At 39.1% G+C, this 72,089-nt stretch overlaps 3 protein-coding genes across 3 annotated transcripts; 1 reads left to right on the top strand and 2 right to left on the bottom strand.

Moving 5' to 3' along the window:
* The first annotated feature begins 13,415 nt into the window (after window positions 1–13,415).
* olfcr1 (olfactory receptor C family, r1) lies at window positions 13,416–19,943 on the top strand. The gene is made up of 6 exons (XM_067389366.1): window positions 13,416–13,663; window positions 15,038–15,314; window positions 15,454–16,287; window positions 17,142–17,351; window positions 18,802–18,925; window positions 19,042–19,943. The coding sequence occupies exons 1-6, from the start codon at window positions 13,416–13,418 to the stop codon at window positions 19,941–19,943; spliced, it is 2,595 nt and encodes an 864-aa protein (XP_067245467.1).
* Window positions 19,944–30,897: 10,954 nt separating this feature from the next.
* On the bottom strand, window positions 30,898–34,553 carry LOC137022704 (extracellular calcium-sensing receptor-like). The gene is made up of 6 exons (XM_067389143.1): window positions 34,333–34,553; window positions 33,692–33,983; window positions 32,563–33,390; window positions 32,195–32,422; window positions 31,922–32,045; window positions 30,898–31,811 (listed from the first exon to the last, which is right to left on the bottom strand). Exons 1-6 carry the CDS (start codon window positions 34,551–34,553, stop codon window positions 30,898–30,900), a joined length of 2,607 nt encoding a protein of 868 aa, XP_067245244.1.
* A 2,796-nt stretch (window positions 34,554–37,349) lies between these two features.
* Window positions 37,350–41,440, bottom strand: LOC137022703 (extracellular calcium-sensing receptor-like). Its single transcript, XM_067389142.1, has 6 exons — window positions 41,220–41,440; window positions 40,691–40,982; window positions 39,765–40,592; window positions 38,651–38,878; window positions 38,361–38,484; window positions 37,350–38,263 (listed from the first exon to the last, which is right to left on the bottom strand). Exons 1-6 carry the CDS (start codon window positions 41,438–41,440, stop codon window positions 37,350–37,352), a joined length of 2,607 nt encoding a protein of 868 aa, XP_067245243.1.
* Window positions 41,441–72,089: the final 30,649 nt, after the last annotated feature.

Genomic DNA, 72,089 nt, shown 5'->3' with positions numbered 1-72,089 from the left:
CAACTAGGAACAATTTTAGACCAGAACTGGGAAGGCTTGAAAATATGAACATAGTGCCATACATACCATTTTGCCACCTGTAAGAACTGAAAAAAAACAAAGAGTCAGTGAAAAGATCAGAACAAGGAATCAAGAGCATCATATGAACTTAAGATAGCATGAACTTGTGAACTCTTCACATGAACAAAAGCTTGACAATTTTAAATAAACTCTTTGATTTGTTAAAGGGGTGTGCCATCTTTCATCACCAAACTGATCAAATATTCCCTGGATCTCAACAAGAACTCTATCACTCCAATTCAAAGAACCAAGGGGACTTTTGAACCCTTTGGCACGTGGATTGCGGCTGTTCGTGTCAAAGAGCCTGTCAATCATCAAAAAGCAAATGTTTGCATCAAGAGAAAGCATTTGATTCATCCCCATTTTGGCATAATATTACCTCAATGAATTCAGCCATTGCTTCACAGTGTTTAAACTGTGAATAGCCAAGGTCTCTCAATGGGTCTCATTCATGAAACATTCGTAAATATACGAGTAAATATGTGAGTGATTTGCGCGTAAACAGACTTTCCCGAAAACTCTCCTCCTGATTCACAAATACTTCGTAAACGTCAGAAGTGATAGTGAAATGTGTGTGTGTTAATGAATTCCAATCAGTCCTAAATGGGACGCGCGTGCGCGTTCATTCTCAATTACCATAAATCCCGCCCATTAAATCCGACAGACAACTATATATGGGCATCATTTTACGACACCAAATGAAGGATTTTGGCCATTTTATAGGAAACAAGTTCTATAGTTTGCCCATACCTATTGAAATCAATTCATTATTTGATTAAAGTGCTCCGTTTGCAGATGCTATAGGTGCGTTCACGCGGCCTCGTAATTCCTGTAGTTACAAGATTCTAGCTTGTAAAAAGCGTTCACGTCCTCGTAGAGTTCGTAATTACAGTTTGTAAGCTGGGAGTTTTCTGAAAGCTCCCACATGTAACATGTGGCCACTATACCACCTGACCGCTGTAGATTGATTTATTAGGCGTTGATAGTGGTGCCATGGAAACGCATAATTTCCAGTCCAAGGACCAAAAGGACTTGAACAGCTCCGAATATAACGTCATTTCAAGATAGCGGTAAATACAAGGTGACGTGAACGCAGCTTAATACTGGCTCTCACAACAAAAGTAAAAAGAAAAACCGTATGTAATTACTATATATAATATTTTTTTCAAAATGCTGTAAATCTGTACCTTATTAAGGTGAATTAAAATGCAGCCTTATTAATGAGCAAAACGTTCGGATGTTAAACGCACTATTTACGCGTGGCTGGGAGCAGGTGTAGATTTCTTTCGTACGAGCTAACATTTGGAAAAATTTACACCAGAACCACTTTACACACGATTTACACAAAAATTCGTTCTGCTCTTGTTTCATGAATGAGACCCATTGTGCGTAGCGTAGAGCTACAGCGACTGAGCGTCTGTGCAGCCAAAGAGACCTTCATCTTCTGGGAATCAAAATGCACGTGGTTGTCTGTACATGCATGCAGTCCGTCTTTGACTATCATCTAAATGAACAATGAAAGTCCAGTTGATCTGGCCAGTGCTGCTGGTTATTGGACTGTAAGCCTGCAACATATTCCAAGCCAGCTTCAACATGTGGCAAGCATCCATAATCACAAACACCTTCTCACCAGTCACTGGATGTGCGACAAAGGTTTTTAACAGCTCAAGAGGGTTTACCTTTAAATGAGTTGGGTGCCCATGCTAATATTGTAGGCATGTCCATCAATTGTGACACACACCACTCTAATTCCACGCTCATGCAGTTCCTCCAAGGCATGCACAATTACAGTAAGACCTTCTGTGTATCTGGTGACTGAGAGTTGGTCAGGTAGGCCAACCACCATAAAAAAAGAGCCTCGGTGGCAACATCAGTTACATTCATACTATCCACCATATCCACAAATCCAGACATTTTCTGTGTATGAGGATTGTAATGAACATGTTTTTTGATAGCCATGGCATCCAACATATTTAGCTGGTTCTTCCTCTTGTCGTCTTTTCAACATGTCCAACATCATGTTGAGGCCAGGTTTGGAATCTACAGAACTCATCCATCTTTGTAAAATGAAAAGTAGTTAATTAATGAAATTAAAACATTTTGTGCAATCAAATTCAATGAAGTAATATATGTGGATGTGGGAGGTTGAGATGGAGAGACTTTTTCAAATAGTTATAGGCTTCTGGGCCATGTAAGTGGAGAGTGAGGGCAAACTCCCTCTGTTCTTTTGTGTACTCATGGCCTTGTTTTGACAAGAGGTTTATCGGAAGATCTGAAATTCAGTTATAACAGACTAACTAGTAAGTGTTTTTGCAATAATAATGGAAATAATAATAGTAATAATAATAATGGGAAAGTGTACACATAAGAAATGCATAAAGTTAAAAAGTTTTTTTTTTTTCGTTTGTTTTTTACCAGAAATTGAGATCTCAAGAAGATCATGCACAGTTCTCTTTCCCCTCTGTTCTCGGTCCTTCAAATTCCTCATCTCTCGCTCCAGACTCTCCACCCTATAGCCAAAGCTTCACAGAGTCTGGTCTTTAAACCAGTGGGAGATGCAGGTAATGCATAGCTGTGGTCTTAGTAAGAAGGATGAAAATGTTTTGAGTAATGTTTATATCGCATGACACACAGTGTCAGCTGGTTGATGAATAGCTAGTACAATTTTTTTCTTGCTGGCTTGCATTCTTAAACATGCTGGTGTTGAATATGCTTCCCTGACTTACACACACACACAAACACAAACACACACACACACACACACACACACACACACACACACACAATCAGATAAACAATGAATGTCATATTTCATTTGTGATGGAATTAGAGGGAGTAAATTATGACAAATTTTCATCAAGTTTTCGTCAAAAAAAGAGACAGAAGCTTGAAAATGACCTGGGCCATAATGCTCACAGCAGTTCTGGGATTAACCAGAACAAATACTCACAGCAAATAAAAAAGCAATTTTTTTTGCTTCATCTGACCATAGAACATTTGAAAAGTAACTGACACTGGAACTTCAAACGGGATGGGTTCTATGGTCAGATGAAACAAAAAAAAATGGCTTTTTAAGCAGCAAACACTTGAGATGGGTTTGGTGCACACAGGGGTAAAAAGTACCCCATGTACAATGAAATATACTGCTGTATCTTTAATGTTGTGGGCTAATTTTTCTGCTGGAGGTCCTGAACATCTTGTTCAGATACATGGCATCATGGATTCTATCAATTACCAACAGATAAAAAAATCAAACCTGACTGTCCCTGTTAGAAGTCATATAATAGGCTATGGTTGGATCTTTCATCAGGACAATGATCCAAAACAAACATCAAAACAAACACACAAATGGATCACTGAACACAAAACCAAGCTTCTGCCATGGCCATCCCAGTCCCCTGACCTGAACAATTAAAAAAATGAGTGGAGTGAACTGAAGAGAAGAAGCACCAACATGGAGCTGGGAATCTGAAGGATCTGGAGAGATTCTGCATGAAGGAATGGTCTCTGACCTCTTGTCAGGTGTTCTCCAAACTCATCAGGCATTATACTGTAGGTGAAGACTCAGAGCTGTTATCAGGAGGAAAAGGAGGTTGCAAAAAGTATTGAATAAAAGGGTATGATTAATTGTGAGCAGTGTGTATTAGAGAAAAACATTTCTCTAATAATGAGATTTCCCCCCCCCCATTTAAAATTATTATTCTCCAGTGAAATCAAAAGTACTAACGATGCAGATTTATTTTCACAGCATTCTTTGGTCATATTTACCAAGGGTATGAATAATTGAGCACGACTGTTTGTGTGTGTGTGTATATATATATATATATTTATATATAATCATTCCTTAATTCCACTCTTATTTTTCCTTCTTAATTAAAAATAAATATTATTATAGTCTTATCCATTTCTGATAATTCCAGGTTGCTATGGTTGCGCAGGTTGTTTACACATTTAACTAGTGGCCATGAGAAATACACTGTGTGCAGAATTATTAGGCAAGTTGATTTTCTGATCATATTTTTTTTCCAAGCACATTTTACCAATTCTAATCCACATCAATCTTAATAACTACTATTAAAATGGTTTTTAATCATTTATAAGTGATATAATTGTTCATGAAGGCTGGAAATTAAAAATGCCTTATATTCAGGTGTGCAGAATTAATACGCAGGCTTTCTTTTACAGGCAAAATGAGCCAAAAAAGAGATTTAACTCAAACCGAAAAGTCAAAATGACCAAGGGACAGCAAAATGCTCATTGGGTCAGCAGGTCATACAAAAACAGCTGGAAAAGAAAACATGTTAACTGCAAAATAATTAAGAATTAAGGTGAAGAATTAAGTGTGAAACCATCAGGAACCCTTTAGTCTTCAGCACCACCATTTTCCAGAACTGCAACCTACCTGGAGTCTCTAGAAGTGCAAGGTGTCAGGATCTCAGAGACTTATGCCTCGTTTCCACTGAGCGGTACGGTTCGGTTCGGTACAGTTCGGTACGGTTCGGAGCGGTACACCTTGATCAGGCTTGCGTTTCCACTGCAAACAGTATCCTTACTTGATAGGCGTGGTGTAGCCAGAAAATAGTGATCGACGTCATTCTCGCGCGAAGAAGAAAACGATATAGTAAACAACAATGGAGGACATACTACAGCTGATCTTGTTCTTGCTTCTCGGCTTGAGGCTGTCTGTCACAAAAAGAAGACGAGTTTTGCATTCGGCGTTTCAGAATACCAAGATTGCAAAGTTCAGACGTCCATGCCGCAGCACCTACCAGCAAGCGGAGGAGAAAACCCGCGTAATTTTAAAACTATTTTACTGTGTCATGAAATGTAGTTTTAAAAGTTTTTCAGGCGAGAATGTAGTTGTTTAAATCTCAAATATGTGGTTAATTTATAAAGATAGCGATCAGGCGATCACCGGGCGCTCGGTGCTCATGTACCCAGCCAAGAGCAGCTGTACCTCGGCTAGTCCTTCTGACATTCGCCGCTGGCTCTGATGTCTCTGTAATGGTTAAAAACAAGATATCATTCATCTTGTGTATAACGGGCAATCTTTGGTCTCATGAATTTATAATTTGTTCCCGGGCAAATCGTTTTGGCCGAGGGGAAAATGAAGTTTTATAACTATATATTTATTTAACTTTACCGTTGTAGTGTGCTGTACGTTTGACTGAATTGTTTGCTTGTCTTTATTTCTTATTGTAGCCTATAGCTTCTCATATTTTATTTATAATGGTTATTATTGATAATTAAAACTGAGGTTTAGCAAAAAGAGAAGGCTGTTTTGTCTTATTTCATGTCATTTCATTATAGGCTACATACAGTGAAGATAATCAGAGTACATGTGCACATATTGCCTGAACCACACATTAATAGGTTTCATAGTTTTTAAATAAAAACGAAAAGAGGCAGGGTTGTGTTTTATATTTTGTTTTGTTATATAGCCTACATGAAGTGAAGATAATTAATGCATGCATTGTCTGAACCACATTTGTGTGTGGCGCCTCTTGTGTTGTCAGCACGCGCAAGTGACGATTCTCTGTCAACCAATCAACGTTCTGCAGAGTGTAGCTCCACCCTTTTGGTACAGTACTGTTGTGCTTGGTACCCCAACGAAAGGGTCCCAAAAAAGTGGTACGGTACAGTTCGGAATTAGGGTACCATTCACAACTTTTGACAATGGAAACGGAAAAAAATGTGTACCGTACCGTACCGCTCAGTGGAAACGAGGCATTAGGTTAGATAAAGAATCCTAAAAAATGACCAGCACTTAATAAGAATCACAAGCTGAAGTGTTATAAAATACATGAAGCCTGGTTTTTTATAGGCCTTATAGACAGACAGCTTGAGAGTGACTCCTGAAGGACCAGCACCACATTCTTTTGTAACACTGTTTGAAGAATTTATCTTCCAAAATCTGGCAGTAAGGTGTGGGAGTTCACTTTTAGTCCATCTCTTATCCTGGAATGTCTGTCTTGCAGAGATGGACTTAAAATGATCTTCCAAAACTTAGGCCTACTGCCAGATTTTGGAAGATGTCTTACGGGTTTGGGACAACATGAGGGTGAGTAATTACTGACAGAAATTTCATTTTTTTTTCACTAACCCTTTAACCATATTTACATATTATTGTAAGAGCTACTCAAAATATAACTACAAGTGGATCTATCTACACCACACAACAAACTTCAGTGGTTGGCTTACCAGTATCCATATAATTAGTCAATGGTGACCATAAGCTGTGTTATTTAGAGGAATAACCATTTCTTTACTGTTGGGGATTCAGAGACGTCAAAAAAGACAAAACATTTTGAAGGACATCCACTCTGAGTTGTCCCCTTGAACCACCAAGTGGATTAATTTGTGCACTTTTTGATTAGGCCTATCCATTCCCAAGATACTTTCTAACACTAACGTTACTGTAGTATGAAGCAGAGCAGGACAGAGTGTTGTGGGAGCTGAATGAGGCCGCTGGAGCCATTGCACAACACACATGATCTACTAGTTGTCTCTCTAGATGGTGCAGGTTGATAGGTCCTTAACTCAATTTGGTAGAGATCACATCGTTATCTACATAGCGCAGCTGATTGGTTGCTGTTACATTAACGCAAATACTGGTAGTGTTTGCTGTTAGCAGTCTGCAGCACACCTCCAGAAACCCTCCACCTGCCCCAGCTTCACCTGTATAGATCTGCTATGGGCAGTTATTTCATGTATGTTATATGTGCAGCAGCAGCATGTCTTACAATGCTCACAGTAATGTCTGTGAATATATTAGCAGTAGCAAGTCTCTGTACTTGCTCTGCAGCAGCAGCAGCAGCATAGCACATTCTCCCTGCGTTCCAATGTCCATACTATCCATCCTAAATAGTATGTGAGATTAAAATAAGTGTGTCCCAAAGCATAGTATGTTGAAAAGAGTATGCCAAAAGTCCCCGGATGGTCTACTATTTCCGGTAGATTTTCGAAGTGTGGATCCGTGCACACTATAAAGGATAATATTGCCCACAACCCATTGCACATTGGACGAGGATTCAGTTCAGAACTACAAACACGAGTAAAAAGTGTTAAAAAACTACAAAACATGGCGGATATACACGATCGACGCTGAGAGATTTGAGTGACTAATAATCAGTTTAACCTGATAGAAAATATATATTTAATGTTACCCGTGTTATTTTTCATCTGCAAATACCAATGTGGACTTTTATAAAGATCCGAATGGCCATTAACTTTTAAATGCATCATTATGCATTAATATGAGGAGAGTTCTCCACATGAAAGACTCGCGACTGCATATCAACCTGCTGTATTTCTCTCCGATACGGTAGGAAATTAACTAAATGAAATGTGGAGGATGTAAGATGATTGACAGGCCAGTTTACAGTGACAGGATGCGACAGAGAGAAAAGACGCGATTGTATGACGTGTTAGTATGTCCCAAAGCTTGTCTACTCTTTTGCTACACACTCAAAAGTAAGTACTTTTTGTTCACAGAGTACATACTTTTAGGGCGTAGTATAAGTAGGCGAATTGGAACGCAGCAATGATGAACAAAGTTCGGGAGGAGCATCTTCAAATGATCTATCCAATCAACACGTCATCTCAACCAGATGTCAACAGTCAGTAATCAACATTATCTACCCAATCAGCATGAGTGCAGGCCTATAAACACAGTCAACTCACCCATGATTCCTTGACAGTTTTCAGCATCCCTCCACCACCCCATCTCCTCACACTCACCTGGGCCAAATACCTAGCTCGGAGCCCTCTCCCCGGACAGCACGGCAAATACGCATACCATTCTGTCTGACTTATTTATAAGTGTGAACTTGTGAACTATTCGGCCAAAATACATTAGCATCGCCATATCCATTACCATGCCGAGGGTTGTCTTGACAGAGTTACAGTTATGTCTGTCTTTAGCATGTGAATCAACATTTTCAGCATGACTATGCACAGACCTGTAGATGCCATGCTCTGATTTTGCACAGAGTTATTTCTTATGTATTGAATTCAATACAGCATATTTACCTGCTTGCTCTGACTTGATTGCTTACTATTAGTCATCATTAGTCGTTAAAAAGTTTGAAACTCTTAATATTCTAAAGTGTAAAGTTTTGTTTTTATAATTGCTTTGAGAGCAAAAATAACATTTGTTAGACTTGTGTTTAGTTTAGTTTATCAAATTTTCTTTTCTTTTTTCCTTCAAATTTATCTCTCCTTATCACTTTGGTTGCTACATTTTGGCATTGCCCCAAAAAAGTGAGTTTGACTGGCCATGACACATTTATTTCCTAGAGGTATATTTATATATTTACCTCCCATTCTTTAAGTCTGCAAAACGTTGACATTGCAGCTATAAATTGGCTTGCAGTATTGCTGCTTACTGTATGATAGTGTTACATCTAGATTACATCTCTGAGTAACAGCAAACACAACCCTGCCGAAAAATGTTAACATTGCTAGTCACCAGCTTACGTTATGTTTTGCATGCTGGGACCAGCATGGGATGCTGGTTGCTGGTCCCCAGCTTTGGAAGTGGTTGTGCTGGTGGACCAGCGTAAGGTATGATTTGCATGCTAGGACCAGCTTAGAATGCTGGAGTGCTGGTGGAAAAGCATATGTTGTCTTTGGGGTGCATGGTGTGATCCCAGCTACACTAAAAAAAAAAAAAAAAGATTTTTTGATGCTGTTCAGTTTATTTAAACAATTTATTTTGATTCAACACCATTGTGTCAGGTTTCTGGTTTAAAAGTGATTCATTCATGTTAAATTGACTTGAAACGATTACTCTTTGACTTAACTTGATGTTTTCAAGTTAATGGAATAACATGTTTCAATCAGGTAAACCCAACCAGGACTCAATCAAACAGGATTTTCACTTCCCATCATGCTTTGCAAAGTGGCTGAACTAGGAGTGTAAATGTTGAAATAAAGTGTTATTTTAAGCAGTTTTTAGGAAGATGAGAAAATGGAAAGACTTTTTAATGTTTACTGTTCTATTATGTTGGTATTTAAAAGTTTCTGTTAATCAATAGTTTTAGGGTTACCATTTTGGTGAATTGTTGCACTTGTGCTTGGGTTGAGGACCTGCTAACAAACTTTCAAATTACTTTAATAAGAAAGTAATTACTGTGGTAGTGTTCTGGGTTGCATTTCCCAAAAGCATTATAAGCCTATGTTGATTGTAAAACCATTGCCACCAATAGACTTATGATCAATTTGGGCATTACAATGTTTTTGGTTAAGGCAATTTAGGATGAATCCAGTATCACATCTAGATTTCTATCACAGAACATCACAAAAGTTATATAAGTCACAAAATTAAACAAGAAGAATTAATTGTAAAAATCAATGTATATGAAAGCTATTTATTTATTGCTTTTTATTTATTTTCCAAAACATTGCAAATTAGTTGGGCTGACATTATAAAAATTAAGCTGTGCCCAACCATAGTAAATAAGTTGAATCAACCTTAATAAATTAAGTTGACCCAACGTAAGTACATTAAATTGGAATAACAGAATTGCATAATGCTGAAATAAAGCAACTTAATCATGTGGAAATCCTTTCCATGATTTTTTTATGTTCGTTCAAAGAGTTATTTTTTTGAGTGTAGACCACAATAAAAAATTGTGTATGTTACATATCATGTTTCTTAATGTGTGTTCTTAGATAAAGACAAAAATAAATTTCCAAAAATTCCAAAGAAAAACGCATATTGCATGTTTATTGGTACACAGCAAAACCCTTTATAGTGTTAAATGAACACTGCTCAGTTTTTATTTTGTCCTAATCTATAGAGAGTAAAACTGCAGTGTGGCAGTTAGTGAAATAAAATATAATCACCTACAAGTGATGATTGATAATTAGTGATGACACCTGTGGTTAACAAGCAGAATCACTGAAGAGAAACAACAAGAACTGAAAAAAGAGAAGAGATGAACAGACAGCACAACGACTACAACTGACTCACAGCCACATAGCCTTAAGCCGAGTTCAGACTGCACGATTTTCAAAGTAGTCGGGTCACTGTTCTTTTCACACTGCATGACTATCTTGGCCAGCATTCAGTCGCTGCTGTGTTCAAACTGCACGATGGATCGGCGACAGAAGGTTTCACACTGCGTGACTTTACAATAGGAAGAATCGCCGACAACTCTGTCTGGCACGCAAACTACGTTTCACAACCAAACACACGCGAGACGTGACAAGGAAAAAACGCGATATCACGCGTTCAAGACCGGAGTTCTCATGTGAGACTGGTCCTGCGTTTCAATCAGCTCCCTAGTTAGTGAATCAGTATAATGAAAGTGAATGTGGCTGATACCCTCATCAGTGCCCTGACTACTGAACTAGGGAGCTGATTGAGACACACGGTGGGATTATTATTAAAAATAGTAGTCCGCAAGAAGCTTGAAATATGAATTGCCTGTGCGCTGATTTGCAGTGAAAACAACATAAATAAAAGAAGAATATGGAGAAGGAAATGTTTGGGGAGACTGTGGATTGTGTGTTCTGGAAAGACAGTTGGAACTAAATAAATAACTTTTCAATGTGCTGCTGTTGCGGATGGTCAAGCAAATGTTTGTGCTTTGTTTCTGTTTGATATAATTGTAATGTTTATGTGAATGAAGCCATGCTTGCTGATGTTGTGGTCTATAACTCCTCCCCGAACTCCCCGCTGCTCTGTATTTGCTCTCTCATTGGCTGTCGGTCATCGCCGATGTAGTTTTCAGTCAAAACACTTTTCACACTGCAGGATTTTGAATCGCCGACAGGTCCAGATATTTAGCATGCCAAATATCTCACGGGCGTCGGCGACTCGTCGGCGATTCTCTCATATCGCGTCTTTGCTCATTCACACTGCGTTGTCACTCGCGTGAACGAGCTCCGATTTGCCTGTGATTTCGGGTATTTGTCGGCGATTTCTCAAAACCTGTCGGCGAGCCAAAATCGGGGCTAAAATCGTGCAGTCTGAACTCGGCTTTAGATTAAATCAACTGCAAATAAGATTATCTCACCAACTCCAAAAACAGCATCAGTATTTCCATTATGAACCCATTTGGCTTTATTTCTTTCGTATGGTACAGATATTAAAGTTGAAGTCTGTTTGAAGTCACCATTCACCATGGTGATTAGTGATCCCTTCATATGGGATCTGGGCCACTGACTTTGGTTAAATTAATTTTCTTTCAGCAATTGTTGAAAATGCATGCTACCATGAATGTCTACAGTATTTCATGCTCCCGACTGCAATGACATATGTGCACTTTTTGGAGTCAGTGACTGACAGATGGATTTTGACACATGTGAGTTCCCAAATAAGCATGAAATTCTTTAAAAACAGCAACTTTCAATTCTGAACTTTCATTATCAAGTTGTTATATTTGAAAGAGCTCTTCTCATAACCCCTGTTATTGAACAAACTGCTTGTGATTGTGCTTTTATCTGGCATTTTTCTGTTTTCATATCTCTAAATGATTTTGTTTTGTAATATACACAAGATCTTTTTAAGTGATTTGTATTCAGATTCTTTGAAACAAGATACAAATCCTTTGGTCCTATAAGTTTTACCAGTTTTAATTTTTTTTCTTTTTTATTTAAAACTTTGGATAACATTGATTAAAGGTGCCCTAGAATTAAAAATTGAATTTATATTGGCATAGTTAAATAACAAAAGTTCAGTACATGGAAATGACATTCAGTGAGTCTCAAACTCCATTGTTTCCTCCTTCTTATATAAATCGCATTTGTTTAAAAGACCTCTGAAGAACAGGCACATCTCAACATAACACCGACTGTTATGTAACAGTCGGGGTGTACGCCCCCAATATTTGCATATGCCAGCCCATGTTCAAAGCATTACACAAGGGCAGCCAGTATTAACGTCTGGATCTGTGCACAGCTGAATCATCAGACTAGGTAAGCAAACAAGAACAATAGCGAAAAATGGCACATGGAGCGATAATAACTGACATGATCCAAGATGACATATTTTTAGTGATATTTAACAGTACATTAGCAATATGCTAATGAAACATTTAGTCTTTCTAAATGTTTCGTTAGCATGTTGCTAATGTACTGTTAAATGTGGTTAAAGTTACCATTGTTTCTTATTGTATTCACGGAGACAAGAGCCGTTGTTATTTTCGTTATTAAACACTTGCAGTCTGTATAATTCAAAAACACAACTTCATTCTTTATAAATCTCTCCAACAGTGTAGCATTAGCCGTTAGCCATGGAGCATAGCCTCAAATTCATTCAGAATCAAAAGTAAACATCCAAATAAATACAATACTCACATAATACGATGCATACATGCAGTATGCATGACGAACACTTTGTAAAGATACATTTTGAAGGTTATATTAGCAGTGTAAACTTTGTTTATGCACTGTTTAATGCAAGCACGAGCTCCGTGGGTGGGGAGCGTGATCATTTAAAGGGGCCGCAACCTGAATCAGCGCATTTCTAATTATGCCCCAAAATAGGCAGTTAAAAAAAAAATCTATGGGGTATTTTGAGCTGAAACTTCACAGACACATTCAGGGGACACCTTAGACTTATATTACATCTTGTAAAAAAAAAATGTTCGATGGCACCTTTAATAATATAATCATAACTAAAACTACTCAAATTTCAGTTCTGCTTTCACCAGAGGGAGCAAAAGAAATTACAAAGTTATAATCATATATTACAATAAATCATGTTTTAATCTTATATTGTTTTATCTTTAAATCATTAATGTGTTAAATATAGAAATATACAAGCAAAAACAATGCTTGCATACACTCAACCCCACAATATCTATAGTCTCTAACCATGCAGGTGAACCAGCTTCACTAGCTCTGTTTTGCTTGAGAACAGCACAACTATTCTGGTCCACCAGCACTGCCAGCACTAACCAGCACTAAATCGGCACTAACCAGCATGAACCAGCCTGGGCCAGCATGGAATTCATGCTAGTTTATGCTGGATTTTGCAGCAGGGAAAAAACTGTCTCATGCTGATGTTACATAGGACTGTTTTTGTCAAGAAAACTCTGGTGAGAGTTTGTAATTAAAAGTCAGTTTGTCAGAGGCTTTCTTGCAGATGGGGCTTTGTTGTTTCAAGTTTGAAGATAACAATGTCTCAGAGCAACTGTGAACTCATCAAAAATTATTGTATAATTGTCTTTAATTCTGTGACTCAGAGGAGGTGCAATTTGGCCTCATGTTGTTTTTTTCTGGCCCTTGTTTTCCTAATGCTCTTTTGGGACTGTGGTCAAAACAAATACATCTTCTTGCCCTGCACTGATGCACAAGGGTTCAGGAAGACTGCTAGACAAGCTGGTAACACCAAACTGTGCCCAATGTCTGTACATGTCCTATTGTGGCTTCTATTTTCTGTGTTGGTGCTTCTACCATGGGCAGTGTATGGGGCTCTAGATGAGACTCTGCAGGAAAAGTGTGTGAACTTGGATGCTCCTCAGAATTTAGAAGGTGATGGTGTCTATCAGGATGGTGATGTGATTATCGGTGCTCTCATTAATGTCCACAACCTGGCTGCAACCCCTGACCTGAGTTTCACCAGAAAAGCTGAATTAGCGCCATGCTTAGAGTAAGTGATATGCCCTTTCTAATTCTCTTTCCTATTACACCTCACACCTGTCAAGTACATGGAGTTTAAGTATTGATGTGTTCTGTAGAATTATATTTTGTATACTAAATTCGCTGGATGTGGATTTTATTTTAATTTGCACAATGTCGAATAGGTTTAAAGTTTTCAGGATTATTAATGAATATTCTGTAACTCAGAAAATTGCCTGTATGTGTACTTCATATATGTTTGTACATGTACAAAAAATACATAAATTATTGAAACATGATGTAGCTACTCATGTAGTTTATTGATATGTTTGCAGAATCATGTTTTATATGTTTTATATTAGTTTTTTTTTTATTTTTTTTTATTTTTTATTATTTCTAAACAGCAGCATAACAATGTCTCAGAGCAACCGCTCGTCCAAAAATACTAAATGTCCCTGTGCCACTCTATTTTACCGTGAACTCAACAAAAATTATTGTGTAATTGTCTTGAATTCTATGACTCAGTGGAGGAGCCTGTATGTGTACTTTTTTTGCAGGATTTGTAGGAATGTATTTTTGAATGTGATACATAGAAAATGTAATCCATATTCTGTATAAACAGAATGCTTGCACAGAATGTTTATTCAGTAATTTACACATATGAATTTATTTTAAGTGAATATCATTTTACAGTATCTTGATCTCCAGGTAATTTAGCTATAGTCAAACCAAAAATTATTCAGACAGTTTTGATATTTTTGATATATTTTTACTAGTGGGTGCAGGACACTATAGTTCATTTATGTAAGTGAGGATAACAAAATAAACTGAGACATATTATACCGAAAAATTCTTCATACAGTGGACTAATAAAATGTATAAAAATTTGGAACCAAAAATTATTCAGAAACTTTGACCTGACCATGTTTTGCTTAAGTGTTATCTGACATAATTAAGATTTTTTTTTTCTGACACACTTTGAGATTTTGTCATATTACAATTTTTTTTAACTATAGTGAATAAACTAATGAATGAAATGTTCAAGGTGTCTGAATACATTTTGGTTTAACTGTATCTGCAGTCACTTTTTTATAACATGTTTTTTTTTTTATCATAAAACATGCTAATGAGGTGAAATATAGGTGAATATAGATTTAGTTTACAGGATTATTGTTCATTATACTAACCCATTATTGTTTTGCCTGCATAATGTTCCTAAATTTCAGTGCTGACGTATTTAAGTAGCTCAAGTGATCACTGTTTAGTTCTTGCTCACCACTGGAAAAAATATTATTTTAATTTTATGAAAAAAAAAAAAAAAAAACTTATTCAATATTGTATATGCTTTGTGGCACCCAAGACAAAAAGATAATAATTTTACTGGAAATTGTTTGTCTCCTGTTAGTTTTCAGGAACGTTCTGTTCGCTGGCTTCAGGCAGTTGTGTTTGCAGTTGAAGAAATTAACCGGAGCCCCACTCTGTTGCCAGGGGTCAGACTGGGTTATCACATAATGGATAGCTGTTCCCGATACCCCCACAGCCTGACGGCAGCTATCTCAATGATCAGTGGAGGAAATGAAACTTGTGGTACCACTAGACCTGCTAAGCTCCTCATTGGAGATTCTTCTTCTACTCAGAGCATTCTTCTATCCAGGACCCTGAAACCCCTGCAGATTGCATTGGTGAGGTTATATTGTGTACCAAAAAAGAAAAAGAAAGTCAAATTGTGATTTAATTGATGTTTGGCCATTTGTAAATATGCAATATGACATTTAAATGAAAGCTTTTGCAAATACTGTATTGTTTTATATGTACTTCCAGATCAGCTACCTGGCTAGCTGCCAATGTCTCAGTAACAGACAAAAGTATCCTAATTTCTTCCGCACTGTCCCCAGTGATGCCTTTCAGGCACGCACCATGGCACAGATGGCCAAACGCTTTGGTTGGACCTGGGTTGGAGCCGTGGTTGCCGATAATGACTATGGGCGAGGGGCTGTGCAGGTGTTTGAAGAGGAAATCAAGGGCACGGGGATCTGCTTGGCCTTTTTTCACACACTCTACAGGGAGCAATTAACAAAGGATGTGGCCCGTGCTGCAACAACAGTCCAAGCCTCTTCTGCCCATGTGATCTTGGTATTTGCTTGGTATACAGATGTTGAGGCCTTTCTCTTGGAATTGATCCGTAGGAATGTGACAGACAGGCTGTTCCTGGCAAGTGAGATCTGGAGCACCAGTGACTATCTTTTAGCCAATCCCCAGCTCTACACCATCTCTAAGGGAACACTGGGTGTGGCATTAAGAAGCGTGCCCATACCTGGTTTTGATGCACATCTCCGGCAGCTACATCCTGCTCATTACCCTAATGATGAATTCTTGAGGGCCTTGTGGGAAAATACATTTGGCTGTAGCCTTACGAAAAGCTCTTCCATGGTTACTCAGAAAGCCCTTCCTCCATGCAGTGGCAGAGAGAGTCTGGAAGGGGTTCACCGTCAATTTACAGATACTTCTCATCTTACAGTCACATATAATGTTTACTTGGCTATATATGCTGCTGCTCATGCACTTCATTCTTTGCTGGCATGCACCCCGCAAAACAATTCTGATCCTAAAATAAAACCAAAGTGCTCCTCTCCAGACAACATCACTCCAGCACAGGTATGCATCTCATGTGAAATTTTTAAATGATTATTTATTTATATAGTGGTCAAAATGACATATTTCAAAATGTAAGAATGCATTTAGATAAACAAATATTCATTCAGCTACCAATCTGTCATTCATTTTAAAGAAAGCTCTTTTCAAACAAGACATTTCACAGTAAGAAGTGTTTGTTTTAACATTTGTTGAGTTATTTATGTTATGTTATTTATTAAAATATTTAATTTACTTTTTTTTAATCAATTGAAAATTATACTTTATATTTTAAAATTATGAATTATACTTCAATGCAATTTTATTTACATATTTTTTTCCCCCAGTTTAAAAAACTAAAATGCATGTTTGAGCTGTTTTAACTAAAAGTAACTTCTAGTAATCTTAAAATATATCAGTTCCTTTGTTTTGTCTCAAGATACACACCAGTAATATATATTTTTTTCTAAGGCACATTTATAAAAGCTACTTAAATGTTCTATTTGAACTAAGGCCTAATCCTGGCTTAACATAAGCCATCTGTGAAACCAGGCCTACATCTCCTACTGTTTCAGCTTAGGATTTTTAATAAATGTTCTGTAACTCATAAAATTGCATATATTTAATCTTAAACTTAATTATGTTCTCAAATGAACCAACTGAATCAAATGAACACAATTTGAATATTTATGTGCAGTATTTTGTTTTTTTAAGTAAGCAAACTGTTCAAGTAAGACATTTTTAAATCTTAATAGACAATACATATGATGTAAATATGAAGAATTTGAAAATTGCAATGACTTTTTTCATCTTAAGTATGGGTTAACTTGTGGTTGTTCCAAATATTTACATTTTCTCTCTTTTCCTGACTTGTTCAGCTTTTACAGCACATTGGACAAGTTAATTTCACCACTCAGTTAGGAGAGGAGTTTTATTTCCAGGATGGCAGCATTCCACCTGTCTATGACCTGGTGAACTGGCAGAGAGCTGCTGATGGTTCACTCCACTATGTTTCCATTGGACGAGTAGAGGGGAACCAGCTCATTATTAATGAGTCAGCCATTACATGGCCTGGAAACACTGAAAAGGTGACAGGGCCTTCTAATAATATATATATATATATATATATATATATATATATATATATATATATATATATATATATATATATATATGTGTGTGTGTGTATGTGTAAATGTGTATGTGGGACGACTTTGAAAATATATATATATATAAAAAAATTTATTTTTTTTTTTTTTCCCACACACACACACCGATCAGGCATAACATTGTGACCACCTTCCTAATATTTTGTTGGTTCCCCTTTTGCTGCCAAAACAGCCCTGACCCGTCGAGGCATGGACTCCACTAGACCCCTGAAGGTGTGCTGTGGTATCTGGCACCAAGATGTTAGCAGCAGATCCTTTAAGTCCTGTAAGTTGCGAGGTGGGACCTCCATGGATCAGACTTGTTTGTTCAGCACATCCCACAGATGCTCGATTGGATTGAGATCTGGGGAATTTGGAGGCCAAGTCAACACCTCAAGCTTGTTGTTGTGCTCCTCAAACCATTCTTGAACCATTTTTGCTTTGTGGCAGGGTGCATTATCCTGCTGAAAGAGGCAACATCCACCAGGGAATACCGTCTCCATGAAAGGGTGTACATGGTCTGCAACAATGCTTAGGTAGGTGGTACGTGTCAAAGAAACATCCACATGGATGACCCAAGGTTTCCCAGCAAAACATTGCCCAAAGCATCACACTCCCTCCGCCGGCTTTCCTTCTCCCCATAGTGCATCAGACCAGGCCACCTTCTTCCATTGTTCCATGGTCCAGTTCTGACGCTCGCATGCCCACTGTTGGCGCTTTCGGTGGTGGACAGGGGTCAGCATGGACACCCTGATTGGTCTGCGGCTATGCATCCCCATACTCAACAAACTGCGATGCACTGTGTATTCTGACACCTTTCTATCAGAACCAGCATTAACTTCTTGAGCAATTTGAGCTACAGTAGCTCGTCTGTTGGGCCAGCCTTTGCTCCCAACGTGCATCAATGAGCCTTGGCCGCCCATGACTCTGTCGCCGGTTGACCACTGTTCCTGCCTTGGACCACTTTTGACAGATACAGACCACTGCAGACTGGGAACACCCCACAAGAGCTGCAGTTTTGGAGATGCTCTGACCCAGTCGTCTAGCCATCACAATTTGGGCCTTGTCAAACTCTTTCAAATCCTTACACTTGCCCATTTTTCCTGCTTGTAATACATCAACTTTGAGGACAAAATGTTCACTTACTGCCTAATACTAACCCAATAACAGGTGCAGTGATAAAGAGATAATCAGTGTTATTCACTTCACCTGCCAGTGGTCATGGTTATGCCTGATTGGTGTATATATAGTGTTTGTATGTATTGGTTATAGGTCTTGCTATATGCAAATTATGCAAATCCTTCTGAAACCAGACATAAAATTGTATGTAATTTGTATTAATAATTATTGTCTATTGCCCTCAAATGTCTTCCTTATGTCATGTTCCCAGATGCCTGTATCCAAGTGCACTTCTGAGTGCCCCCCTGGGACACGTAAAGCCGTTAAGAAGGGCCTTCCAGTATGCTGTTTTGACTGCTTGCCCTGTACAGAGGGGGAAATCAGCAATAGTACAGGTCATTAATATTCTCTACTCTATATTTTACTCTGACACTAATTTATTAAGTCACTAAACACTATAGAGCTTTAATGTTAATCTTTTGATTTTTTTTTTTCTTTTCTTTTTCTCTAGGCTCAATAAAATGTTATCGCTGTCCCCAAGAGTTCTGGTCAAATAGTTTCAGAAATGAATGTGTGCCCCGTGAGATGGAGTTTCTCTCTGTTAGAGAAACAATGGGTATTACGCTGACTGGTGTTGCCATTTCGGGTGCTGTCATTACAGCTACAGTGGCTGTTATTTTCCTGCACCATAGGAACACTCCAATAGTTAAAGCTAACAACTCAGAGCTCAGCTTCCTGCTCCTCCTGTCTCTCAAACTCTGCTTCTTGTGCTCGCTAGTATTTGTAGGCCAGCCATCACTCTGGTCATGTAGGATTCAACAGGCAGTGTTTGGGATCAGTTTTGTCATGTGCATCTCCTGTATTCTGGTCAAGACCATTGTAGTTCTAGTTGCATTCCACTCTGCTAGGCCTGGATCCTCAGCTCTTATCAAATGGTTCGGACCGGGCCAGCAGAGAGGAAGCGTTCTGGTCTTTACCTGCATTCAGGTGATTATCTGTGCCATTTGGCTCTCTGTCAGTCCGCCTTCACCTCGCCGTAACTTTGGAATCCATGGTTCAAAGGTCATCCTTGAGTGCACAGTTGGGTCAGTTGTGGGATTCGCCTGTGTACTGGGCTACATTAGCTTTCTGGCTGCTGTCTGCTTTCTACTGGCCTTCTTTGCCCGCAAACTTCCAGATAATTTTAATGAGGCGAAATTCATTACTTTCAGCATGTTGATCTTTTGTGCTGTGTGGATTGCTTTTGTGCCAGCATATGTGAGCTCACCAGGGAAGTACAGTGTAGCTGTGGAAATTTTTGCCATCTTAGCCTCTAGTTTTGGACTCTTGTTTTGTATATTTGTCCCAAAATGTTACATTATTTTACTCAAGCCAGAAAACAACACTAAAAAATTTCTTATGGGTAAAGCATAATTATACACTTGAAAACCTTTTCTGTTTTGTGATTCTGTTTCCGTATAATAAAGCTGTTCTGAGTCACAGTCATGTTTGTTTCTGTCATTCATTCATTGCTTCTCAAATCTGTCCATGAGATCCATGAGAAGTAAATTTTCAAAAATGTGAACACACATGTATAATTATAATAGGTAACATTTTACAATAAAGTTAATTAGTTAAACATTAGTTAATGTTTTTGGTTCATTTGGGAACATGTTATTGATAAAAAAAAAAAAAAAAAAATGGATTATAATTAATTTCATATATGGTTCAGGATTAGTTCTAGTTTAATAGTTAATTTTGAAAGACTGGTCTAGTTTGTCCAGCAAACTATCAAGTTTCCTTATCGACTATGGATTATTCCTCTCGCCACGAAGAATAATTTACTATTCTAGCATTAAAGCATAAAGCAGTTTGCAGAATCGAAGCGTAGAAGTGACTTGATTTTATGAATGAGCAACAGAAACAATCGAGCATGAATATAATGTATTTAATAGATACGAACTACGGTTTGGAGCGATTGGCTCTTTCCCCGGGAAGGGCTCTTCAGCAGGATTTTCAAACAAGGTTTTAACTTAAACGGTCATGAAACCCCAAAACACTTTCTTTGAGATGTAAACAGATATGTATAGGCTGCACATCATTGAAAACACTAAAGGTACTCATTAATCTATTCATAAGTGGAAGCAGAGGTTTGTGTGCATGTGGACTGTTTTTGTACATACAGTCTCCATGCGTGTTTGCGTGTGTCTGTATTTGTGTGTGATGTGTATTGGGGTTTTGGCCGGTGTCTGTGATGACCTGGCCATTAACCCACATGGTTGAGAGGTGAGAGGGTCCCTGCTTAACTTCAATGGGGCAACAAAGATGCCAAGGGTACTATCTCCCCCCCAGACCTGCCGGAGCCGGTTATACGGAGGAGGTCAAATATTAAAAGCATTCTTTAATTTACAGTTGTGTTGCTGCTTCTGATTAGTGATGGGAAGTTCGGATCATTTCACCGACTCAGACTTTTGAGTCTTGTTAAACAAAAAGAACGAATCTTTTTTTGAGTCATTTCCTTCATTTTAGCAAAATGTAATTAAAATGTTACGTGTTACTTCCCCAACACATCTACTACTTATGCAAACGTTGATCCCACTACAAACAATACAAAACTACAATGCTATAAGATTCAGAAATGATTAATTCATTACCTGGGTCTTCAGTTTATGACAAGCTGATTAAGCTCACCTCACCTCTTGTCTGACAAGTCTTCGGGTTTAAGTCATTCCTTAATGACGTGACAGGCAGTCCCATGCTAAACCAATGCAGTCTGAGCCGGTAATAGAATTAATTAGTTCGTTTCATGAGTCTTTCGGGTTTTCGAGTCGTTCCTTAAACACGTGACAGACCCATACACTAAACCAATGCAGTCTGAGCCGGAAAGAGAATTGATTAGTTCATTTCATGAGTCATTCGGTTTTGAGTCGTTCCTTAATCAAGTGACAGACCCATACACTATTTCTGACATTTCTGTCACTGTTTTTGTTACTGTTTCTTGAGGATCTGTGGTGTGTTATTATAAATAAATAAAGCCCTGTTATAAATAAAATATTGATTAATTTATCTTTTTGACTGTCTATCTGTAAATAAACACTAGGCTATATATTAATATAATAATCCAAGCCTACAATGTACTTATAGCATAGTTTGTTCATTTTTAGTCCAATTTTGAGTTTGCTGTTATAATAATTGCTTTTCCTAGGCAGACTTGACATATTAGTCTAATATAAGAAGATAATATAAGAAGATTGCTCAAAAAGGACATAATGACATATATTAAAAGCAAATAACATTTTGAATTTGAATTATTAATGTTAGTTTAAAACATCAAGGTTATGATAACTTCAGCTTTAACAGTCGTAACACAAACTCAAACAAAACTGGAGAGTTAACGTTATTTACTAATAAATATAATGTGCTTGGGTCACATAGCATAGCGTATGGGTCTGTCACGTGATTAAGGAAGGACTCAAAAACCCGAAAGACTCATAAAGAGAACTAATCAATTCTCTTTCCGGCTCAGAACGCATTGGTAGTGTATGGGTCTGTCACGTGATTAAGGAACGACTCAAAACCCGAAAGACTCATGAAATGAACTAATCAATTGAATCATAAGGTGAACTACTACTAGCAGTACAGAACCTGTAGAATATTGCACATGCGCGACTGAACGAATCACCCCCCCGAGACGACTCGTTCTTCCCGAGTCACATTAAAGATTCGTTCAAAATGAATGAATCATTCAAGAATGACACATCACTACTTCTGATCCTGTGCAGACGTTTACCTTCAAGCAATCCTAGGTGTATATGCCTTTCTTCTTTCTGATGAACATAATCTGAGAAATATTAATAAATATCCTGATGCATCCAAGCTTTATAATGGCAGTGATAGGGATCAATGAGTATGAGCTGAAGAAAGTGCTTCCATCCACATCCATCCATCATAAGGGATGTGTCTGTGTAAACAAAAAAAAAAAATATCAAAAGTTAACAAGTTATGATATAAAATATCTAGCTTCCGTCAGACCATCTTCGTATTTTAGTTACGAAGAAAGTGTAAACTGGCGTCACGTCAGTTACACGTATTCCATAAATTGAATAGAGAAGGTGTAGGACGTACTGAATGCTTTGAGAACTGTGAGAGTTTTACACTTTCTTTTTACACTGAATACGGAAGGCGGTCTGGCGGAAGCTAGATATTTTACTTCATAACTTTTTAAAATATGGATATATTTGTTTACACAAATGCATTGCTTCGCTTCAGAAGGCCCCCAGAGCGTTTATGATGGATGGATGTGGATGGATGCACTTTCTTCAGCTCATACTCATTGATCCTAGTCTCATGGAAAGTGTACCTGTGGGAATGTTTTCGCGAGTCGCAAAAATACCAGTGCATACATATCACTGCAGTTTCCAAAAGAAATGAACACTAGAGGCAGTAAAGTAAAGTGACCTGCACATGCATTTTCGCTGATTGTAATGTATTTACTTAAATAAAAAACATGTAAGAGATGACAGTGTTAATGATTTACCTTGGATTCAAGCAAGAGTGAGACTCCAGGGTTCGATAGAATCAATTGGAGTGTGAAACCAGACCAACACTGCGGGGGCCACCGGGAACAATCGTGCCTGGGCTCGGACCGCAGCAAATAAGCCTAGTGTGAAATCCCCCTTAATCAATACACGATTACAGGATCAGATTATGTTTTAATAAAGACTTATTTTCACGTCTCCTTGCACAATATTATGTTATGACTTCAAAACGCTTTTTACCAAAGTGCACAATTAGTAAACAAACATATTTTGGACTTAACCAGCTCCAAATGTTTTGCTTTTCTGACATATCAAGCTTGCTCGGTAACTTAGCTGATACGGTGTCATATGACAAGGAAAGCCTTGGGTACGAATAAAAGATAAACGAGTCACGGTAAACAAGCTCAAAGATGAGAGATCAAAACAAGATAAAATTACATGATTACGGATGCTTTTTATGTGGCATTTGCTTTTGTTAACACTCTCGGGTAGGTTTAGGTGTGTTGGTGGTAGGCCTGGGCAATAAATCAGTATCGATGTCTTAATCTATAACGATAGAAGAAATGTTCAATATAACTCTCGATATAATTTCACTTAAATGTGTTAAAATGTAAACAGACATGAGGTTCAGTTGCATGAACAACTCTCAAGCCCCCTCCGTCCCTGGGTCACAGACAGCAAAAAGTCAGCAAACTCGGGTTTGATTTGGGTATGCTGCAGCCTATACACCTCTCTGTGTAATAACTAAAACAATGTTTATATATCATATTTTCTGGCTAGTTTTTTATAATACACCCTTAACCCAAACTGAATAATTAAAAACAAGTTTAAATGGGTAAATCTTCTATAAATATTTTTGATTCTTAGTTTTCTTTTCTGTCATACTCAAATTCTTGTTAAAACACATTAGACATGCTTATTCTGTGCATTTTGAACACTTTTTGTGTGAAATTATATTTATTTTGTCCATCAAAAGTGTACTTTAACTTTAATTGAGCCAGCAGCGCATCAAAAATAGACTCGGCGGCAAAACCCCCGCTTCACTGCTGCTTACGCGACGTGTGGCATAACCTGATAGAGTTCAACATGTTCCTGGGTCAACATTTTTGTTGATCCTGGAACAACATTCAAATCAACCAATCAGATTTGAGGGACAAGTTTACAGATTATGTCAAGTTTAGGCTTAAAATCATGAATTGGTGCTTCTACATCAGTGTTCTATTTCGTTCTTCCTGACCGCCAGAGGCAGTGCTTCACACTGGATATTATCTCTCGTTGCAATTGCATAGGTCGAGTTTAATACCAACAAAGTCCCTCGTGACCAGGATGACTCGGGGTGCTCCCCTATTTAACCCCGTGACTTCCTGCAGACTGTCCCTATAATCTTCTCGCGTGCACATATTGCAGGTCATAGAATATTATAAAAAAAAACAAACAAAAAAACAACACTTTTGGAATCCGTTCTTCACAGCTTCGCAACAAAACCATTGTTGGTGTTTCGCGACTGCGCGTCCTCCAGAGGCTGCAGCGGATTCAATTGGAGTTTCATTGAAAAAACAGATCACGATTGGAAACAACGACGATGGGTGAGTTTGTTTACATATACGCTTGGGGTTCGTTCACGTTTTCCCAGCGTTGTTTTGGTCGCTAGAACGGAGTGTTTCCGCTCTGTGGTACGGCCATATAGTGCTATAATAAACTGTAGATGTAGTTAGACCACGCTAGGAGTGTGTGCGCTCTGTATAGCGGTCGGTGTCTGTGCTACAAGAAGTACAATACTCTGCTGGGAGCTTGTTGAAGTAACACAGTAGTGGAGGCAATTAAAATTGTGGTTATATATATATACTTATACACTGAAATACTAAGTGTTTGTGTATATATATATATATATATATATATATATATATATATATATATATATATATATATATATATTATTCTCTAGATATTCTGGTAACAAGGACGGCTGAGACCAGCAACGGTCAGAGTGAAGAAAATAAATTGTTGTCAGAATGGAAATAATTTCTCATACGTGTGCATTGTGCATGACCATGCTGCAGATGGATGATGGGCATGACTGCTGCCCTTCCTGTTTAGGCTTGGAACACTTGAGACAAGGCCTCACAGAGGATGCTTGCATGAACTGTAGTGTCATGTCTTGGGAGTGGAGAACTTCGAGGATAGCTTTGGTGGAAGGACTTTTGGGTGAGTCGCTACCACCACCTCCGCCGAGTAAGGCAACGCATAAGCACAGAAACGTTGAATCAACCAGTGCTTCCGCTGGAAAGAGATGCAAAGAAGACCCCTTAGTCAAGAAAGTGGATGTGTTGACTGCTGAGTTTGCTCAGATTAAGTCTTTGCTTATGAAATTACAACCGGGTGAGAAACTAGTGTCTGTAGTCGAAGCCCCCACCACGGAGTCGCCCATTATGGAGGAAGATATTCTGTCAATGGCGGCTTCTCACAACCAATTTTATGATGTGGAAGAAGTGGAGGTTGTCTCGGATCACCAATCCCATCTCTCCCATGATGGCTCAATGCCGGATTACAGATGATCTTCTTATCCAGGCATATAACACAGCAGCACGAATGGGTCGCATTGGCAATTCTCTCTCACATCTCATGCTGGCCCTGTCTCAATCTCTTCAAACATCAGGAAGTGATCCTTTAAACTCGAACTTAAGTGATGCCTCGCTTCAGGCAATGGCATTCATGACAAGAGAGCTGGGCAGGCTGATGTCGACGCTCACACAGACACGCCGCCAAGTCTGGCTGGCACAATCACCTCTGTCTGAGGCATGTAGAAAGACACTAAGGGACCTTCCAGTAGTTCCAGGACAGCTCTTTGGACCAGCTGCACAGCAGACGCTGGAACGCAGTGTCCAGGTGAATCAGACCAGGCAGCAATTTGCTGACCTGAGGAGAGTTCCTCAGTCTCAATTACATTATAGGCAGCCCTCTAGGGGGCATGATCTACCACGGCCTCAGTTTTCAACACGCCCAGGTGATACTCAGAGAGACCAGCCTCAGCCACAGCGATCTCAGCGAGTGGAGCATTCTACTCAGCGGCCCCGGGCTCGGGGACAGCAAGTATTTCAGGCCCCAAGGGGCAGAGCACCTGGCCAACGGCCCTCCAGGGATTTTAGAGGCCAGGGACGCAGGACCTGAAGGTCTGCGGCCAGCCGTCGGACGTTTTACTCCTCAGCAGCTCAGTTATTGGGAGACTACAACCTCCGACCCATGGGTTATAGCAACACTAACTCAGGGGTACAAGCTGCAGTTCCGACGGCGGCCGCCCGCTTTCAACGGGGTCAGAATGACCATAGTCTCAGACCCCAACAGTTCATTTTCACTAAAACAAGAAATAGCGCAACTTCTACAGAAGGGTGCCATCGAACCAGTAGAAGGGTCAGAACGGCTCAATGGGTTCTTTTCAATATACTTCTTAATTCCAAAGAAAGACGGGGGAGTAAGGCCCATACTCGACCTTCGCGGCCTAAACAAGTTCCTGAAGGTCTTACCATTTCACATGTTACGAATAACCAATGTTCTCCAGGCGGTCAGGCAGCAGCACTGGTTCACCACAGTAGACTTAAAGGATGCGTACTTCCATATTCCAATTGCTCCACAACACAGGCCATTCCTACGCTTTGCATTTCAGGAACAGGTCTATCAGTTCCGTGTCCTCCCATTCGGCCTCTCCCTATCACCACGGGTCTTCACCAGGTGCATGGCTGCGGCACTGGCTCCAATCCAAGCTACAGGACTACAAGTGCTTCTGTACTTGGACGACTGGCTCCTTTGCTCCCACTCACAGGAGCAGGCAGTGCTGGAAATCACACAGCTACTGTCACATATTACCCGTCTGGGTCTTTCTGTGAATTTCAGCAAGAGCCAGCTAACTCCAAGTCAGTCTTTGGGGTTCATAGGTGTCATGCTAGATTCACGAGTAATGAAAGCCTCGCCATCAGCACAGCGGGTGGACAATATACAGCTCCTCCTACAACAGTTTCGAAGGCAGGCCAGACTTCCGTTCAGGTGCATCCTCAGGCTCATGGGTATGTTGGCGGCAGCAGCTGCTGTCATACCGCTAGGCCTCCTGTCACTCCGCCCATTTCAGATATGGGTGAACAGTCTCCACTTGAATCCCGTTTGGCACAGGAACAGGAGAATCAAGATTACAGAACGATGCCTTCTGGCCTTGAAGCCATGGAGGAGGAGGTCGTATCTGACCAAAGGGGTTGCTCTGGGCGTGATTCCCTCTCGGAGGGAGGTAGTCCAGACCGACGCGTCTCTTGCAGGCTGGGGGGCAGTCTGGCAACACAGAGCAGTCAGAGGACATTGGAACCCCCCGGAGAAGAGCGAGAGTATAAATACCTTGGAACTTCGTGCAGTACAGTTGGCTCTAAAGCACTTTGTACCATTTTTGAAGGGCAGGCACATTCTTGTCAGGTCCGACAACACTTCAGTGGTCTATCACATCAACCATCAAGGGGGCACGAGGTCCAGCCAGTCCCTTCGGGTATCTCAGGAACTGTTGACTTGGGCCTTCCCACAGTTTGCAAGCATCAGAGCGATGCACATTCCGGGAGTGTCAAATGTGGTGGCAGATTATTTGTCGCGCCACAGACCTCCATCGGGGGAGTGGAGACTCAACCCAGAGGTGGTAGAGATGATATGGCAGCGGTTTGGCAGGGTGGAGGTGGACCTCTTCGCCTCTGCGACATCGACCCATTGTCGTCTCTGGTTCTCACTAGTGGAGGAATCCAGTCGGCATATCATGTGCGAATAGATGGTAAGCCATTGGGGACTCATTCCTTGGTTACTCAGTTTCTTAGAGGTGCTCAACGGCTGCACCCTCCTCAGCCCACTCGGGTGCCCTCATGGGACCTGAGCCTAGTCTTAAAATCTCTTACATTGCACCCGTTTGAACCTCTGGAGCAAAGTGACCTGAAGTGGGTCTCACTGAAGACAGCGTTTCTCTTGGCCATTACTTCGGCTAAGCGTGTGAGTGAGCTCCACGCGTTATCAGTCAGCACATCCTGTATGCGCTGGAATGCAGAGGGTTCAGTAGTGACATTATGGCCGAACACAGCATTTCTCCCCAAAAGGCTCTCTGACAATTTTAGAAACCAGGCTATTGAGTTGACAGTGTTTAATCCTACAGTATTGGGTACACAGGAGGAGGGAAGCAGACTTTTGTGCCCAGTAAGAGCCCTCCGGGCCTATCTGAGGGCCACAGAAGCTTTCCGGCAATCAGACCAACTTTTTCTCAGTCACGGGGGGCCAAAAAGAGGTCAGCCCCTCTCAAAGCAGAGATTGTCGCACTGGGTAGTGGAGGTGATCACCCATGCGTACAAATCTAATAATTATTCAGTACCATTGGGGGTGAGATGTCATTCGACAAGGGGCATCTCAGCGTCTTGGGCTGCACTAAAAGGTGTTCCTCTTAGTGATATTTGTGCAGCAGCTACATGGTCATCAACAAGTACCTTTTCCAGATACTACAGGGTTAATGTGGCGGCTTCTGATACCATTGGGGCAGCGGTCCTTTCTGGGCCCTCAACTTCCTCTTAAGGGTAAGCAGGACCTCCTCGTGACCTTGTTGTTATAAGTCATCCAGTGTGAAGCACTGCCTCTGGCGGTCAGGAAGAACGAAATAGAACGAGAGTTACGTATGTAACTGCGGTTCTATGAGTTCTGGATGACCGCCAGAGCTTTCTGTCACTCGGAGTCGGTGCGAGAAGATTCCGTAAGGACAGTCTGCAGGAAGTCACGGGGTTAAATAGGGGAGCACCCCGAGTCATCCTGGTCACGAGGGACTTTGTTGGTATTAAACTCGACCTATGCAATTGCAACGAGAGATAATATCCAGTGTGAAGCACTGCCTCTGGCGGTCATCCAGAACTCATAGAACCGCAGTTACATACATAACTCTCGTTATTCATCTATCATTTCCCTCTGATTTTTAGGATAACTTATGGGTAGGGTTAGGTTTAGGGGTAGGAATAGGGTTAAGACTAAATTTTCAGACTGTAATGTTGTTCCGGAATCAACAAAATATGTTGACCCAGGAACGCATCTAACTCAGCAATATCAGGATGTGCCGACGTGTGAATGCACTCATTGATTAACATCCATGGCGGAAAAAATATGCACTGCTCACGTGCTGCTTACGCTTGCAGTGTGAAGCCGGCATTAGCAGTGCAGCAAAAATAGACCCAGCGTATCACAGAAGTACTGAGATAAAAGTTTATAGTTCAGATATACTAATGTCTATGTTATTGATCAAAATTGAGCAAATCAGCTTCTGAAAGAAACTTGGCGCTGAAAATGACGCATTTATCGATTGCGTTGTTTCACCACCAGGTGGCGACAAGTGAGTGTTAAAAAATGTATTTGACATTGAATCTTCATTCAACAGATTCTTTCAAAAATACTGATACATCCAGTAATGAAACACGAGTATTTATGGGTGAGTCATTTAATCATACATCCAAACAGATTTTTTTAAAATAATTAATTCAAATAATTTTTTTTTAATAGACTGCAGCAATTAATATTTTGTCAGAATCTCTAGTAGATTACATGTTATTTTGTTTAGTTGTCATTCAGAATCAACTAAACAAAATTTTTACAATAATTGTTTGCCTTAATTAAAAATGTATTGGTAAAATTAAAACTTTTTAAAAAAAATAAAAAATAAAAAAAGCGTATACATTTTTTTTCAATAATTATTGATACAGAACAATATGAAACATTATATTGTGATAATTTTTTTAGCTGTATCGCCCAGACCTAGTTGGTGGTACGCTATTTTAAAACGTGATGGAGCCCTACACTTTTAGCACCACTCACCGGAAAAATTTCAAGTCAGAACTGTGGTGATTCGTATAAAAACCAGTCATAAATACGTACAATATTTATGTTTATCTGTTCTGTCAAAAAAAAAATTATAATAATTAACATGCTTTTAGCGCAACTCAGTGGACATTTTCACATTGAAACTGCAGTGATATGTATGTATTGGTACGTATTTTGACACTCGCGAAAACGTTCCCACAGGTAAGTTTTTCTAAAGAACCCAGCCTTAAGAGAACAGTGGATGCAGTTTGTTTTTCCAGGGCAGCAACAGAATTGTGCACACGTTTGTTTGTTCCAGGAATTTTGGTGACAAATGTTTTGTAAACAAGTTCCAGTTCGACACTGGATTTGCAGATTGCAGGCAGTGAGTAAAACTGCATCAAATGTCTGTATTTTGTTGGCAATCGGAGCGAGAGTGCATATAATGTAAACAACACAAACGTTTTTGTTCCCTTTTTATATATAATGATGTCGGAGCTTGCAGACGATCGCTACACATGACTCTGCCCAAAGCATGCCTCCAGGAGAGAAAGAGTCAGTACAGCATCTATCTTTTATTAATATGATAAAACTAAAGATTTTTCTGATATATGATATGAAGGATGCAATGCTACTCTATAGGTACTCAAAATTGACATGAGATTGGCAGAAACTGTGTGCTTTATTTACCCTTTAAAGTTGCTCCAAGTTTTGCACCGTTTCATCATTACAAAATATGGGCCACTTCATCATTAATACCCAGGCAATTAAACTAGAAGAAGCATAAATGTGTATATTTTCCCCTGTTTACTGTTACTTTATTTTTTTCCTAGAGTAAATCAACAACTTTATATTATGTCATTATATTATGTGTCAATAAAATATGCAAAACATGCATTGTATGAGTCACCTGCATGTACTGGAAGTCTTTCAATTACATGCATTAGGAACACTCAAAATAACATATCTACAAGCATACACCAAAGATATGCAGGCAGCTTGTAAAACTATTTTTTTTGTGTTTCTCTTCCCATTATGGCATGTCTAGTGTTTCTCTCTGGATGTAGAAGGATGATGTAGCACTTTGGGGCGAATATGGCCACCAGTAATCCAAAACTAGAAGCTAAAATGGCAAATATCTCTACAGCCACTGCATATTTTCCTGGAGAGCTCACATATGCTGGAATAAACGCAATCCACACAGCACAGAAGATCAACATACTGAAAGTGATGAACTTTGCTTCATTAAAATTATCTGGAAGATTTCTCGCCAGGAAGGCTAAAAGGAAACTTACTACTGCCAACAGTCCAATGTATCCCAGCAGCATAGAAAAACCAGCCACTGAGCCAATAGCACATTCATAGACTATTTTAGAGCGGATATACTGGTTGTTTTTATGGGGTGTTGGAGAGGCAGTTGATAGCCAGACTGCACATATCACAACCTGGAGGGCTGTTAGGACAAGAACTGTGCATCTTTGTTGAACTGCTCCAAACCATTTCATCGCGCCTTTACTCTCTGGCCGAGATGACTTAAACACAGCTATTACCACCATAGTTTTGACCAGGATGCTGGAGATACACAGGACAAAGCTTATGCCAAACACAGCATGTCTTAACTGACACGTCCACAACTGTGGCTGACCAATGAACAGTAGCACACACAGGAAACACAGTTTAAGTGACACCAGAAGCAGGAAGCTGAGCTCTGAATTGTTGGCTCGTACTATGGGAGTGTTATGATGAAGAGCAAAGACGACCATCACAAGAGCACAGAAGCAGGGGCCAAGCAGGGAAGCAGTGGTCAGAGAGATGCCCAGAGGTTCCTCATAGGATAGAAACTCAACTTCTTTGGGGACACACTGATCCTTATCTTTATTGGACCAGAACTCTTCTGGACACACTGTGCACTCAACAGCATCTGCAATTAAGAAAAAGAGAAAAGACAAGAATTTAAGAGGAAATTGGGACATTTTCATATTATAGTCAAATACTGTTTACCAATAGTAAACTCTTCAATAGAATTAGCACCTGTTGTATTAGAAATCTCTCCATCTCCACATGGCAGACAGTCAAAACAGCAGACAGGATGGCCCTTCCTTGTGGCTCGTCTGGTTCCTGGGGGGCAGCTCTCACTGCACACAGACTGTGGGGGCTGAAAGAGACATCATCTTTCATGTGTTTGTTATCTCTTTTACATAATGATAAGTGTGCCTTTTGTATTCATTTATTTGTCTTATCACAGCATTGAATATTTTTAGACTACGTACATAAATGATGACATTAACATGCAATGTCACTTACCTTTTTTGTCTCAAAGTTCCAGTAAATTGCTTCTTCATCCAGTGTGAGCACCGTCCCCGTTGCCACCCCTTTATTTACTACACCAACCATGTAGATACTTATTGACCCATCAGAGCCTGTCTGCCAGTTTAACACATCATAGATAGGCAGAGCATCTCCATTCTCATCAAATGACACATGATCCCCAAAGCCTGTGGTGAAGTTCACTTTCTGTAGATAGTGAACCAGCTGTACAGTTTGCAGACAGGACAGGTGTTATATTTATCTGAAATTTGAATTAACGTGGAGCATACAGCATATTTTGCTTTTTCTACATATTGCTAGTCTATATGCCTGGAGAGAATCTGCACTATTCTTGTGGGTCTTACCTGCCAGGTTTTCAGGTTGATTATGTCAGCACAGCTGTTCCCACTGAATGGTCCTCTACCCTCCTCACACTGCATCAGGTCATGAAGCGCATGTGCCAGGGCATAAACTGCCTTATAGACATTATACGCTGTCCTCAAACCTGAAACATCAGTGTATGGTGTGTCTGTTGTGCTCAGATCCTCCTGTCCTGTACACACCTTTTTCACTTGCTCTCTATCTGTCTCTTTATCCCCCATTTCAAAACTGCACCCAAACATGTTCTCCCAGAAGATCCTCAACATATTATTTCTTGTATCATTGCTGGGACAAAGACGTAGCAGAAAGTCATGAAGCCCCTGAATTTCTCCACGCCTAACGGCAATGCCCAGTGTGCCCCTAAGAAAGGGCATGAAACGTGGAGTGTAGTATACAGGTGAGGTGGCCCAAGCTTCACTTGCAATCCACTGCCTGCCTGTGATGTTCTGCAACACCACCTCATCCATCAAAGGCAACAGAAAGGCTTCTGTGGAGAACACCACCACCACTCTAGCTGTAGAGGCCTGGATTACTCCGATTATACGCTGAATATCTCTGTGGTTGTTATCATGGGGCAGGATTTCAGAAAAAGCAAAACAATGTCCAATCAGCTGCATTTCCTGCTGGAAGGACTGAGCAGCATAGATACCATAGTCATCATCACTGTAGACAAGACCAACCCAGGTCCATCCAAAATATCTCAAGATCTGAACCATAGCCCGCACCTGGAAGGCATCACTGGGGATAGTTCTGAAGAAAGAGGGGTGCTTTTTCCTGTTACTCAAACAGGAGCAGGTGGCAGAGTAACTAACCTAATTAGTGGAGATGGAGAAAGAAGAAAAGAGATGAGCCATAAAAATAGTGAAAAAAAAAAAAAAAATAAAATTAAAAATTGATCCGTGCTTTTTTCCTTTTTTATACACAAACAGACGAGAGGTTCCGGAATATATATATATATATATATATATATATATATATATATATATATATATATATATATATATATATATATATATATGCATAGTGTATGTGTGTGTAGCAGAAAAGGACACCAAATTTAACTTAAAAGTGCATTTGCACACAGTGTATTTTTACTTTTTCATTCCATCTTACTATAGGTACTCGAAACAGTCCCAGAACACTGGAAATCGCAATGGAAGGAGTTGAACTAGTATCCCCGACAATCCCAATCACAGGAGGGGGGCCAGTGCAGTTTAGGTTTGAGAAGGACTCATCTGTCCCACTAGCCAGGGATATGGCAGCCCGGAATGCCATTCCTAGCCTCACACAGTTGTCATAAAGATGGTAACCAAGAGTGATGTTAGGCAGCAGTCTGGGATTCTTATTGATCTCATCTATTGCAAAAGCCATGGTCTGAGCCTCCTGGAAGCTATCCATATCAAATCTAGAAAAGACAAATGTTAAATGTGTACATTTAGTGATACTAAAAAATCATTAAAATACAAATGAATAGAACCATTAACACATTTCAAATACTTCTGAGTTAAAGCATCACTTGCGGACTTGTCAAATACACAGTAGTTTCAATACAGACTTTTTTTTTTTTTTTCGTCAAGGCTTGTTATTACTGCTGTCAACACATAATTTGAGCAAATTAAATATGATGAAAGAGGCTCAAGAAGAACATTCATATTTCTTATTATTAATTAGGTTATTTATTCATTTATTTATTATTTTTAAATATGTTTCTCTCCTCTTTTATAGTTAAGCAATATGTCTGGCTCCAGACTCACTTTTCACAGTGTGGTGGTTCTGGTTTAGTTTTGAAGCTCAGCTCTGGGAACACTGTGAAAAAATGAACCTGAAACAGGCCTCCAAGTATAACATCTCCATCCTGGTACATTCCATTCAATTTGAACCGTCCCTGGAGCTGACAGGAACCTGATCTGAGGATTGAAGCTGCAGAAATACAGTTAAATGACAGGTATAGAAAAATATACAGTGTGATGTACATCTCTTGTCCTTTCTCACTCACTCAGCTAACTAATTTATGATGAAGGTTGTGGTTGAAGGTTGGAGGGGTGTTACTTTAAAAGAGTGGGTGGTGCCATACTTGGAAATCAGGACGTCACCATCCGATCTCATCATGATTTCTTTTTCTAAACAAGGTTAAGAAAAGGTTAAGAAAGGTTAAGAAACCTAAACAAGATCACAAAGAAATTACAACTTTAAAGAGGAGTAGTTTTATTTATTTATTTTATTTATTTTTATTTGATTTTTTTCTCAGAATGTCCACTAGATGTCAGGCACGCATTAATCTTTTGCTAAAAAGTACAGATTATTGGTCCATTTATTTCATACAGCTTATAAAAGCTCTGAACGGAATGTATACAATTAATCAACGGCCTAATTTATGTTTTGGTGTGAGCAGTCAGAGTACCAGCAACATATGAGAAGTGAAAGTACACAATAATAAGTGAGGGTAAGCTACAGATTAAAATATATTAGTCCCAGTTATGCAAACTGGCCCACTTCAAGCACTGCTAAATTGTGATTACAATCCTTTTTTATGCAACTGCAAAATGTTTACTGTATACAACTTACCTTTTTTTCTGTCTCTTGTCACAGTTCTGTTTAGTTAGTTTCATTTTCATTGACTTTTAGTTTATTTTCAGTGTTTTCTTTGTCTAGTTTCCTGCCACTTATGAGTTGTCATGGTTACTGATATGATTAGTTCTATTAGTTCAGCTGTGTCTCTGACAGCCCTTATATTCACTGATGTGTGTATGATTTTTGAGAACAGGTGAAATGATTGAGGCAATTTATTTTGCCAGAAGAGTCTGAGGTTTTGAAAATGTAGTATTAAGATTTGGTTTTGTGTTGAGCCGTGAGTAAATGGGTGAAAATAATAATTAATATTATTAATTCATAATTAATGTTATTTTATTTACATTTGCAATCCAAAACAAATGTTTAAGGGCAAATGTGGTAAACATTAGCTGACATTTATCCAAAGAAATGGATGTCTCCCTCCCTGCATACCACAATGTTTTTGTTTTTGCTAATCCAGTCTCCTTCCATGTTACATTTCTATGGCAACACTATCAACAATATGCAGCAGCCAGGTTGTACAGCGTTCGGTCACCAGGATTTTGCCAACTAAGATATGTTACTGATTCAGCATATTTTGTTGATCTCGAAACAACATTCCTGTGTGAAAATTTAGTTGGTAACCCTTTACAATAAGGTTCATTAGTTAAACATTAGCAAATGTATTAAATGAACAAACCATGAGCAATACATTTGTTACTGCATTTACTGAACTTTGTTAACGTTAGTTAATGAAAATACAGTTGTTCATTGTTTGTTTGTGTAACTTCACAGTGCATTAACTAATGTTAACAAGATTTTAATAATGTATTAGAATTTAGTACATGTTGACATTAACATTAACAGAGATTAATAAATGCTGTATAAGTGCAGTTCATGTTGGTAACACTTTATTTTAGAGTATTTTAACTAGTTGCTTATTAGTATGCATATTATAGCTTACTGGCCATTTATTAGTACTTATTAAGCACATATTAATGCCTTATTCTGCATGTCCTTATTCTGCATTCTTAATCCTACCCAATACCTAAACTAAACAACTACTTTATTAATAATCAGTAAATTAGGAGTTTATTGAGGGAAAAGTCGTAGTTAATAGTTTATATGTGTTCCCTTTTCTAAAGTGCTACCATGTTAACTAATGTAGTTAACTAATGTTAACTAATGAACCTTATTGCAAAATGTTACCTTTTAGTCCTAACCCTATCCCTACGACTAAATTAAACCCTACCCTTATCCCTAAAATCAGAGGTAAAGTGATTAACACTGATGTTGAACCATCAAACCTGGTTTGACAAAAAATGTAAACTTGACTTAAAATGTAAACGTGTTTCTTAAATCTGATTGGTTGATTGGAATGTTGTTCCAGGATTAACAAAGATGTTGATTCAGGAACATGTTCTACTTGATGAAATCAGTTCACTCATGTGACAAGCCAAGAGTGATAATGAAGTGGCTTGGAGATCATTACATTGAAATTTTGGACTTGTGGCCAGGCAACTCCCCGGATCTTAATCCCAGAGAGAACTTGTAGTCAATCCTCAAAAGGCAAGTGGACAGGCAGAAGTTCACAAACTGTAATCAGCTTTAAGCATTACAGTAATTAGGTAAGAATGTATTGCCATCAGTCAGGATTTGGCCCATAAGCTATCCAGCATGTCAGAACAAATCGCAGAGGTTTTGAAGAAGGGTCAACATTGTATGTTGCACAAATTAAATATTTTTCCAATAAAAGCTTTTAAAACTTATATGCTTATCATTGTTTTCCAGTATACAATACAAACATGTTTAAAAAGAAATCTGCAAATTCTGAAGCAGCGCACTTTTTGAAACACAAAATTTATGTCACTGCCAATACTTTTGGTCACAGCTGTATATAAAAGTCAAAGTGCAGTTAAAACAACGCTGTATTCGTTTGGAAAACATGCATGCCAAACTGAAATCTCCATACTGAACTTTTTCTGTATAAATATGTTACGCGTTACATGATACTACAAAACAGCAGGCGTTACAAACATTTTACTTATTTGTTTGAGTTGAAACCCCAAATTGGAATAATTGAGATTGAAGAGTTGGGGTGGAGGAGGGATGCTGTAAAAACTGTCGTATATATCAAAACTGCTCTATATGCCTCCTCTCGCATTGATTGAGTAGATTATCTGAACGTGCTCCTACCAAACTTTAATTAGTTAATAAATCATCATTTCTTTTGTGTTTCTCTTCCCATGATGGCTTTTTTAGTGTTTCTTTCTGGATGTAAAAGGATGATGTAGCACTTTGGGGCAAATATGGCCACCAGTAATCCAAAACTAGAAGCTAAAATGGCAAATATCTCCACAGCTACTGCATATTTCCCTGGAGAGCTCAAATATGCTGGAACAAACGCAATCCACACAGCACAGAAGATCAACATACTGAAAGTGATGAACTTTGCTTCATTAAAATTATCTGGAAGATTTCTCGCCAGGAAGGCTAACATGAAGCTTACTGCTGCCAACAGTCCAATGTATCCCAGCAGCATAGAAAAACCAGCCACTGAGCCAATAGCACATTCATATACTATTTTAGAGCGGATATACTGGTTGTTTTTATGTGGTGTTGGAGAGGCAGTAGAGAGCCAGACTGCACATATCACAACCTGGAGGGCTGTTAGGACCAGAACTGTGCATCTTTGTTGAGCTGCTCCAAACCATTTTAACGCACTTTTGCCCTCTGGTCGAGATGACTTGAACACAGCTATTACCACCATAGTCTTGACCAGGATGCTGGAGATGCACAGGACAAAGCTTATGCCAAACACAGCATGTCTTAACTGACATGTCCACCGCTGCGGCTGACCAATGAACAGCAGTACACACAGAAAACTCAGTTTGAGTGACAACAGCAGAAGGAAGCTGAGCTCTGAATTGTTGGCTCGTACTATGGGAGTGTTATGGTGATGAGAGAAGATGACCATCACAAGAGCACAGAAACAGGTGCCAAGCAGAGATGCAGTGGTCAGAGAGATGCCCAGAGGATCCTCATAGGATAGAAACTCTACCTCTTTGGGGACACATTGATCTTTATCTTTATTGGACCAGAACTCATCTGGACACACTGTGCACTCATTTACATCTGTGATTTAAGAAAAAGAAAGATGGTGAGAATTTTAAGCATAAAGTACTTTAAAAATAAAATTATATTAAAAATTGACCAACAATAATCATCTCACCTGTTGTATTAGAAATTAATCCATCTCTGCATGGGAGGCAGTCAAAACAGCAAATAGGAAAGCCCTTCCTCGAGGCTCGTCTTGTGCCTGGGGGGCAGCTCTCACTGCACACTGACCTTGGGATCTGAAAGAGACATCATGTTGTTAGTCATGTGTTTGTCTGTCATCTCTTTTACATAATGACAAGCTTGGCCTTTCCATTACTTCTTTCTTATTTATCTTTTCAAAGATTTGACTATTTTTAGGTTATATCTGCAAAAGGGATGACATAAACATGCAATGTTAGTTACTTGTTTTGGCTCAAAGTTCCAGTATAATGCATCGTCATCCAGTGTGAGCACCATCCCTGTTGCTGCCTCTTCATTTACTACACCAACAGCTTGGACCCTTATTGACCCATCAGAGCTCGGCTGCCAGTTTAGTACATCATAGATAGGCAGAGCATCTCCATTCTCATCAAATGACACATGATCCCCAAAGCCTGTGGTGAAGTTCACTTTCTGTAGGTAGTGAACCAACTGTACAGTTTGTAGACAGGACAGGTGTTATATGTTTATGTGAAATTTTGATTAATGTACCGCACATATTTTACTTTTCCAAATCAGTTCTTGTACACTGTGTTCCAAATTATTATGACATATGAGCAGAATTTCAGTACAATAAACATATTAGATAAAATAAACAGATTCAAATTCAGATTTTAGTTTTTCAAAGAAAGTGTTTGATTGTTTGTTTTATTTCTCCATATCTTTTATCTTTTATCAGATAACTAGTATCAATCTCAGACAGGTTTGTTCAATTGTTTTCCAGGTCTACTAAGGTAAATGCAATATGGGGAGAAAGAAAGATCTTTCTGAAGATGCATGAAAACATGAATTGGTGCAATGTTATGCAGAAGACATGAAAACAACTAATATTGTGTGTAAACTGAATGGAGATTATCGAACTATCATAAAATTTGTGAGTTGTTTACAGCACAAGAGAACTCAGTCAGATAAAGGCTTATGAAGGAAAGTTTCTGTAAAAAAAAAAAGAATAATTGTATTTCAAATATAAAAAAGCCACTGTTGAGCAGCAAACAGGTATTTGAAGCTGCTGGTGTCTCTGGGGTCTCAAGAACCTCTCCATGCAGGCCAGCAGTTGTGTGTAAAGTTGCATTTCCACCACCTCTAATCAAAACTCACAGAGAAACATTTACAGTGGGTTTGGAAATACATAAAGACTCAGTTTTAAATAGTTTTATTTACTGTGACATCAGCCTTTATTTTGAGTTCTTCTGTTCTCTAAATCATTCAGATTTCAGTATTTATTGTACTGAAATACCACTGATACATCACTTGCATAATAATTTGGAACACAGTGTATATGCCTGGAGAGAATCTGCACTATTCCTGTGGGTCTTACCTGCCAGGGTTTCAGGTTTGTTATGTCAGCACAACTGTTCCCACTGAATGGTCCTCTACCCTCCTCACACTGCATCAGGTCATGAAGCGCATGTGCAAGGGCATAAACTGCCTTATACACATTATAAGAGGCCCTCAGCTCCGAAACATCAGTGTATGGTGTGTCTGTTGTGCTCAGATTCTCCTGTCCTGTACACACCTTTTTGACTTGCTCTCCATCTGTCTCTTTACTCCCAGTTTCAAAACTGCAACCAAACATTTTCTCCCAAAAGATCCTTAACATGTTATTTTTTGGATCATTGCTGGAATGGAGACGTAGCAGAAATTCATGAAGCCCTTGGATCTCTCCGCGCCTTATGGCGATCCCCAGTGTGCCTCTTAGAAAGGGAAGTAAACGTGGAGCGTGATTTACAAGAGAGGTGGCCCAAGCTTCACTGGCAATCCACTGTCTGCCTGTCATGTTCTGCAACACCACCTCATCCAACAAAGGTATCAAAAAGGATGGAGTGGAAAAAACAACCATTACTTTAGCTGTAGAGGCCTGAATCACTCCTGTTATACGCTGAATATCTCTGTGGTTGTTATCATGGGGAAGGATTTCAGAAAAAGCAACACAGCCTCCAAACAGCTGCATTTCCTGATGGAAGGACTGAGCAGCATAGATGCCATAGTCATCATCACTGTAGATAAGACCAACCCAGGTCCATCCAAAATATTTTAAAATCTGAACCATAGCCCGCACCTGGAAGGCATCACTGGGAATAGTTCTGAAGAAAGAGGGGTATTTTTTCCTGTCACTCAAACAGGAGCAGGTTGCATAGTGACTAACCTTATTAGAGAGAAAGACCAACAAAAAATTATCAGTACTTGATACGTTTTTTCATACAAAAACAGATAAGAAACCTTTTTTCTTTCATCCAATCTTACTATAGGTACTCGAAACAGCCCCAGAATACTGGAAATAGCAATAGAAGCAGTTGAACTCGAATCCCCCACAATCCCAATCACTGGTGGTGGGCCAGTGCAGTTTAGGTTTGAGAAGAACTTTTCTGTACCACTAGCCAGGGATATGGCAGCCCGGAACGCCATTCCTAGCATCACACAGTTGTCATAAACATGGTAACCAAGAGTGATGTTAGGAAGCAGGTTTGGATTCTTATTGATCTCATCTATTGCAAAAGCCATGGTCTGTGCCTGCTGGAAGCTCTCCATATCAAATCTATGAAAAAGCAAGACAATGTTGATATTTAAACTATTCTGGAAAGGTAATTGGCAGTACAAATAGTAATTAATCAATTACAGTAATGAAGCAGTAAAACATAACTTGAACAAATTCACAATAGCAATTAACATTGAATTCAAAATGTTTTGCAAAACTATTTTTGAGGTATATTTTCCTAGTTTAAAAAAAACTATTTTTATTTCGTATTGTTGTCCATATCCACTCTAGACTCACTGCTCACAGTATGGTGGTTCTGGCTCAGTTCTGAAGCTCAGCTCCGGGAACACTGTGAGGAAATCAACCTCAAACAGGCCTCCAAATATAAAATCTCCATTTTTGTACATTCCATTCAGCCTGAAGTGTCCTTGGAGCTGACACATGTCTGATCCGAGTATTGAAGCTGAAAAAAGAAAGCTAAAAGACAGATAAAGGCAGATGTTCAGAGTGAACCACATCTCTATTTCTGAGCTATTCAACCACTCAGCCTACTAATTTATGATAAAGGTTGTGTGGGTGTTGCTTTAAATGAGCAGAAGATGCTAAGTGGGCGTCCCTGGAAATCAGGATGTTACCCTCCTATCACTATTTTTCTAATCTATGTAAAGTAATGACAACTTTTGACAACCAGTTATTTAACGGGTGGGTCAGGGGCAAGAAAACAGTACTGATGGAAAAATTTATTTTTTATGCATTCACAGTGATTTTCTGCTCGGGGAGATTGTAAATGATTATTTAGAGATGCTGAGGTGACAAAAATTGGGTTTTAAAGCTTAGGAATATAATATCAATTATATCTACTTGTCCATGTTTTCTTGACTGTGTTTTTCATTAGAATGTCCTCTAGATGTCAGTCTTGCATTTAACTTTTGAAAAAAAAAAGAAAAAAAAAAAAAGACACAGACACTTAACAAAATCATACAGTGACAAGTGGTAATACTAAGGTATAAAGAATTTATCAAACTGGATGATTGACATATGCCTATTTTAACGTATCTTCTGTGTATTAGCTAAAGAACATTTTTTATTCATCTAACATGTGTTAACTTTAAAATAATTTTAAATATTATTAAACATGTCTGTGAAATACAATTCTGATTGATCCAACGCAATATTCAGCGGTCAATTATTTCTGAATAATCACATAATCAAGAGCGTTTAATCTGCAAAGCATCTGTTGTGTACAAACATCTCAAAGCAGTTTTACTTAAATTCTAAATCATAGACATCTTAAAGACATTTTCTAAATGTCTATTTAACATCTGACAGGAGACATCTTAGAGACAGATGTATGTGTGGTATCCATAAATAACACCTGACTAAACCATGGTTATAGTGACTGAAGTTACAGACTAAAACTTTTTGCACAAACAAAGAAATAAATAAAAAACAAAATGTTGCTTCTGTGGTATGTGTATTGTTGTGAATTTGTATATATATACACACAGTATCTCACAGAAGTGAGTACACTCCTCACATTTTTGTAAAAATTTTATATCTTTTCATGCGACAACACAGAAGAAATGACACTTTGCTACAATGTAAAGTAGTGAGTGAACAGCTTGTATAACAGTGTAAATTTGCGGTCCCCTCAAAATAACTCAACACACAGCCATTAATGTCTAAACCGCTGGCCACAAAAGTGAGTACACCCCTAACTGAAAATGTCCAAATTGGGCCTAATTAGCCATTTTCTCTCCCTGGTGTCATGTGACTCGTTAGTGTTAAGCCGGGTTCACACTGTGCGATTTATAATAGTCCTTTGCGATGGTTACTTGTCAGACTGTACGAACATGATCCTCATGTCACACTGTGGGATCTCAGTTGTCATTAATGTCAGACTGCACAACAGTCAAAACGCGTTAAAAACGGACACGCACATGAAAACTTGTCCGGAGTTTTACATCATCAAAACATACACATTTGTTGACAGTGAGCTGCATTACACGCGGGACTGAACATCTCTATCATTAATTTTGATCACGGCTTGTCTTGAAAAAAGAAGACAATTTGACGTTCATCGTAGGAGAAGTCACACTGGAGGATTGTGCGCCAAATCTTCTGACACTGCCAGAATTTCGTCGGAGGTAAAATTTGATCGCAGCGGTCATTAACCGGCTGTCGGTGAACATGTCAAACTAGCGATCAAAGACAACAGATTTTAGGCTAGGATTATAGGAATCTTTTAGGATTTGCAAAATTTGTCTCAGACGTTAAATTTGGTGTTATCGCTCTCACTCTCTCATACTGGTCACTGCAAGTTCAACATGGCACTTCATGGCAAAGAACTCTCTGAGGATCTGAAAAAAAGAATTGTTGCTCTACATAAAGATGGCGTAGGCTATAAGAAGATTGCCAAGACCCTGAAACTGAGCTGCAGCATGGTGGCCAAGACCATACAGCGGTTTAACAGGACAGGTTCCACTCAGAACAGGCCTCGCCATGGTCGACCAAAGAAGTTGAGTGCACATGCTCAGCGGTCATATCCAGAGGTTGTGTTTGGGAAATAGACGTATGAGTGCTGCCAGCATTGGTGCAGAGGTTGAAGGGGTGGGGGGTCAGCCTGTCAGTGCTCAGACAATGATGGACTGGCCAAGCATATCTCCAGACCTAAACCCTATTGAGAATCTGTGGGGCATCCTCAAACGGAAGGTGGAGGAGCGCAAGGTCTCAAACATCCACCAGCTCTGTGATGTTGTGTAGAGGACTCCAGTGGCAACCTCTGAAGCTCTGGTGAACTCTATGCCCAAGAGGGTTAAGGCAGTGCTGGAAAATAATGGTGGACACTTTGGGCCCAATTTGGACATTTTCACTTAGGGGTGTACTCACTTTTTTGAATCAATGCAGGGTTTTTCCTGGGTCAAAAATGGTCTTTGTTGGTGACAGACATGGGCATCCACACAAACAGTAAAAAGTGCCCTACCCACGTGATCTGCGAGCCCGATACTGACAATAAAGTATCCGTCACTCTCACTGTAATTCTTTCTTGCCCTCTTTGCAAAAAAAAAAAAAAAAAAAAGTGATTTTATAGCTTTGTAAGAGAAGATGCTTTTTTGCTAAACCTGAAAAAAAGTAATTTTAGCATTTAGAAGTTATATTAATAATATAATTTTCTACCAATTGAATGCACCTAGTTAACAACAACTTTCTTTTTTGTTCTGGTTTCACCTCACTCCAGTCTAAACTAACTGATTTTATTCACCTTATTCCGCCACGCCCATTTTTAATTCGCCGCTCTTCCGCATTTTGTCATCCGACTTCCGCTAAACTGACTGGCACATCTGTTATACCTCTGAAAAGAGGGAGATGAACAAACATAAATCTCGTGGTTGTTTCCCCACTGTGAACTTTATGTAGAATCTGTTCATGACAATTGACAATAAACTTTGCAAAACAGCATCAATGATCTTCTCTTTTCATTTCACAGATTTTTACAATGAGTACCATAAGCTATTCATTATACAATTTTTAGTTACTTATAAGATCTTCAGTTATTTATAAATAATACATTAATTAATACATATTATATAGCTGTTTATGAGAATATCTGATACAATTCAAAATAACATGTTAATACTCTTTAAACAATTATCTCGTCTGAAAATACATCAATATCTTGGATTCTCTGTAATTCACTTTTCACATTTCTCAATATATTCATGTTTTTAAAGCAATTCAACCAATTGGCACTAAACCAACAACATTAAACATTAAATACAAAATACGCAAATATTAAACACTCTACATGTGATCTCGCACCATTATGTAGGCCTTGCGCCATCTCATGGCTGAGCTCGTACATCTCTAAACCAATAATTAACTTTTAAAACATCTTTAACAAAATGCAATCGGTATCATTATAACATCTGCACACTCTTAAACATTATATTATTAACACCTTATAACAGTTTATAATTAGAATACCTGAAAAGAGAGGGAGATGAACAAACATAAATCTCGTGGTTGTTTCCCCACTGTGAACTTTATGTAGAATGAAGAAACCCGCGAGATCTCCCCCTAGTGTTCCAGCAGGCCAGAGCAATCGATCACACACCTTAAATGTGCCCAACTAATAGATCACAGATGAACTCAAAATGATAAACAAATTACATATGTACATTCTATAAAGTTTTAAACATTCACAAGATCATAGGTAAAATATTTTTACTGTTTTTTTGAATTTATGAATTTAATTGCATATTATGAATTTAAATGCATATTTCAATCTATCACACACTCCCCTCCAAAATTAAATGTCGTCTCGACATTACCATTCTCTTTTAACACAAGAGTCTTTCAGTCCTTTTGGTGTTTTTTTTTTTTTTTCTCGTGCTACAGTTCTTTTAACGGTTCAACATTTAAATAGTCCACAGATTGTCCCAAACTCACTCGTTCACTTCCTGGAGCAAATCAACAGTTTAGCAGAAAGAACCGTCCATGTATCAAAGTGCAACACTTCAAAGTGATAAGAAACAACAGTCCATATTTTCTTTGAATTTCAAGAGTCCAACAGCCTCTCACGACTACAGTCCATAAGGCAAACAGTCCATTGTTTTCTCAAAATTTCAAACTTCCAAGACTGTTCAAGGCAATATTCCTCAGACAAAACAGTCCATAAATTTCAAACTTTAAAAGTTCAAAGAATGTTCAAGGCAATATTCCTAAAACAGAACAGTCCACAAGTTCAAGGGGCCAGACTGTAACAGTCTATAATGCCAATTGCAAATTTAACAGTTTGTGGTCCCTCCTTAGTGGACTCCATACACAACAGGCAACTGGTAACAACATTGCTGAACAGGTGGCAACCATGTTGACAGTCCATGAGCAGACACATACGGTAAGTTCTGTTGTGGTGTCTGCAAGATCCCATTTAGTTGCCTGACATAAGTCGGTGTACCAAGTTCGTCATAGGTAAGTACTCTTGGTGGGTATCTTTGCCTTCTAGGTGGCTGGTAGGTTTCCTCTCTTTGACCCTCTTGGTCACTTTCAGGGGATGACATGGGAGCCGGAACCTGTTCATCAGCAGGTAAGTTCAACTCTTGTTCTGCACTGTCGGTCTCCACAGGTGGCTCCTGATCCTCTTGGTCACTCTCCACAGATGACATTGAAGCAGGAACTTGTTCCATGACCCCATTTGGCTGCTCATCAGACTCTGTGGTAGGTAGTGGTTTGAGACTTTCAGGTTCAACAACATTGTTTGGTTGAGGTACTTGTGGTGGTATATAATGAAAATTTAATTCATCTTCACTCTCTTCCTCAGATTCAACATGGCTGACTTGAGGCTTTTCCAATGTCTGTTTTGGTCTGATCTTTTGAGGCAGAGCAGTTTCAAGAGGTAGGTGGTCACAAGGCATTAATAAGTTGCGATGGAGGACTCTGGATCGTCCCTTTCCCTTTTCTGGCTTTACTTCATAAATTGGAAGCTCACCACCCATCTGCCGAACGACTACATGGATACTGTCTTCCCAGAAATTACGAAGTTTACCAGGGCCCCCTCGGGGTGTTAAGTTCTTTACAAGAACACGATCACCTGGCTGCAGTGTGGTACTCCTTACCTTCCTGTCAAAGCTCTTTTTGCTCCTGTCAGCAGATTTTTGAGCACACTCTTTGGCGATTTTATATGCCTCTTCCATTCCGTGTTTCCATTTCTCCACATATTCTTTCTGATTACAGGTAGGCATTTCTGAATTCAAGCCAAACAACATGTCGACCGGCAGTCTTGGAGACCTTCCATATAAAAGGTAGAAAGGAGAAAACCCTGTGACTTCTGAGCGGGTACAATTATAAGCATACAGTAGCTTATTCAAGGAGTCTTTCCAGTTAGATTTTTGACTTTCTGTGAGCGTTCGTAGCATTTGTAACAATGTCCTGTTAAAACGCTCGGCTTGGCCATTGCCTTGCGGATGATATGGGGTCGTTCTGGAGCCCGTGATGCCACAGTATTTTTGGAGCTGTTCAAACAATTGATTCTCAAACTCTCCACCTTGATCATGATGGATGCGAGACGGGAAGCCAAATTTTAAGGCAAAATCATTAAAGATACGATCTGCAGCCGTTTTACCCGATTTGGAACTAGTGGCGTATGCTTGGGCGAATCGGGTGAAATGATCTACTACCACAAGTATATACTCATAACCTCCTTTTGCAGCGGTCTAAGTGGAGAAAGTCAACTGAGATCAATTCAAAGGGCTGAGTCGTAACAATGTTTGTCAATGGGGCTCTTGTCTCATAACAGGGCTTTTTCTGCTTCAGGCATCTGCATGTTTTTGTGACATAATGCTCAATATCAGCCTGCATATATGGCCAAAAGAAACGTTCACGGATGAGTGAGAGAGTGCGATCTGTACCTGGATGGCCCATTTCATCATGAAGCTCTCGCACAACTGTTCCTTTAAATTTCTCAGGGAGGACCAACTGTGTACGTGTGGAAGTGGTTCGGCAGAGGATACCATCCTTATTAATGGTAAGCTTTCCCCACTCACGAAAAGGCATTTTGTTTTGAGGCTGTAATCTTTTAGGTGTTTTACTTGAGGTTTGGTTCCAGACAGTTTGCATTCATATACAGGACTAATATCCTGGTCATTAGTTTGTGCTTGTTGGATCTCCGTCATTGACAATGGAGTTACTGTCGGGACTGCTGGACAAGCTTCAATAGATGAACAGTTAGTGGAGACTGACCATGGGATGCTGGGACCCTCTTGAGCTTCTACAGCTTGAATTGTCGCACCAATTACATCAGATGACAATTCCTCAGAACACTCTTTCATCATAGTTCCTATGTCAAGGGGCAGTCGCGACAGCGTATCAGCATCAATATTTTCACGGCCTGGGCGATATCTGATTGTAAAGTGGAAATCTGCCAAATCAGCAACCCACCTGCAACCGGTGGCATTCAATTTGGCAGTTGACAGGACATAAGTAAGGGGGTTATTGTCACTATATACAGTGAAAGTTGGAGCATAATACAAGTAATCACGAAATTTTTCGGTGATTGACCACTTCAAAGCAAGAAATTCAAGCTTGCCTGAGTGCAAGTGGTAGTTTTTCTCAGCAGCGGATAGAGTACGGGACCCATAGGCAATCACACGAAGTTTCTCATTTTGCTTCTGGTATAATACTGCACCTAAGCCTTGAGCTGACGCATCAGTATGCAGTATAAAAGACTGTGAAAAGTCCGGGAAGGCCAATACAGGGGGCTGGAGCAAACAGTCAATTAGTTGTTCAAGGGTGCTCTGCTGTTGTTCCGTCCAGGTAATGGACTTACTCGATGGCACACCAGTTTTCATGCATTTTGTCTTTGATTGTCTTTGGTTATTTTTCAGGTGAGCGTTATCTTCTGGAGTACTTTTTAACAGGTCATACAAAGGGCTAGCAATGCGAGAGAAATCTTTAATGTACTGTCTGTAGTAGCCAAGTAGACCAAGAATTCTCCTCAGCTCACCCACATTCTTTGGTTGTTTGTCTTTCAGGGATCTGACAGCTTCTGTGTCTGCGGGATCGACTTTACTTCCCTCTGCAGAAACTATTCTACCCAGGTAGCGGACTTCAGATTTGAAAAGCTCACACTTACTTGGCTTAAGTTTGATGCCATGTTGCCTAAGCTGTTGCAGAACTTTTCTTACATCCTGGACATGTTTCTCAAGGTCTTACTAAACACCAAGGTGTCGTCGAGGTATGGGATGCAGATCTCATCTCGCAAGCCTTCTAAACACTCTTCCATACATCGTTGGAAGGCTGCGGGACCATTCATCAGCCCGAAAGGGATACGCACCCATTCATATAGGCCCCATGGTGTCACGAAAGCAGTTAGGTGTTTACTCTCCTTTGACATGAACCCCTGGTGGTAGGCCTTCCCTTGATCTAATGACGAAAACCAGGAATTACCACCAAGGCTGTCCATAATGTCCTGCACCCTCGGAATTGGTTGTCTATCTGGGTGAGTCTTTCTGTTCAGGTCCCGATAATCAATACATAAACGGAGGCTGCCATCTTTCTTTCTTACGCACACGATTGGAGAAGAGTAGGATGAGTTTGATTTTTCAATCCAGCCTTGTACTATGAGGTCATGTAAGTATTCTTTCATCTCACGATACAGAGGCTTTGGCACAGACATGTAAGTACGATTGACTGGTTCATCATCTTTAAGTGAGATGCTCAGTTGCAAATTTCTGATGCACCCAATGTCGCTGTCTGACTTAGAAAATGAATGGCACTCTTCTCTTAGCATTTGCTGTACTACCTGTCTCTGGTGTTTATTCAGGTGGCTGACATCGACAGGCGGGTCCCATTCATCAGTATCCGCTGCCTGGATGTGACATACCCCAACAGAGGTAGAGTTTACTGGCACCTCAAACATACTAGCAGGTAAGACATTCTTGACCAACTGTAATGTACCGACTGGGGTCTGGCCCATGAGAGTTACATCATGATCAGTGTCATTGTACACCTCAATTGTGATATTTATTGGAGCCCCCTTTTTTAGACACACTAGACTTTCTGTGAATTCAAGCCCATCCGGCCATTGGGGGTTCACATCAGGTTCAAAAAGGAGTGTGCTGTCCTCTTTAACTGGCTGCATGTACACTCTGCATAAGACCTGTACAGTACTACGTTTTGGAATGTTAACATGCACTTTTGTGGTCTTTACTGTATATTCACATGAGCTCTCTGCACTCAAGAGTTGGATAAATGTCTGGACTTTGCTCCTCTTTAAGCTGGGGAATGCAGCTTTCACAGTTCTCTCAAGCATACTGTTTACAGTGTTTGGTTGTGCTTGTTCAATGGAGTTCACAATTTGTTCTATCACATTGAAACCTATGATAGGGTGTGAGAGATTTTGACCCCTCGCTACGAGCATAGGAATGACAAGTTCAGCTTGGTGAGATGCCGGTGATGATAATCTGAATGTCACTTCAACATATCCAATATAGGGCAGATCAATGCCATTGGCAGCCACAAGGTTCAACGTATTTGGAGCCTCAAGGATATCGGACACAGCTCTCAATGGGACTTCTGGTAAGTATTCCTGTTTCCACAGTTCATCAATGACACATACCTGAGAGCCAGTGTCCCACAGTGCTTGAATTTGTTGGCCATGCAGGTAACATTCAACAAGACATTGCCTCCCTACCAATGATGTCACAGGAGAATGCTGATTAACTTTGATTCTGTAGGGGCGTGAACACTCATGGTCATGCAGGAGTTTGACACTGGTTTCAGTGAGTTGATACAAGTTTGCTTGTGTTCAACCCAATGGTGAGTTTGGCAGTTTTTAGAACAATACAGTGCCTTTTTACATTGTGAACACTGCTTCATTATCTTCTCTGTTCTTTCACAGGCTGCACATTTTGGGGACTGGTCAGTGGATCTGGTTACTCCTGTCCCGCGGAAGTAACCGCTCTCCATTTAAAGGACTCTCCCTTGAAGGCTTAATGCCACGAATTCTGCATCCTGCTTGAAAGTGCTCCCCACTGCCACATCTAAAGCAATGCATGCAACGGTCCTCTGTTCTTTGCTGCTGACAATTGAAGCACTTTCTTGCTTGAGAACGAGTAGTCGGTGCATAATATTGTCGAGGCATATATTGGGGTTGAAATTGAGTGTTCACTCTTGTTTGGTTGGTACCCGGTGATGGCCAATATGGTTGCACTGGACACTGAACAATTTCTCTGTCAGAAGTCCTCGGTGTAGGAATGGGGCATTGTGGTGAGGCAAAGGCTGGTTGCTGCAATGATTCTCGAATGTGAGCTATTTCAGCACTGAGTGTTTTTAGTGATGCTATATCAGTTCTCAGTTCTTTAAGTTCTGACAGCACACTGGAAGATGGTTTTGGTCCGCTTGAAGTCACACTGGGTTTCTTATCAGTGGTTTCATCACTGGACTTGACTGAATGGACAACAGTAGGGGTGTGCTGCACATGGGTTTTCTTTTTCTTTTGTCTTTCTGCCTCATTAGCACAAGCAATATTTAATTTCTCCAACAGAGCCTCATCTGTGGTTTTCATGTCAAGAAGGAGGGGCTGCATGTCTACTTTAATGCTGTCACTTTGGAGACCGGTGAGTACAGTATGTAAGAACATGCTCTGAACTAACGCTGGATCATATTTTAGGCCTGATTCTACTTCTTGGGATGCAAACAAGGTTTTCTGACGCAGGTCCAAAACACGCATTAGGAAACTCTGAGGTGTTTCTTTGTTCCCTTGGCATTCAGAAGTAAGTTGCTTATAAAGTTCGGTTGCATTTTTTTCTTGGAAGTGAGAACGTAAAATTCGTCTGAGTGTAGGTAGAGTCAGATTGGACTTTCCTTCTAAATAGCTTCGTAACTGCAAGCCAGGGGAAATGGCACGAATGACTGCATCACAAATCTCACATTCTGGGTAGCCTCTGCTCAGACCGTTCTCGATCTGGTGAGCCAAACTTGAAAAGGTCAATTTCTCTTTTGACCTGGCTCACCGATTTGTCCAGAAATTTTGAACTCTTTGCGCCAAGGTGGGCTTAAATGCTGAACATTCACAAAGGGTTGCAGGTGTGCAGCAATTTGTGGTTGAGGCTGAATACTACTTTGTTTTGTGCTCAGTTCGTCCAATTGTTGCATTTCACTCAATTTTTGTTTCATTGCACACTTCAGTTCATCTAACTCCTTTTGCAATCTATCTTTTTCTGCGACTTTGCATTGCTCTGTTGGCTCATTTTCAGCGACTGTACTCAATTCTACTATTTTATGTCTCAAGCTTAATAGTACAGACATGCCACCATCTTCTAGCTCTGTTATGTCCTCTTCAAGATGTTGAAGGATGTGAGAGATCAGAGACATGCGTGATTTAGAAGGGACTTTCTCTTGATCTGATATGTTCAGGAACTCACAAACACTGAGAAGTTTGTCTTTGGATAGGGATTTAACATGGCAATGATCTCAACTTGCATTTCCTCTAGCACTGTTGTCTCCATTTTGACTCTAGAGTGGATCTTTTCTCTGAGTTGGGGCTTAATTGAGACTGAGTGAATTTATCTGTTTCACCTGATTATCTCTGTGGCCTCAGGTTTACAGTTCTTTACGTCTTTCTTGCCTTTACTGCAGGAACTCTTTCCACTCCACTGTTGATCTGGGTTGTTTTAGGGGATGTACTGCATCAAAAGTTGTCTGCCAGGTAAGTGACGACCACCCTCTGAAGAGTATATCCCAGCGGTGCCTCCAAATGTTATACCTCTGAAAAGAGGGAGATGAACAAACATAAATCTCGTGGTTGTTTCCCCACTGTGAACTTTATGTAGAATCTGTTCATGACAATTGACAATAAACTTTGCAAAACAGCATCAATGATCTTCTCTTTTCATTTCACAGATTTTTACAATGAGTACCATAAGCTATTCATTATACAATTTTTAGTTACTTATAAGATCTTCAGTTATTTATAAATAATACATTAATTAATACATATTATATAGCTGTTTATGAGAATATCTGATACAATTCAAAATAACATGTTAATACTCTTTAAACAATTATCTCGTCTGAAAATACATCAATATCTTGGATTCTCTGTAATTCACTTTTCACATTTCTCAATATATTCATGTTTTTAAAGCAATTCAACCAATTGGCACTAAACCAACAACATTAAACATTAAATACAAAATACGCAAATATTAAACACTCTACATGTGATCTCGCACCATTATGTAGGCCTTGCGCCATCTCATGGCTGAGCTCGTACATCTCTAAACCAATAATTAACTTTTAAAACATCTTTAACAAAATGCAATCGGTATCATTATAACATCTGCACACTCTTAAACATTATATTATTAACACCTTATAACAGTTTATCATTAGAATACCTGAAAAGAGGGAGATGAACAAACATAAATCTCGTGGTTGTTTCCCCACTGTGAACTTTATGTAGAATGAAGAAACCCGCGAGATCTCCCCCTAGTGTTCCAGCAGGCCAGAGCAATCGATCACACACCTTAAATGTGCCCAACTAATAGATCACAGATGAACTCAAAATGATAAACAAATTACATATGTACATTCTATAAAGTTTTAAACATTCACAAGATCATAGGTAAAATATTTTTACTGTTTTTGAATTTATGAATTTAATTGCATATTATGAATTTAAATGCATATTTCAATCTATCACACATCCGGTAGCTAGATCAGTAATTAAAAGATTGTTTATAGCGAGCTATAACTTTAGAGAAATGACAGTAAATGTTTCAAATTGTAAAATTGTAAACCATGGGACTGTCAGGAGTTGATGGAGCAGCATGTAGAAGGTGTAGGTGAAGACGACTGGAATTATTTTAAATCAGTTTTGTTAAAGATAACTGTGATTTGTATTTTAGAAAATTTGTAATTTAATAAGTTGTGATAAAATCAGTCGTAAGAGTGTTGTTATCAGGAAGCTATAGACACCTTTTACTGACCTTCATGTAGACATAATGTTTCACCATTTAATTTTCAAATGCAATAAACCAAGATAGAATTAATTTGCAAAGTGACATGACTTATTCTATTTAAATCAGAATACTTCATCCCTTTAAATTGTAAGAGCTCACATTATATGGTTTTATTAAAAAGATACTGACAGCTTACATCTGGCTACATTGTAAAGATAAAAAAAAACATCACATATGATCATATTGTAAAGGTTTATAGAAATAATTTTAAGAGACAACATTTGGTCATATTGTAAAGGTTAATAAAAATATCTACATACACTATTTACACTGATTAGTTAAATCAAAACCACAGCACAGACAAACATACCTAAAATCAACATTTATTCATCCTCTACATCAGAAATTATGTTGCTCAGAAAGGTAAAATGTTATGCATAGTTTCACCTTCCCCTCCAGCTAAGACACATTACCTGTTATTCTCAGATGGAAAGGAACTACCACAATGTGTCAAGCCTTCATTGATTCAGGGTCAGAGGGAAATTTTATGGATGCCACGTCAGTGCAGGACAGTGACAGAAGGATTCCTTTATGCAAATGGGGTATAGAGAGACAGGTCAAGGCAGGCATAACCAATGTCGTTATTCCTTGTCAATGTCCTCCAGGGCTATTGTTCTCAAGCCAGTTATTCGCGCTCCCACCTGACCCTCCCGATGTCCGGTCTTGGTCGAGGGTTCTCCTGTTTACAGAGTTAAGAAGCTCCTTGACTTGCGCCGCCGAGGGCGTGGCCACCAGTATCTCATCAATTGAACTACAAACATGAGTAAAAAGTGTTAAAAAACTACAAAACATGGCGGATATGCACGATCGACGCAGAGAGGTTTGAGTGACTAATAATCAGTCAAACTGATAGAAAATATTTATTTAAAGTTATCCGTGTTATTTTTCATCTGCAAACACCAATGTGGACTTTTATAAAGATCTGATTGGCCATTAACTTTTATGTATCATCATGCATTAATATGTGGAGAGTTCTCCACATGAAAGACCCGTGACTGCAGATCAACATGGTACTGCATTTCTCTCCGATACGGTAGGAAATGAGCTAAATGAAATATGGAGGATGTGAGATGATTGACAGGCCAGTTTACGGTGACTGGATGCGACAGAGAGCAAAGACGCAATTGTATGACGTGATAGTATGTCCCAATGCTTGTCTACTCTTTTACTACACACTCAAAAGTAAGTATTTTTTGTTCACAGAAAAAGTACATACCTTTAGGGCGTAGTATAAGTAGGCGAATTGGGACGCAGCACAGCTCTCTGCTCTTATACGTAATGCTATCTGTGTGTGTGTTAGCGGCATTGTATCTGAGTCTCAGTCCCAGCCCCAGAGCCTGATTGTGTTCCTGCTATCGTGACCAGCCGTTCAGTGATACCTGTCTGCAGGCATGGTAACGTCCATCTGCCAGCCTGGGCCTTCTCCATCTGCGTCACTCCAGCAGGACCACTCTACTACCAAGGATCTGGGACTCATACGGGAAGCTTCTGTGATTTCCTTTGTTCTCCAGCTGCAGCGTGCAACTATACCACGCCTGGCAGACTGTTACAGACTGTTTGTTTGTGGGACTAAATAAATATTTGTACTGTATTGAACTGTATTCACCTCTGGGTCTTCCGCGGTCACCTGATATACAGTACAGTCCAAATGTTTGGAACCGCTAAGATTTCTAATGTTTTTAAAAGAAGTTTTGTCTGCTCACCAAGGCTACATTTAATTAAAAATACAGTAAAAACAGTAATATTGTGAAATATTATTACAATTTAAAATAACTGTTTTCTATTTGAATATATTTCACAAAGTAATTTATTCCTGTGATGGCAAAGCTGAATTTTCAGCATCATTACTCCAGTCTTCAGTGTCACATGATCCTTCAGAAATCATTATAATATGATGATTTGCTGCTCAAGAAACATTTAATGTGTACAATTGTACAAAATATTTGTGTACTATATTTTTTTTTCAGGATTATTTGATGAATAGAAAGTTCAAAAGAACAGTGTTTATCTGAAATCTAATCTTTTGTAACATTATAAATGTCTTTACTGGCACTTTTGATTGATTTAATGCATCCTTGCTGAATGAAAGTATTCATTTCTTTAATTTATTTTAAAAAAATAAAAATAAAAATTCTTACTGACCCCAAACTTTTGAACGGTAGTGTATAATGCTACAGAAGCTTTGTATTTCAGATAAATGCTGTTCTTTTGAACTTTCTATTCATCAAGGAATCCTGAAAAAAAAGTACACAACTGTTTTCAACATTGAAAATAATCATAAATGTTTCTTGAGCAGCAAATCATTATATTAGAATGATTTCTGAAGGATCATGTGACACTGAAGACTGGAGTAACGATGCTGAAAATTCAGCTTTGCATCACTCCCCAATATATTGTAGAACTGTGATAGAGATATATAAAATGTAAGGATTTCAGTTTATAGAGATCTATATTTTGACAGGAAATTTACAAATTTCTGATGAGCTATGCTATGTGGCTAACATCATGTCAGTAAAGAGTCTTTCCTCTCTCCGTTGTTCTTAAATATTTTCTGACCATTTTGACTTCTAAAAGAAATTATTTCATACATAAGTTAGTTCATTATATTATATTACATTATATTCATTATGTTTTAACATGTAAAATACATAAAATACATTTAACCAAATGGCTATACCAAATCAGTGTGTCAACCAACCCCATCCACACCTCTTTACTGACATGATGCTAGCCACATAGTATAGCTCATCAGAAACTTGTAAATTTCCTGTCAAAATATAGATTCCTATCTTTATAAACTGAGATCCTTACATCTCCATCTATCACAGTTCTACAATATATTTAGTGGGGAAAACTTTTTTTTGTTTTGAGACTCTAAAATAGAAAAGTTGTCCTCACCTCAATAGTTAGTGACAGTTGAATGATTTCAGTAAATGGGTGTGGTCTGGTCAAGAGGGCAGTCATTTTAATGTTAGATTTGTGGCAGCGCCCTCTAGTGTACTGGGATTTAACTGCATGCCAACCAACCCTTGACCCAACCAGTCCTGCTCTCTCCTACCCGAGACAAGTGCGCCAACTGCTTTCACCGTACAAAAATAATAAACTAAAATAAAAAAGATCTGATGTGAATATCCTGCTAAACCTACACACGGAAAAGCCTACTCCAAAACATTTCTCTCTTCAAACATACAAACAGTAGCCCATACTTACCAAATTAAACTTCCACAAAGCAATCAACAATTCACCCAAACCAACCACTAAAACCCTCCACCAATCCTCACTTTAACAAATACTAACATGAAAAAAAATATGTTAACCAATTAATTTCACAAAAAAAACAAAAACAAAACAAGATAATTACCAAATGTAAATTAACAAACAAACAGGGCAGTTAGCTATTTGTCAAGTAACAAATGACGGACAAATCTCCAGATCTAACAGACTAACAAAACGGCCGGACAAGCCCCCATATTTGTCACGACAAATAATAAAAGGAGGACTAGTAGGTTGGTAAGGGTGAAACAAGAGTGTTTATTAACATAAATAGAAAAATATATAAAACAGAAAATTACTTACAAAAATAACCCCAATTTCTGTCTGACACATGATGTTAAAATATCAGACAGGACCAAATACAAAGTAACAACCAAGGCAAAATAAACAAACAAAACAAAAACCAACCAAGCTAAACAGAAGCAAACTCACAACACTCCAAAGATACAAGCCTCTCCACACTCTCGCATGCTTCCCTTTTATAAAGGACCAAACAGGAGCTAATCATTCTCAATTAGTCCAAACAGACAATGTTAGGTACAGACTCTCGCGATGCTCAGATTCTCCCAGCCACACCCACCGGTCGACACAGCAGGAGTAACGGGAGACACGTCACAAGAGCATGAAAAGATTCATCTTGGAATTTTTACTAGATGCCCACCATCAATAAGACCAGTTTTGTTCTGTTCAAATAGTAACACACACCTGATTCTAATTAAAGCCCAGGGGCCTGTACCATCAGGCCGGATTAGCTGGCTAGCCAGGTAAGTTTCAGATTAGTTTGCGCCAATCCTGGGTTTTAGTTATGAAAATGACTTGGCTTTTAGCGGTGTTCATCACCATAGCAACTTATGTTCCACAGCAAACCGGCTCCAGGGCAGGTTATGTTCTGGTTCAGAAATCTCAAACCGAAATTGGGCAAATCAGATGTAAGCTAAATGAACTGACACATCCAATGCAATAAAGTCACTCCCCCAGTTTCTCGTCCTCCAAATTAAAGGTCACTATATAGTAAAAGAAATTAACAATGAAATTGTCTGGCTTTAATGATAATTACTTAGAATTATTTTATGATTTATATAATTATTATATGATATATATTATTAATCCAATACAAGCAAGCAAGCAATTTTAGTTTAGCAGTTATTATTAAATATTTAGTTTCAATGAATATTAATATATACAGATCATATGTAATATAAATAAACTGTAAATAAACTTTAATATGACTACATGTGACCTTACATGTTTGAGTCTCTATCGCTATATATTATCAACTATATAAACTAACATCACAAGTTCCACTTGCACTGATAGAGCAAGATAATTTCTTTTATTTGTCCTCTTTCATGGACAAGTATTTTCATTAGTTTAAATACTTAATTTTCTTCAATCTCTTAATTAGAATTATTTTATGATTTGTATTATATGATTGTATTAAATGAGTTTTGAATCGCGCTGGCTCTCTCGCGAGAAGTGAATCATAGTTTCACTCTGTTGCAAGGCATGTGATTGGCTGTTCACCACTGATGTCACAAATTCGTATGCATGTGCTCCAAAACTCAGGATCAAAGCCTGAGTTGACAAAGAAAGTTGATGATCAGCATCATGGTACCAACAAAGCCAGATTGGAGTTCTTTGGTTTTGTCAATTCGAAACTTATCCTATAACCCTGAGTTTGTTCAACTAACATCATGGTACAGGCCCCAGAGAAAGGATAAACCTTTGGGTACACACTGTACAAATGTTTGTTTAAAAAGGTTTCTTTCGACATCTTTGCTCCTGGCTAAACTTTTAAGGACTTTAAAGTGTTTATTTTATCCATCTCTTTCTTTAGCTAATGTTGTTATTGTACCATGATGGTAGCTGAACAAACTCAGGGTTATAGGATTAGTTTTGAGTTGACAAAACCATGCCACTCGACTCCGGCTTTGTTAGTACCATGATGCTGATCATCAACTTTCTCTGTCAACTCAGGCTTTGATCCTGAGTTTGTGGAGCGTGTGCACATTATTGCGTGACATCAGTGGTGAACAGCCAATCACCTGCCTTTCAACAGAGTGAAACAATGATTCGCTTGTCGCACGAGAGCCAGCGTGATTTAAAACTCTTTTGCTGAAGGTTAAGAGATTGAAGAAAATGAAGAATTTAAAATTATTTACACTGAAGAAAATAAAAGAAATGATCTTGCTCTATCAGTGCAAGTGAAACTTGTGAAGTTAGTTTATTTAGTTGATAATATATAGTGATAGAGACATGTAAGGTCACATGTAGTCATATTTAAAGTTTTACAGTTTTATTTAAAGTATACAGCTTATTGAAACACTTTCACCTAGATATTATCACATAGAGACTGTGTCTGTACCTCGAACTAGTAAATACAAAAAACTTCCAAAACCTTTTAAGGGTAAAAATTTAATTGATGTTCAAAAAATGAAAATCACAGATAAATCAGATAAACAAATGATAAAGCTTGGGTTACTGAATATTAGATCTATTTCTTCAAAAGCACTTATTGTAAATGAAATTATCATAGACAATAAACTAGACTTGCTGTGTTTGACAGAAACCTGGCTAAAACCAGACGATTACATTACTTTAAATGAATCTAGTCCTCAAGGTTATGATTATCGACACAATCCTCGACAGAAAGGCAAAGGGGGAGGTGTTGCTGTAATTTATAGTAATATATTCAGAATCATTCAAAAGAATTTCAAATATAATTCCTTTGAAGTGATGGTGCTTTATGTAACATTATGTAAGTTGACATTTGTGCTGGCTACTGTATACAGGCCACCAGGGCACCATACTGACTTTATCAAAGAATTTGCTGAGTTTCTATCAGAGTTAGTACTGGCTGCGGATAAAGTCCTTGTTGTTGGTGATTTTAATATCCATGTAGATAATAATAAAGACGCATTTGGATTGGCATTTGCAGATATTTTAAACTCTATTGGAGTTAAACAACACGTGTCAGGACCCACTCATTGTCGTAATCATACCCTAGATCTAATACTGTCGCATGGAATAGATATTGATGCTGTTGAAATTCTACAGCAGAGCGATGATATATCAGATCATTATTTAGTCTCGTGTATAATACAATTAGCCAAGGCTACAAAACCACCACCCAGCCATAAATATTGTAGAACAATCACGTCTGCCACTAAAGATTGCTTTATAAATAATCTCCCCGAGCAGTTTCATCGCCTTAGTATACCTGACAACTTAGAAGAACTCGATGCTGCAACAGAAACTATTGGCTCTCTCTTTTCCAGCACATTAGATGCGGTCGCTCCTTTACGTCTAAAGAAGATTAAGGAAACTAATCCAACGCCGTGGTATGATGAGCACACTCGGGCTCTAAAACGAGCTGTTAGAAAAGCTGAACGTAGTTGGAAGAAAACAAAACTAGAAGTTTTTCGCCTTTCGTGGAAAGAAAAAATGATTGAGTACAGAACAGCCATAAGAAATGCTAGATCTACTTATTTTTCAAATCTCTTAATAGAAAACAAACATAATCCTAGGTATTTATTTGACACAGTGGCTAAATTAACTAGAAACAGAGATTCAACTGCTGACGTTTCCATAGAGCACAGCAGTAATGACTTTATGAACTTTACTTGCAAGATTGATAATATTAGAGAGAAAATTATAAACATGCAACCGTCTACAGTTTCTCTTCAGACAGTGCACTGTAGTGTCCCTGAGGTAAAACTAGAATCATTCGCCGCTATAGGAGAGGAAGAATTATCTAAACTTATCAAATCATCAAAATCAACGACATGTATGTTAGACCCAATGCCGACTAAACTACTGAAAGAAATGCTTCCAGAGGTCGTAGGTCCACTTCTTGATATAATTAATTCATCTTTAACACTAGGACACGTGCCAAAAACCTTTAAGCAGGATATTATCAAACCTCTTATTAAAAAACCTCAACTAGATCCGAGAGATTTAGTAAATTACAGGCCAATCTCGAATCTACCTTTTCTGTCAAAGATACTAGAAAAGGCAGTTTCAACACAACTGTGTTCCTTTTTAGAAAGAAATGGAATCTGTGAGGATTTCCAGTCAGGATTTAGACCATACCATAGTACTGAGACTGCTCTCGTTAGAGTTACAAACGATCTACTCCTATCATCCGATCGTGGCTGTATTTCTCTATTAGTGTTATTAGATCTCAGTGCTGCTTTTGACACTATCGATCATAACATTCTTTTAAAAAGACTTGAAAACTATATTGGCATTAGTGGAATTGCTTTGGCATGGTTCAAATCATACTTATCTGACCGTTATCAGTCTGTGGTAGTTAATGAAGAGATGTCGTATCGATCACAGGTTAAATATGGGGTACCACAAGGCTCAGTATTAGGACCGTTGCTTTTCACTCTGTACATGCTGCCCTTAGGAGAGATAATTAGGAAGCATGGTGTTAGTTTTCACTGCTACGCTGACGATACTCAGCTCTATATTTCCTCGCGCCCTGACGAAACCTACAAATTCACAAAACTAACAGAATGCATAGCTGACATTAAAAAACTGGATGACAAGAAATTTCTTATTATTAAATTCAGAAAAAACTGATTTCCTAATCTTTGGACCAAAAACTTCCTCACGAAAAAACCTTGAATACTCTCTAACACTTGACGGGTGCTCCATTAAACCTTCGTCCTCAGTTAGGAACCTGGGTGTGCTCTTTGATACCAATCTTTCATTTGAAAGTCATGTTTCTAGTATCTGTAAAACCGCCTTCTTCCATCTAAAAATATATCTAAATTACGACATATGCTCTCAATGACAAATGCGGAACAGTTGGTTCATGCATTCATGACCTCAAGACTAGATTATTGTAACGCTCTACTGGGTGGTTGTTCTGCTCGGCTTTTAAACAAACTACAGTTGGTTCAAAATGCGGCAGCTAGAGTTCTTACTAGAACCAGAAAGTATGACCATATTAGCCCAGTTCTGTCAACATTACATTGGCTCCCTATTAAACATCGTATAGATTTTAAAATCTTGCTACTTACTTATAAAGCTCTAAATGGTTTAGCTCCCCAGTACCTAAGTGAGCTCTTAATGCATTATAGTCCTTCACGTTTATTGCGATCTCAGAATTTAGGCCAGTTGATAATACCCAGAATATCAAAATCAACTGAAGGCGGCAGATCATTTTCCTATTTAGCACCTAAACTCTGGAACAATCTTCCTAGCATTGTTCGGGAAGCAGACACACTCTGTCAGTTTAAATCTAGACTAAAAACACATCTCTTTGCTCTTGCATACACATAACACATTATCAATACATTAACATTTTTCAAATCCGTTAAAGGATTGTTACGCTGCAATGATTAGGTCGGCCGGAACCGAGAACATTTCCTATAACACTAGATATACCTGTACATCAGAACAAGAATGGCATCTACGCTAATATCTGTCTCTCTGCTTATCCTGAGGTTTGCCGGGTGCTGGATCCAGGCCGTATCCAGGTCAGATGGAGAACCTGCGTCTGGACCTGACTACAACGTAGCCCAGGATCCCCGTATCCGCTTACATATATTTATATATAATCAATTTTTAATCTCTATAATAAAAATGTACAATTCAGATTTTGATCTCCATATACATTTACATATATATATCTTCCAAGGGTTTTTTTCCCTCCTAGGACTTTTTTCCCAGTGCTAGCACGCTGGGTTTTTCTCCTAGGGGGTTTTTTCCACCCCTGGAAGTCAGCCGACATTGGCTTAATGTAGCACCATCTTGTATATGTTACATATTACCACGCTTGTTTGTACAGTTTTAACCACTTCCCTTTTTTTCTGTGCTTCTAATATGTAAAGCTGCTTTGAAACAATTACCAATTGTAAAAGCGCTATATAAATAAATTTGACTTGACTTGACTTGACTATTTATATTACATATTATCTATTAATATTCATTTAAACTAAATGCTTATTAATAACTGTTAAACTAAAATTGCTTGTGTGTAATGGATTAATAACAATATAGATTATATACTAATTATATAAATCATAAAATAATTCTAATTATCATTAAAGCCAGACAATTTCATCTTTAAATATTTGTTTTTACTATATAGTGACCTTTAATTTGGAGGAAGAGAAACTGGCGAAGTGACTTTATTGCGTTGGATGTGTCACTATCACTTTGCTCACATCTGATTGGTCCAATTTCGGTTTAAGATCACGGTTAGCCGTGGAGTGCAAGTTACTATGGTGATGAACACCGCTAAAAGCCAAGTCACTTACATGGTACCTAAAACCCAGGATTGGTGCAAACTAATCTGAAACTTACCTGGCTAGCCAGCTAATCCAGCTTCATGGTACAGGCCCCAGATAGATTGTTTACAGTAAATCAGCACTTTATTTGGTAATTTTATATAATTAATTTATGTTTTTCTCTCTAAATTGAGATCGTCAGTTTTACCAAAATTATTCATTGTTAACTCAGGTGTTTCATGTAACGTAATTAACATCGCACTCTAAAAGGAGATTGTTGTAATTAGAACATTCATAAAATCATATAGGTTATTACATTAGCCAGTATGCTAAAATGTGATTTATTGTCACATTATTTATTTTTAAGCCAATTAAAAAATGTGTATTCGTTTATAGATTTATGGATATTTGTATACAATTTGCAGGCAGATGTCTAATGATTGTTTATTTGTTTGTTTTTATTCAGCTCTTATGGTGTTTTTGGAAATTAAATTCTTTATAAACATCAGTTCCTGAGAGTAAATTGCATCTGTTCAGCTGGGAATGCTGCAGTCACATTCAAGAATGTTAACATGCTAAACACAATATGATTCACTTTTTATAAATTGCTAAACACAGAATATTCTAACTATATTTATAATACTTTTAAATTATTTAATCTATTTATCAACACTTCAATTACACTATGGGAAAGTGTCCAATCTTACCACCCAAATTTATCTCCAGCCCTAATTAAACACACCTGAAGCTTATGAAGGTCATTAGGATCAATGAATAGCTCCAACACACCTGCCTGGAAGTTAACTCCTTATGAAGAGGAATAAACACAAGGCCTGCGTCTCAATGTGCATACTATCCATCCTAAATAGTATGCGACACTAGTAATATTCAATACTATATAGGGTGGATAGTATGCACATTGGGATGCAGGGAAGGTGTTGTTTTTTTTGTTATTGTGTTTACAGGCTAAACTGAATGGAGATTAGTTACATTCCTCAAATTTAAGTCCGTGACGTCCGTGAATTGACGTCACGGACAGTACGTCCATATTTTTTGATGGACAGAGCAGAGCAGGACCAAGTGTTGTGGGAGCTGAACAAGGCTGCTGGAGCGATTGCACAACACACTCCTCATGAGCAGCGGAACTTTTATTATGCCACAGTCGCCGGCGCTGCTTCTGCTTTTACGGTCATGAGTATGAGGTAATGCAGCTCTGTTTATCATATTAGATATATTTGACTGTGTTGAAAATGTTATAACGCTACTCTGTGCATTTACTCGGTGGCTGCTGTGAGACACTTGTTGTACACTACAGTAAGATAGATCAATTTTAGAATATCATATTAAATGCTGGATGGCTTGTGTTGATAAAAGGCATGGAATTAATTTTAAAACGTATTGTATGATGGAGAAAATGCTGTAGGCTGTTACTAAAAATAAAGCTTCATCTGATTATGCTATGTTAGCTACTTGACAAATTAGTGTTTTTCTCTGAGGCATGGTAAAGCATAGTACTTACAAAAAAATCAGGAAAATTAGATTTACACAATAAGACTATGTTGAGCTATAACAACAATTAGTTTTTCGGTCTATAAATATATCAAAACAGTTGTTCCCTTGTCTATTAAAACATGTAATACATTAAAGCGTCTTTGGTGTTTCCATGGTTTCTACAAAATGAAACTGGAAACTGAGGATAACGCGGGAGTGACGCAATTGACAGACGTCCTGGAGCCTTGGTTAAAATAGCAATTTTCTCACAATTTACAAATAGTTGGGGATGTTGTAAGTACTCAAGTGAACAAAATATATAACACTGGCCTAGTGGTTTTTGGATATTGTCCTTCAAAATTCTTACATATTGTGACTTTAATCAGGTAATCATTCATATTCCTGAATCTTAAGGTTGAACCACTGTAGTCACATGACCGTTTTAAATATGTTTTGAGTACCTTTCTGGATCTTGAGAGATTTGGTGACATTTCTGGCTATGTAGGCCTCACTGAGCCATCAGATTTCATCAAAAATACCTTAATTTGTGTTCTGAAGATGAATGAAGGTCTTACAGGTGTGGAACGACATGAGGGTGAGTAATAAATGACATTATTTTCATTTTTGGGTGAACTAACTCTTTAATTGGATGGGTAATTTAATGTTCACCATTAATTTATTACAATATGTTTTGAATATTTATTTATCATCAAAAAAAGGGGTATGTCATATTGTGTGACAAATGTATCATATGGTGTGACCTGGAAAAAACGGTCACACCATATGATACGGTGTCACACCATATGACGTTTTGCTCAGTTAAGATAATCTCTTGGTTAACTAAAAACAGCTAGCTTATACTTGGCATGTAAATTGCCACATGACAGCAATGATTTTTAAGAATAAATGAGTAAAATTTGTAAAAAGTGTTTCATTTTTATGCAAATAATGTCACACCATAAGACACAAAACTTTGACCACTAGTGAGCTAATCAGATACAGAGCTTTTTAAGTAAAAATCAAAAAGTCAGAACTCGCCTCATGACCCTCCAAACCACTTTAGAGATGACAATGCAACGTCCTGGTTGAGTGTGGACCTCTGCTTCATAATGTTGTCCAAATTATTGCCCGTTCAAAATATAGATTTTAATGTCACACTATATGATGCCCATTTTACGGACAAAATGTATTTGGCCAGAACTTTCTTAAAAATCATGCACAGACATCAACACTTTCTTTGTTCATTAAAAATGCCTAATTCTGTTTTTTAAACTGTAAATATATCAATTATTTATACTTTGCTGAGATATATGAGATATATTGCAGTCACACCATATGACAATTTTGATGTTTAGATCAAAATTTGAAGTATTGGTCTTCATACACCAACTAAAGCTATATGGTACGCTGTAGTAATATCTTGTTAGAGGAACAACATAAGGATATCAATTTTTAAAAAATACCCATTTTCTTTAGTAAATGACATTATGGACAGCTAGAACTGTACGTCATGTCATCCACCCATCAACATACATTTGCGAACGCACATTTTCTGTAATGACGCGCATCAAGTCACGTTTCCGTGCGCGTCTTACAGACAACAAATTACAGTCGCAACTTCACTGTGCTGTTACTCCTTTCGAGCCAAATTTCACCAAATTGGTCAGCTCCCGACAACATCAGCTATCCCATTAATGGTGAGTAGAATTACTCTCTAATAATTATAATAATAAATGTAATCGTAATTGTCTAGATCCCATAATATGACATCTGGTTGGTTTGCATTGGTGACATCATATATAAATCATGTGCGGCCCGTAAGACTTGAACTTGGACATAGTGCGGCCCACTGGAAAAAAAGGTTGAGAACCACTGTACTACAGTACACTGTACTAAATAGTTAATAATCGCATCCATGAATATGATTTCTGCCCGAGTCCTATCCCAATTATTATCCACCGGATGTGAGGTAAAGACTACATGTCCCAAAATTCCACATTTAAACTTGGCGTCATCAAGCTACGCCTTTGTTTTGAATAGGCCTCTAGCGACCTCTAGTGGGCAGAACATATTGTACCTTTAAGCAGTAATGAGGGAGTAGATAAAGCACAGGATAGCACCAAGTCCCAGGTCAGGTGATAATCCTATTGACTAACTCAATGTATTATCAATGTCACATTTATCAAGAGGGTGCTTCTCATTTTTTTTTAAATTGTCTATCCTCATCTGCCTTCATTCCTATAAAAGGAAAGAAGGCAAGGAGCTCTGCAAGTAATAGATGAGTAATAGATGCAATATTTGGGCTATGTGTAAAGTATAATATTCTTGCTCACATTCATGTCACTTGCACTTCAAGAAATGTTGTTGGAACTTTAATCATAAAATTCCTAATATTACTAAAGCAAGATGCATGCACTTTAAGAATTTAGAAAATGGATGGTTTATTCAAACTCTTGTGGCTAATTTCAAGCAATGGATGTTTTTCAAATTTTTTTTAACAGACTTGCTAAAATGATTAAGGCCCACCCCTAAACTAAGCCCCCAGTGGCTTTGAGCAAATAACAAACAAATCTGTTCTGTCGACTTTCATCAAAATTTCAATGCATATCCAACACACTTTAAACACTGAAATGTCAGTCTCAACCAAAATGATGGTTTGGATCAAATCTCAACATTGTATCAATGTCACCATGCTATCTGGATTAACAACTTTAAAGGAGACCTTTTATGCCCCATTTTACAAGATGTAAAGTAAGTCTCTGATGTCCCCAGAGTGTGTATGTGAAGTTTTAGCTCGAAATACCTCACAGGTAATTTTTTTTATAGCATGTTAAAATTGCCACTTTTAGTGGTTGAGCAAAAACGAGCCATTTCAGCATGGGCCCTTTAAATGCAAATGAGCTGCTGTGCTGGCCTAAGAGGGCGGAGCTTCAAGAGCTCGCTCTCCCCTGTCAGGATTCAGTCACGATCGATGCAATTGTGGCGGGGGTTCGAGGGCAATAAGGACTTTTATTTTAAATACAGTGGAAATTATAAAGATGTCAAACTCACTCTGACCAGTGAGTTTGACTTTGGCCACTTTGGGAGTTTCACCCAAAGAATTAGAATAAACCACTGTTTACCATTGTTTACACAGATTCGTATCACTAATTAGAGTCAGAGACATGGGTAACAGTACAAAATTATTTTATTGACATCATTAAAAACAATATTAAAACAAACAATTAGACATTTGTCCCAGCCACACAGGCCACTTAAGATTCTTAGAACAGGTCGAGGGCAGGGGCTAGAGCTTACCAGTAAAAACGGATAATCAGACCACACCACTTGTAGGTGAATCACTGCACTTTACTGTGTCCACACGCGCACACACACACACACGCACATACACACACACACACACGGTGAGGTGGTCACTGCACACTTGTGAGGGATATACCACCACCTAAAACCAGTCCTCTGCCCCTGGTGCTCAGGCCCTGCCGAGACAAAAGTGATCAGAATCAAGCACACAATCACTTTTAGAAACTGGGTAGTGCAACTCAACCAATCAAAGAACACAAATAAATGAATGTTGGTAACAAATAATTGCTTAAAGCAAAAATCTAAATTTCAACAAAATACAAGTAAACAAAAAAAGGGAAAAAAAGCAGCATAGACTTTAAACAAATGATATAAGTCACACAACAAAATCTAACGCAACTGAGGGAAGCAAATCAAATAATAAGTAAAGAATCACAAAAATATAATCAACATTAGAGACAAAGGTAATTCAAACCCCAAAAACAATACAGCAATCTAATGCAACTAAAGAAACAAGCAGAAATAGACTAAAGAAAGTCACAAAAATATAATAATTGGAATTTAAACTGAAATGATTCAAACTTCAAAGACAAAAATAGTATTAATACAACTGAAAAGAGCAAACAAAACGATATAAGCAGTCAGAAAAGAAAAATTAACGAAAAGAGAAAATTAGAAACTGGAAACAGGACAGCACTGCAGCCATAACAAACGCGGAGCACCCCGAATAGATTGCAGTTACGGCCGTCACAACACCTATAGATAAAGCGAGACTGTTACTCTGTTAGATACATTCTCTCACCATAATATGTATGTGCATGAGTACTTACCAATTGCAGGGATTAACGTTTCTATAAAGAGCCAACAAATAGAGTCTTTTCAAGCAAACGCCGGTACAGAAAACAGCGACCCAGCAAGTGCATCTGGATCTCACAGCTAAGAAAAGGGGTTGAGTTAAGAACATACTCAATTTAATCAGCGCGCTCCTGAATGCATACGTCACTTAACGCGGTTAAATAGAAATTAACAGCATTCGACCTACCTTCGATGTCTACACCCACTACATGTAAACAATAATAAACGACATTGCAGCAAAACTCGCCGAGTCCAGGTAGAACTGCTCTCCAACCAAGTTGCAGTCTCTAAAACACATTAGATAGAGTGTACGCCTCTCGTAAACACACAGGCCATATCAAACAAGATAACTAGCAGCGTGTTCTTACCGTGTCGAGCACTCACATCCAGTTCCGGGAAGTGACGGAAGCGCGTTAACGACGCAACAGTTCCCCAAATGACGCATCCCAGGTAACGCGCATTTTATAGCCCAGTGACACTGCCAATAAGCTAAAACATTGTGACGTAAGCAACAATAACCCCTCCTGCCACAATCTACCCCTCCATTTTGCATCGGCGCCCCGACGATGGACTAGAGGTAAATTGCAACAGAATTCCAGTTTACCAACTCCAAGGCCTAAACAAAGCTGAAATGGTGTTGGACACAATTTCAGAATTACCGGTAGCTCTATTCCTTACCTCTCCTACAGCTCGGGGAAGATGGTGTACATTGGAATGCTGACCTGCCCCAGCTCGGCCTGTCCGCCGAGGGGCAAACACCCCCTCATGATGGGAACTGGGAGGTACTTCACTTTCCCTCACAAGTTCTGCACCCCGTTCTACTGGTTCTACCAAAACTGTACCCACAGGAGGGATACCGGCTGGCAAAAATTCTTGAACCTCAGGCTGCACTGAGCAGCCAACCTGAGCAGCCAGATGGTCTGCAGCAGCCTTCAGCCACGTGCCCCCTCAAATGCAATCTGCAATTGCCTACGATGTTCCACGACCCAGCTGTGTATGCTTCCTGCAGCTGGTTCAGGCACCCTACCAAGCAGAAAGTCTATTGGCAACTGGGGTTCTTGACCAAACATTAGATAGTATGGAGACTCCCCAGTCACTTGATGAGGAGTGGTGTTGTAACAAAATACCACCTGTGATAAACAGGATGCCCAATCCCTCTTCCTAGAACCCGGCAATGTTCGCAACAAGTTATGCAAAGTGCGATTATATCGCTCACATTGCCCATTACCGGCCGGATGGTACGGAGTCGTACATGATTTCCTTACCTGATAAAGCTCACAAAGCTGGCGAATAAGAGCAGATTCAAAATTACGGCCCTGGTCTGAGTGAATACGACCCGGGACCCCAAACTTATAAAACCACTCCTCAACCAAAACTTGCGCCACAGTCTCAGCTCTTTGATCATGTGTGGGCACTGCCATAGAAAATTTACTAAACACATCAGTCATCACTAATACGTTTTCCTGCCCAGAATATGAAGGTTCAAGTACCGTGAAGTCAATGGCAAGGACTTCATTAGGCCTCGAAGCTAGTAGATGACCCATGAAAGCACGTGCTACTGGCCGATTATCTTTAGCAAGCTGGCAGCGTTCGCATTCCTGGCACCAACGGGTAATATCGGCTAGCATATTTGGCCAATAGCACCGCTGCCGAATCAACTCGCTGGTGCGCTCTACCCCTTGGTGCCCATGTTGTTGGTGTAGCTGTATCAAAACCTCTTCCCTCAGAACATCAGGCAATACTAATTGATAACACTCTTCGCCTCCGTCAGGGCGAAATATCCTTCGGTGCAACACTCCTTCCCTTGCTTCGAATCTATTCCATTGCTGGAGGAGAGTCAGAACTGGTTTATTTAGCTGACGCCGCTCCTCCGACCCTGGACGCTGGCCCCGTTCCCAGAACTTTATTATCTGTCCGATAACAGGATCAGTCTCCTGCATAGAACGCAGATCGGAGGAAGAATACCCTGGCAACGCACTCATTGCCCTCACATCTGCTTGAAGTGCACATCCGGTGCCGATGGCCTGCTGCAACGACTCAGGAACTGTAACACCAGCAGCTAACTCCTCAATGTTGCACTGGGAGGTGGGGTTCTGTCGAGAGAGAGCATCTGCATTACCATTACTCCTTCCTGACCTATATCTTACCTCAAAATCAAATGCAGCCAACTCTGCAGCCCAACGTTGTTCTGTGGCTCCGAGCTTTGCCGTAGCTAGATGACTCAGGGGATTATTATCAGTGAACACGATACACTTGTGGCCCAAAAGCTACTCCCTGAATTTTTCGACCATGGCCCACTTAAGTGCAAGAAACTCTAGTTTCATTGAGCTGTAATTAGTCATATTACGCTCAGTGGGCCTTAGGCTAGGACTGGCATACGCTATAGGTCGAATCTTCCCTTCAAACTCTTGGGAGAGGACTGCCCCCAGACCCCCATGACTAGCGTCTACCTCTAAAATGAAGGTCTTGGAAAAATCTGCATAAGCCAGTACTGGGGCAGATGTCAACTTCCCCTTTAGGGCCTCAAATGCCGTCTGACACTGCTCAGTCCACACATGGGTCAAACCCTGCCCTTTCCGTTTACACGACTTACCTGACTTACCTCCCATCACTTCAGCAACCAGCCTATGCAGAGGTGCTGCCAATTTGGCAAACCCCTCCACAAAGCGCCTATAATAACTTGCAAAACCAAGGAATGTTCGTAACTCGGACACAGTTTCGGGGCAACGCCATTGTGCAACCGCCGCGATTTTACCTGGATCTGTTGCTACCCCTTGCACAGATATAACGTGCCCCAGGTACTTCACTTCAGGCCTGAAGAAAGCACATTTCTCCAGCTTTGCCTTGAGTCCTTCCTTCTCTAGACGACCCAAGACCATCTCCAATCTCTCCAAATGCTGAGCTACAGAAGAGGAATCCAATGCAGAGTACCTGCGTGCCCCAGCCAGTGAGTCCAAAGACTCCTCAATACGAGGCAGGGGAAATGCGTCCCTCCTAGTCTTGGCATTTAGGTGACGGTAGTCTACGCACATGCGCAGACTACCTTCCTTCTTTTTGACCAAAACTATTGGTGATGCATAAGGGCTACAACTCTCACGAACTATTCCAGCCTCCAACAACTGATTGATATGAGTTTTTACCACCTCATATTCAGAAGGAGGAATCCGCCGATATCGTTGACGCACCGGAGCATTATCCAATAGAGGTATATCATGGGAAATGAGACGAGTGCAACCTAGATCGCTCTCGTGACCTGAAAACACTGCCTGATATTTCTGCAGCAGAGCTCTAACCTGACCCTGCTCTGAACTGGACAGGACCGATAAATCAAGGGACTCAATCTGTTGGGACAAGGAAGAACCCCCCACTACACTATGGGACTGGACTGTGGCAACTACTGGCTTTTCTTCACTGACCCCGGCCGGCAAACTAACAACATAGACCTCCCTCAAATTACCCACCACTGTTGTAGGGCGAAGCAT

Source organism: Chanodichthys erythropterus, chromosome 7 (genome assembly GCF_024489055.1).
Source record: "Chanodichthys erythropterus isolate Z2021 chromosome 7, ASM2448905v1, whole genome shotgun sequence".
Lineage (NCBI taxonomy): Eukaryota > Metazoa > Chordata > Actinopteri > Cypriniformes > Xenocyprididae > Chanodichthys > Chanodichthys erythropterus.
Note: the sequence above shows the minus strand (reverse complement) of the source record. Positions and strands in the feature narration are given on the sequence as shown.

Excerpts from the sequence above, each read along its gene's own strand:
- olfcr1 (XM_067389366.1), top strand. The coding sequence starts at position 13,416 with ATGTCTGTACATGTCCTATTGTGGCTTCTATTTTCTGTGTTGGTGCTT. Across the intron at positions 15,315-15,453 it reads AACCCCTGCAGATTGCATTG|ATCAGCTACCTGGCTAGCTG; the intron begins GTGAGGTTATAT and ends ATGTACTTCCAG. Across the intron at positions 17,352-18,801 it reads GGCCTGGAAACACTGAAAAG|ATGCCTGTATCCAAGTGCAC; the intron begins GTGACAGGGCCT and ends TCATGTTCCCAG.
- LOC137022704 (XM_067389143.1), bottom strand. The coding sequence starts at position 34,553 with ATGTACATCACACTGTATATTTTTCTATACCTGTCATTTAACTGTATT. Across the intron at positions 33,391-33,691 it reads GACTGTTTCGAGTACCTATA|GTTAGTTACTCTGCCACCTG; the intron begins GTAAGATGGAAT and ends TCCACTAATTAG. Across the intron at positions 32,423-32,562 it reads TCAACCTGAAAACCTGGCAG|CTGGTTCACTATCTACAGAA; the intron begins GTAAGACCCACA and ends CAAACTGTACAG.
- LOC137022703 (XM_067389142.1), bottom strand. The coding sequence starts at position 41,440 with ATGTGGTTCACTCTGAACATCTGCCTTTATCTGTCTTTTAGCTTTCTT. Across the intron at positions 40,593-40,690 it reads GGCTGTTTCGAGTACCTATA|GTTAGTCACTATGCAACCTG; the intron begins GTAAGATTGGAT and ends CTCTCTAATAAG. Across the intron at positions 38,485-38,650 it reads GGAACTTTGAGCCAAAACAA|ATCCCAAGGTCAGTGTGCAG; the intron begins GTAACTAACATT and ends TGTCTCTTTCAG.